Source organism: Equus caballus, chromosome 10 (genome assembly GCF_041296265.1).
Source record: "Equus caballus isolate H_3958 breed thoroughbred chromosome 10, TB-T2T, whole genome shotgun sequence".
Classification (NCBI taxonomy): domain Eukaryota; kingdom Metazoa; phylum Chordata; class Mammalia; order Perissodactyla; family Equidae; genus Equus; species Equus caballus.
In genome coordinates, this window is record NC_091693.1 from 43,682,661 (window position 1) to 43,754,749 (window position 72,089).

General features: G+C 37.8%; 1 pseudogene; it reads right to left on the reverse strand.

The window, feature by feature from the left end:
• Positions 1–7,619: 7,619 nt before the first annotated feature.
• On the reverse strand, positions 7,620–56,546 carry LOC100069941 (proto-oncogene serine/threonine-protein kinase mos-like; annotated as a pseudogene).
• Positions 56,547–72,089: the final 15,543 nt, after the last annotated feature.

A 72,089-nucleotide genomic window follows, 5' to 3' on the forward strand; every position in this document is an offset into this window, starting at 1 on the left:
ATGGGTGAACACCTTTATTCTTTTGTTTTTCCTCCCCAAAGCCCCAGTACATAGTTGTATATTTTAGTTGTAAGTCCTTGTACTTCTTCTATGTGAGCTTCTGCGGCAGCATGGCTACTGATAGATGAGTGGTGTGGTTCTGCTCCCAGGGCCCAAGCCTGGGCCACTGAAGCGGAGTGTGCCAAACTTTAACCACTAGGCCATCAGGGCTGGCTCTGAACACCCTTATTCTTTGCAGCCAGTGACAAATGAGGTGGAGTTGAGGGATTCTAAATATCTTGTACCATTTTCCAAATGTTTTTTATTTCAGTGAGAATTGAAGCCTGCCTAAATTTTTGTTATCTACCTCAACATCCCTTACAATTTGGATAGGTTCTTTCTGGTCTCATGTAGGTAATACATTCAATTTCAGTTTTTAGTGTTGCGAATGTTCATTTATTTCTAACTGCTGTGTTTTAGCAAAAAGATAAAATGGCCTCAACAAGGATTGTTCTCCTGATGGCATTGTGAACTATGGTATGACAGTGGCACGGTAGTTTACCATACTATAGTTTAATGCCAGGAGAAGTGCTACATCATCTTCAATAGGAATATTGGTGGAAATCAACTTTTGCTTGACAAAAAGATTTTTAGGACTGCTTCTTATGCTATTATTCCTAGTTTTTATGAGTGTGAGAAACTAATCAGAAGAATTATATTAATTTATTCATGATCAGTAAGCAATAGAGACCAAACTGAATTACAGAGTTAAAAAGAACACTATATACTAATACAAGAAGAAAATGTGGATAGGAAAATGATTTAATAATTTAAAAGCAAAATATAAAATTTAGGAATAAAATTTATCAATAAAATATGATTGTCTCCTAATTTCCTCTCAAATTACATAATCAGATTAGAATACCTTTCTTTATAATAAAGTAATTTGTAATAGAAACTAGTCTCTTTCATATGTAAAATGAATTTTAAGGTAAGAGAGATAAAATCATTGCTGGAAATATTATTCAAATGTTAACTTGTTCTTTATTCTTTATATGTTCCTGATTTTTATTTTCCAAGTGGCTAATTTACTGTATTTTCCTCAAACATTACAATTTGTCATTTTTGTTCTTTCCAAGTTGGCAGACAGAGATTGCTTTTTTAGTAGATTCAACTTGTTACTTCAAAAGGAAAAAGGGTTTAGGTGCAAACAGCTGCTTCAAAATAGAGGTTTATGGGATTTAAGAGTTCTTTTAACAGCACTAACAGGAAAAAATACTATAAATAATAACTAAAAAATATATAGAAATAACCCACCACTAGTATGTATTTAAAAGTCCATATCCAGTTTTTTCTTTTCTTGGACCTTTTGAGTAAGCCCATTTTTTTCTTTTTTATAGATACCATGGTCTCAAATAATTAAAAAATATTTTCAGAGGTAAAAACCTTTGACTTTATTTGAGCATCTATGTCTTATGGAATTAGGTTTTCAGGCTGTAGGTGGTCAGAAAGAATCATTTACAAAGTTCAGTGACCTCTTTATCAACAAGGCTCCTATAAATATGTACATCATGACACTGTAAAGAATAGATAGGCAAGTAATGTCACGTCTATTCTAAAAGTGGAGCCAATGAATTACAGATTATAATTAGAATGAGAGACTAAATGATATTTAGGGCCATTTGCAGGACTTACTTCCGGAAATACATGCCTGCCAAATGATTATGCTCATATGTTTAGCATCTGTTTGAATCCAAGGATCCAATCATTTTTCATACCCAATCTTCAGGGCCACCTCCCCGTAAGCCACGGTTAGCGAACTATTAACTGTTGATGTTTCCATGATCACTAACAATCTGTTCCTTATTATATAATGTTTTCAAACTTGAAATTATGGGAATATTAGAACTTTAAACTGAAAGGGAACTTCTAAAATTGCTTGTATGTACAGAGTGCTTTTCCATTTCAAAACCAGTTAGGTTTGTAGAGTGATGATAAATGTTTGGTAATCAGATCTCCTGGGGGGAAAAATCCCTGATTTAAGGCATTTGACAATTTCTATGGTGTAAATATTCCCACCATGGCCAATTTCAAGCTTAGAACATGATGACTTCACTGAACGTGGTGTTATTTATATAATAGTTCCACCACACAGGTACAATCCACCTAAGTAAACTCAAGGGCATAGATACCAGTAAAATACATACAAAGTGACGAGTTTTGAATATTTATTGTCTTTGTTTTTTAATATAGTTTATTTAATTGTAAATTTATGTAATTTAATTTTTATTCTTGGCCATGATTGAAAACAAGCTTGCAAAATTTCTAAAAATTTAACAAGTGGATCTCATGAGCTGGTATGAGCCAGCTCCAGTACACCACTGGGCTAGAAAGGTGTTCTTATTGCTGATTTACAGATGAGGAAACTGGGGCTCAAAAGAGGGCAAGAAAATGAACATGTATTGATCACCTATGTGCGGTTATGCATGGTGTTGGACACAATAAATCATAACTCCTATAACCCTCAAAGCAACTCAGTAGGCAAGAAGTATTACTCCAGTTTTACAGACGCAAAAACAGAATTTTCAAAATGTCACAATGCTATTAGGTGACAAAATCAGAATTAGAGCTTGGGTTCTCTGACTCTCAGGATTCTCACTTTTGTTTATACCAATCTTTCTTGCCCCCTGGGTTTCCATGTAAACCATGGAAGAACACCAAAGGCTATCAGATCAGACACTGCGAGATACAGCGAGGAACTGTGTGCCTTTTAAAACACAATTTTTTAGTGGTGAATGTGGCTACAGATTTCAAAAATAACAATATAAAAGGGGTAATTATGACTGTCTGCATTGATCTGATTTCAGAAATAAAGATACTGGTTTCAAATTTTTAGTATCTAAAAACCTCAGGTAAAAATAAGACTAAAGAAGAATAGAAAGAAATGCATCGTACAGTAGTTACAATATTGAGCAGTATAATGTAATGATGGGTAGAGAGTGTAACACTACAGAAATTATAAATAATTACATTTTGAGAACTCAGTACTGTGAGGGCTGATGGCTCAATAGAAATGAGACAGAAGAGACAGATATTCAATAAAACAGTGTCGAGGGGTCAGCCCAGTGGCACAGCAGTTAAGTTTGCACATTCCGCTTCAGCAGCCTGGGGTTCTCCCATTTGGATCCCGGGTGTGGACCCATGCATGGCTTCTCAAGCCATGCTATGGCAGGTTTCCCATATATAAAGTAGAGGAAGATGGGCACGGATGTTAGCCCAGGGCCCATCTTCCTCAGCAAAAAGAGGAGGATTGGCAGCAGATGTTAGCTCAAGGCTAATCTTCCTGAAAAAAAACAAAAACAAAACAATGGCTAAGTTGAATCATTTACTCAGAATCAATAACTTACTAACTTTTTTATTGTATGTTCCTTTTAGTCAGACATCAACAACAACAAAAAGAAATCAGCATAAAACAAACTAACCTCTGTCACCACTGATAGATTCTTTGCAGTTGCTTTGAGGATTAATGTAATGTTATATCATCACAGAATATTACTCAAAAGTCCTAAAGCAAATGCAGTAAGAAAATAAAGGTATTAAATAACAATAAAGGGTTCTAATTATAATCAAGGTACTTTGTGAGAACAATGAAAATGGATTTAGGAGCGAAAGATCCACCTTTTTAGAAAGTCTCATTGAAAGCACACCATTGATTCCAATTAACTTTTTTAAATGTTTTGAAGCAATATAAAGTTTGTGAGAAATTTCTGCATAAATATTATGGTATTCACAAATAAACGTTGGAATGCTTTATATTTTTAAAAAAGATCAGGTACTGTGTATTTCACTTAGCATGAGTAAGATCAAAAAGTCCACAAGCACTAAGCTCCCAGTCTGTTTGGGCAATGCCCACTTCAGGGCTGAAAAGTGCCTTAAACTCTGAATGTTAAAGGTGTTTGGTAATGTAAATTACTGCACTTCTTTTGTGATCTGTCTTCTCTCTAAGTTATTGAACTTCCATCATAATTAATTTTCTCCTTTCAAAATTATATCAGCAAAAGAGACAAATGGAACAAAGAAGAATTTAAACAGAGATTTTCTTGTTTTCTGCCTGTGCCTTTCATGGCAGCCATGGGGAGGGGAGTGGCTTTTGGGGTGATCCACAGAGTCGCTTCTAACCAGGCAGCTCCTTGCTTTCCCCCAGGGCACCAGCAGCACTTTCACACATTGCTACCAGCATGAACAGTTCCAGAAGGAGCTGGAAAGACTAAGCCTTATCACTTGTCTCCCCTCTCTGCCTGCTGGCTTCACGCCTGACAAACAATGATAAGTGAGAGTGACAAATGGCCATTACCTGCTATCCCGAAGATCTCCCATAAGGGCAAAGCCTGAATATGGAGGTGAACATGCCTCCGTTTCACTCCAACTTGGAGAAAACAGAGGCCAATAAAACTGACATTATTGAATTAATTAAATTATTTACAGGTAAATAAACTAGGAAAAGAAGCCACTCATACCCCAAAGATTGTGAAAACATGAGAACATGGAGTTAGATTTTATCTTGATGGGTTTCTAGTATCTGTATACTTGGCATTTTTGTTTCACTAATAATTTGTACAGTCATATCTAATACGTAAACAACTTAGATTCTTGCTCTAACGGTGGTCTAATTGTTCCATACAGTGGAATTCTTTATAAGGCAGACTCACTGTGTATCTTATCCAAGGCCAGTTATTATTGGAAGTATAGGAAAACCCAATTAGAACACTTTAACGTTTAGCATTGTCCTGCACTGTGAATCTCCAACAACGCATGGATGAGATATATGTCGCAGGGTTCATACCGTTGCACCTCAGTGTTACCATGACTTCTCTGTCTTTTTGGTCCAAGATTTAGGAATCTAAGCCAGGAGAGCCAAGGTCTAAGTTATTGTTTGGTAACTGAGCCAAAAGACATCAAAGAAACTTCCTCCCACGATTCCTTCCCTTACTCCATTATCTGTCCTCTGCATTATTCTTTACACTATTTAAATGTAATAGAGACCGGGGGAAATTTATCTCTCTCTTTTTAAGCACTTCTCATATATTTGTCTGAATGCAGAGGCATTACAGTGATAGGTGCTTCCAAAGAACCTAGAGATAAAAGGAGGCATCTAAATCAATGTCCACAACACCAGACTATTATTAATTGATACGAGACTGAGAAGCACATCATAGTTTCGAATATTTTTCTTAGGGTTAAAAAAAAATGGAAGGAAAAACTCTTGTGTTTTAGCAAATGAGAAGACACAGCGGCAAATTGTTTTGGGAAGGAGACTAGCATATGAGAATGTGGTGTGGGGGCCAAGACCAGGACCTCAAACCAGACCGCATGGAGTCAAGCCGCCTCTCGACTTCTGCCTCTCGTGTCTGTGTCACTGTTGGTGAGTTACTTAACCCTCTTTGCCTCAGTTTCCTCAACTTCATAATGGGGATAATAGTACTCAATGGTTGAGCCTTATTAAGATTAAATGAATTGATACAAGTATTTTATTAAGTAAGCAATTAATAGCTATTAGCTATTATTATATAATACACCATGTTTAAAATACCTCTTTTTTGCTAATTATATAGAATAAAAGAATATATAGTTTTTCCTGGATGATTGTAACATCACATAGTTGTGATTATTAGCGACATATTTGTTTATCAGGTGTTACATATAATACTATGGTAGACATCTTGGAACTAGCAGACTTTTATTAATTGTATTTGTTAACTGGTTCTTGGAGATGAACTTGTCAATATTTAGTTTATTCCAGTTCAGTAAAAAAGCACAGTTGTGCATATTGAAACATGTGAAATATACTTTCTTCTTGAAAAACTTCTCTGCGGAAATGTTTTATCTGGAAGAATTTCTAGTGTAAATTGTTTAGGACTTTTTTATGCTCCACTGGACCAAAATTTGAGAGTAATACATTTAGATTCCAGCAAAAACAAAAAAGCCGCTTGTTAAACTGCTTAATAAGATCTAATGATAATAACATTGTTTTCTGATTTTATACAAAAGCAACATCTCTGAGAAAGATAATTACTATCTGAACTACAATTTCACATTTTCTAGCCACAAGGTAGGCATGTGATCCATTTTAAAAAATAAATGAAAACACATACTACAAAGACATTTAATTTTATCCCCGATTCCAGAATACAATATTTATGTACTATAATTTACATTTTAAAATGCCAATTTTAATTTAAAATACAATAAGAGATGAACATACAATTTATGAAAAACAATTTATAAAATAGCATTAGATCCCTTTTTAAAACCCCATGTTAGACTTCAAGCTTCATGAGAGCAGAGACCATCTCTCTTGTTCGCAGAGCTCTGCCAGGTGCCCTGAACAATGCCAGGCACGTGGCATGTGCACAGTAAGTACATTTGTCTTCACACCAAAGTAAAAAGTAAAAGAAAATAAGTCAGGAAGGACTAATGAGAATAATACATTTGAGATATATTTTCGCTCTCTTTTCTCATCCCTTTTTGTGGGAATATGAATTTTTGAGAAAGTACTGAATGCATCTAATTTAGATAGAACTGGCATTCTCTTGATTATCGAATGTTAGAGTTTTCAAAGTTTTTAGCCCACATGAAGGGGTGTAAGTTAGGGAGTAACATTCATAAACATACAAGGCAAATAGAAATTTTTTGGCTCAAAGATATTTTGCTGAGGAAGATTCACCCTGAACTAACGTCCATTGCCAATCTTCCTCTTTTTTTGCTTGAGGAAGATTCACCCTGAGCTAACACCTGTGTCAGCCTTCCTCTGTTTGTTTGTGTGTGGGACACTGCCACAGCATGGCTGGTGAGTGGAGTAGGTCCTCGCCCAGAATCCCAACCCACAAACCCGGGCCAGTGAAGCCGAGCATGCAGAACTTTAACCAGTCGGCCACAGGGCCAGGCCCTCAAAGATTTTTTTAAAAAGATTTTTAAGACTATTTGTATCTCAGATTTAAGATGATTTATTAGTCATTCGAATTATTTTAAGATTTTGGCTTGTTTCTTTTTGCTTTAGGAAAACTCAGCGTAATAACAATAGCTGTAACAATAACAATGTGCCTACCGTTTACTGAGTGATTGCAAGGGGCCAGGCACTGTCTTGAGCACTTTACATACACTGTGAGAGGCGAGCTGTCGGAGCCATCATGCACTGGGCATGAAAGTTATCTCCACTTTATAGATGAGGAAACAGGCAGAGAGAAATTAAGTAACTTGCTCAAGTACACACAGCAGGCAAGTTTCAAAGCCAAGTTGTGAGCCCAGGCAAGTCTAACTTCAACTCTCATTATCTGATGAAATCAAAGCCTTTATAAACTTTATAAATCATATCATATAAATTATATATGAGTTACATACATGGTATAGGATTAGCACTCCGATTCAATTAAAGATTATTCAAGGACCACTTAAAAACAGTTTTTCCTTGAGGAAGCAGAATCACAAATAATAAAGTTGCTAAAAATTGGAAAGAAATTTTTTGAGTTTTTAGTAACTTTATTTTCTAAAAATTCATTTTACAAATATATTTTTTTCTATATCTTCACTTCTTTTAAAATGAGTAGAAACAGACAAAAGCTTGTCTTGATACAGGTTTAGAGTCAGCCGAATTCAGCTTTTAAAGAGAGAAAGTCAACCAGGAGAAGTCCTGCACTTGGCCACTGCAAAGCACTGGCCCTGTGGCAGCCAGTGGATGATGGGTGATCTTCTCGAGTCTTTTCCTAGAGATGGAGTCAGTGAAGACAGCTGCTGAGAGAGACGAGTGAAGATTATAGGCCACTCAGTATAGACCATATACTGATGCTCCCCTGAGTAAGGCATTTCCTTGGTAGCCATTTGCCAGAGATTGATGGCAAAAGTATAGATGTCAGCTTTGGGCATTCTCTTCTCTCCTTTCAGGAGCTCTGGGGCTCAGTGGGTGTAAGTGCCATCGAGCTGGCAAGGAGGAATCTGGAAGCACAGCAGATCTTCCAGCTTCTCAGAGCCACCAAAGTCACCAATTTTGCAGGCATCTTGCTCATTGGTCAAATGTTTGCCAGCTTCAGGCCCAAGTGCACAATGCCTTGTGAGTGAAGGAAAAGCAGGCCATTCACAACATCTAGGAGTACTTCAGACACTTTTCCAAATGTAATTGCTCTCTGCCACAGCAGTGAGGCCCCCTCCTCCTCCTCAGGGCAGCTGGAAGCACTGTATATGACCTGGTATAAAGTGAATTGCCACCAAGCTCCATGATTATGGTGCCTAAACTAGTAAAGCCTGCAGGCATGTGTGTGTTGACAGCCACAACCTGCATGATGTTGTCATGGCAGAACCTTGCTGTCTTACTCTCAGCCCAGAAACTCTACTAGGAAGCTAGCCAGTTTGTTTTTAAACATTTTTTTAAATATATACTTATAGGAAGAAGAGTCCGGGAAGCAGATTGAGAAAGACTGGTTAGAGAGGTGAGAGGAGAAACAAGGGAGAATGTTATTCTAGAAGCAGGAGAGAGCACTTGAAGAGGTGAGATTGGCCAGGAGCAGTAAATACTTCAGGGAGGTCAAGAAAGAGAATGAAAAACTAGCCTTTAAATTTAGCACCTTGGAAGTCATTGAAATGATCTGAGCAAGAGTAATTTTAATAATGTAGTTGAAGTAGCAGCAAATTACAAAAGGTTGGGAGATGCAAAGGAGGACGTGGAGACAGGAAGCATAAACAACTCTTATGGGAAGGGCAATGGAGAAGGGAAGAAGTGAGGATAGGACCAAGGTAGGCTCTTTATTAAGATGGGAGAAAAGTAAACATTTTTAAATGGTGCTGAAGGAAGGATCCAGTTGAGAGGAAGTTGATGATGCAGGAAAAAGAAGAGATAATTGAGAGTGTAAAGACTGAGTAATTGAGAGCAGAAAGGATCTAAAGAACAGATGGAAGGACCAGCCTTAGGTAGAAGTTTCTCCCTCTAGGATATGAGGAAAAGGTGGCGCAGTACGGATAAGTATATCCCTGTTGAGAAAGGAGGGTGAGAAATATCTTTCCTGATAGCACCTTGTTTTCCCCCTGTGAACCATGAGGAAATATCTGCTGAGGGAGAAGAGGTTAGGGGTGGAATATGATGTCTGGCAAGACTGATGGATATCAGAGACAGCTACTGAAGGGAATGGGAGATATGGCTAACCAAAGGGTGGCTCAGTGGTTCAGGGAGCTCAGCTGAGGTGAGAGGCAGTGTATTTTTAGCATGGTATTCTGCATTAGTCTTCAGGATTCTGGGCACAGGAGCATAGAGGGCAAATGTTAGGTTGAGAAAGAACTTTGGTTAGCAGGGCTGGGGCAGAAGGAATTGATTCTAACAAGAAGTTTGTTGAAATGGTGTGCCATAAAATCTAGGCTGGACCGGAAGGAATTTGGACAGGGAGGTGGCAAGGGCTGAGGTGGGGTAGTGGACGATGACCTGGAAAAAAATAGAAATGGTCAGAGCATTAGAAACTTCAATGAGTTGAAAGATAAAATGTATCAGGAGCAATGGAGTGAGATTTTTGCAGGGACGAGGGCTGTGGTCAGCGCGGGCTATTTAAGCTGTTTCAGGTGACGGTGGCTCAGGGTGTGACCCAGGGAATGGGGTGACTGCAGAGGATCACAGGGAAAGGCTGCTGGAAATAAGAAGCTCAGAGTTGGGATGTCTCAGGAATATTTAGAGCTGTAACTTAAGAAACTAAAATTCCTTTTCAAATGAATTTTTCATTTATCCAGAGCCTTGAGGGTTTGTTTCTTCCCACAGCTCAGCTAAAGTGGTGGGGGAATTGCTTTGGTGAATATCTCCTGATAGTTAACGTTGACCTGATGGGGATTATTTAGCCAGCAATGCTGCTATGCAGAAATGTTCATGGTTGTCCTCAGTAGGGCAGACTAACTGGTGAAACAGATAAATCCAAAAATGTATTACAGCCCAACCAAGAGAGAAGACATGACAGACTATGCTTCACTGCAAGAACCAGGCAGATATTTGATTACAGCTTTTTCTTTTTTGCTCTTAAAAACAAGATGGAATTAAATAAAATATGGATAAATTATACTTAGATGCTTTCTCTTGCTTTTTTTTTTTTTTTTTTTAAATTTCAGTTTCTGGCAAGGCGTCTCCAAAAGATGTTCATACTTAGAAATGCAGGATCACTGAATGGTGTGCTAAATCACACACCAAAGGCAGAGATGAGGGCATTTGGCTAAGGTCAGATAAAAGAGGATGGTGGGCTTAAGGAGAGGAGGGAAGAGAACTCTTATTTATTAAATGAAACAAGCATGGCTTCTGGCCTCAAGATCAACAACATCAAAGAGGAACACATTGTCTTCCTCGCAGAACAAACTCTTCCTCTTTCTGACTTCCTTACTTCTGTTAATGGATGCTTGAATCCTGTAATCTGCTGGATTTAAACACTGGAAGTAATTTCCTTTTATGCTTCTCACACTCTCATAAGTCCTGCACATATCTCATAAGTCATCAAGGCCTCTTAATTAATCCTTCATCACATCTCCAGCAGCCTGAAGAATGACCTGTCAGGCTCATGACACTCCGCTGCTGACAGTTAAAGTGGGAAGAGAGAACAGGGCCATTCTGTGTTAGCAGTTCTACCTAATGGGTGGCCACGTGGGTTTCTTTGGAGATTGCTGGCATTGCCCTGGGAATGTAGGTTATGAGACTCTACTCTTGGAGAGATCTGCTCCCTTCCAACCCTGGGACAAGGTTCTGTTAAATGCAATGCAACTACATGCCATTTTAAAAAGAAAAGCAGTGCTACAGGGCTTTGTTTTATAGACTAAAAGCTTGCAGGAACTGTAAGGGTCTTAGCTCCTAAAAAGTATTTGACACACAAACATGCGCATTCATGTACACAAAATCTTGTTGAAAATTCCTATTTAAAAATGAATAGCTTTAATTCTGCTATATAGTCAAAACACAGCACCAAAGAGGTACTCCTTAATAAGCAATTAACCATCTTTTACGCAGAGATGTTCGTGGCTGTCCTCAATGGAGTAGGCTAACTGGTGAAACATATAAACCCCAAAATGTATAGTGGGACCAACAAGAAAGAAGTTTACTTCTTGCTCTTGTAAAGTCCTAAATGGGTTTTCCTTGTTGATAGCGAGCTCTTTTTCAAGCAGTATTTCAGGAACCCAGGTTCTTTCTGTCTGTCGCTCTACCATCTTCAACATGTGGCTTCAAAGGTCTGCTTCAAGCCAGTGAAAGGAAAATGAATGTGAAGGATTGACTGCATATCCAAGACTTTTCCAGGCCTGGAAGTGGCACATAGGACTTTCACTCACATCCCAATGGCCAGAACTTAGTCATATGGGAAATGTACTCTGTGTCCAGGAAGATGAGATATGAGGTTGACGAGCAATTAGCAGATTTTTCCACAATGGTATAGCAACTAGATCCGCGTGGGGACTTTACAGGAAGAACAACTGTTCTCCCTTACCCAGCATGGTGATATAGGTATGCAAGAGACTATTGACAGAGGAAAAGGTCAGACCTTTAAATGAATAGGAAGTCAGTGGTCACATTTAAGGGGAAATATCTCCACTGGATATTCTAATAAAGTCTCCTCATTGTTTAAAAGACATCAAAGGGAAGTTTTCTTAAATAAACACAATTCAGTAATACAAAGTTGGCAAATTGACAGGTTGCGATGTGAGCCGTAGCAGTTTGAAGGAACAAGGCAGGAAGCCCAGTCTAAAGAGGCAAAGCCCAGGCAAAAAGCTAAGAATGCCAGAGCAATGCCAGTGTGAGAAATCAGATAAGTGAGCAGAAATCAAGAAGCCATAGAAATCTTGGAGCAGAGTAAAATTGGAGGCACAAATAACCCAGGTGCGAGACCTGACCCCACCATTTACTAGCTGACACAGGAGAAGACGCTTAACCTCTCTGAGTTTGTTTTTCCATTTGTAAATTTGGGGTAATAATACCTATTTCACAATAATTGATTGGAGAATCAAAAGAAATGATGTGTGTGAAAACTCATGTAGACTGGCAAAAGGAGAAAGAGGGCTAATTTCACATCTATTTTCATAAGCTTAGGGTTTTGAAGAGTGCTGTTTGGGAAAGAGAGGATTTGGAATCCATTTTATGCATAAGTACATCCCTAGGCGTGAATCAGAAGACGGTTGAGAACTAGCTAGTGTAAAGGGCTATCCTTTGGACTTGGGAAACTGCAGATTCAGTATCCTTTACAAAAGTCCTGCCTTCCTGCATGCCTGTCTTCCTCCCTTACTCCCTTTCTGTCTGCTTTTCTTTCCTTCCTCCCTAGATCCCTCCATCCCTCCATTCCCTCCTTCCTTCTCCTTTCCCCCTCTTCCTCCCTTCCTTCCTTCCCTCTTCTATTTTTCTTACTTTTTACCCCCGCTCCATCTAGTTTCTTTGTTAGATGAACCTGGACATTGGAGAGGGTGTAACTAATTTCATGTAACATAAGGGTTCTAAACAGGACTTGGCTAAGTTTGGGTTTGAAGGTTAAAATCAATAACAGAAACAGAAAGGATGTATTACTCACAGATACGTTATTTAGTGCAATTCTTTGGGGAAAACGTCATAGTACATTCCCTTAAGATGATAATTCCCTTTGACCTATATTAATTCTTCAGAGTATCCATATTAAATAATCAGAAATATAAAGGTCTTATGAACAAAGATGTTCATGATAGTTTTACTTATATCAGTAAAATATTTGAAATCGGCTAATTGCTCAACATTAGACAAATGGTAAATTAAACTACGTTATATTCATACAAGAAAACATATAATTGTTAAAAATTGTGTTCATGAAGTGTTTCAGTAATATGAAATATCATGATAAAATATCAAATGAAATAAGTAGACTACAAAGTGATGACAACCACGTCAAAACGGCAGCCAGGAGAAGCCTAGAAGGAAATCCACCATGATGGCAATGGTTGTTGTCCAAGGATGAGTGACTACAAGTGCCATTTTTCTTCTTTCTACTTTTCTGTATTGTCTATATTTTTATAATTCACCTGTATTAGTTTTATATTTGAAAATATAAAGTCAATTTTCGTTTCTAGGAAACTGAATTTGAAGATAAAGTTGTTGATGCTAACCTGCCTCATTTTAGCCTAGTGCTATTGAACAAAAGCTGGTATAATTAACAGTAAAACAAGTTCACTTTGTCTCTCATAATGTAAATAACACCTTTCAGAAGTGAATAGAAATATCTATCTATCTATCTATATATAGGTACCTCATATGAAAATATAATACTGGTTTTAGTGTTAGTAATTTCCTCTTTCATAAGTCATAGTTTTGCTTTACAAGATTTAATTGGTAAGAATAAAATGTAAATTGTTGGTGCAAAATTTTCAGTCTCTGTCATTATGACAGCACAATTTCTATAGCCTGACTTATAGCATTTGCTTGTATCACAAGGACTGGGTTAGAATCAGTCAGAGTGAGAGTGAGCTTTTCTTTGAGATGATTTGATGAATCTTCTTAACTCTTGCCACTGATACCCAGGGAACCTGTGCATTCTTTGGTAATGGCGACTAAGGTAATGGAAATATTTGAATAATCACTTAAAGACATTGACAAACATTGTCAAACATCATGACACCTCAGACATTCCGGAGAGTGGCCGGGCCTGTTGCAACCCACAGTGGGAGATGAAAGAAACTTAATGTAGCCTGATTCAAATATCCACTTAATTAGAAAATATTGATTTAGAGTGATGCTCTCAGAAATCCCGGATTTAAATGCATTGAGTAGTCACTGCTAGCTGTGAAGAGATGAGCAGATTATCAGGCAAACAGATCATCAAAAGTTGGTCTGGAAAGTCTCAAAAAGGACTCTGGAAGAATCATATGGTGTTATAAGATATTGCTAACGGGATAGGAAAAGGTGGCCAAAGAAGATCAAAATATTATTTTATCAACCAAAAATAAAATTTTATAAACCATAAGAAGTGGATATGGAGAGTTCCTATCTTAATATTTACAGCTTTATTTGGATTCATTGAAAGGCGTACCACCTCCTACAACTTGGTAAAATTGCATTCAATATTAAAATTACAGTACAGTAAACCATAAAGTTTACCCATGAGACTGAAAGTGACAGATTAGAATGGGTAAGGAAAATGTACCACGGCTGACAGGGAAAAAAATATGACCTGAATCTGAATTTCCTGCCCATGCAAATGAAAGTACACTCTGAGTCTAGGAAGCCTCATGGTCTATTTATGATAATAGGAATTCGTAGGTGTCTGGCTTCAGGTGAACCTTGCTGATATCTGGCATCAATATTAGTACAGGCACAAAGCTGTATTTTATTCCCTTGCAGAGCTTTCATGATGAAATTGAAAATATTGATTTGTGATCACCACACTATAGATCAATCTAAACACATGGATTTTGTGCTTTGTTTTATTTAAAGGGCCTGGACAGGAGATTTCTCTTTTGCTTTATGTTCAAAACTTCAAGTCAGTGCTTCTCAAACTTCAATGTACACAAGAATCTCTTGGGGTTTTTATTAAAATGCAGATTCAGGAATAAGCAAAATTAATCTTTCCCGAAGGAAGTCAGAATAGTGGTTATCTTTGCAGGGTTAATGACTGGGAGGGGCATGTGGAAACTTTCTGGGATATGTAAATGCAAGACTTGTGTGAAATGTACTGAACACTACACTCAGGCATTGTATGCTTTACTAAATGTGTGTTATTCTGCTGTTATCATTCTAAAAAATGAAAATTTAAAATGAAGGTTCTTGGGTCATGATGCAGATAAAAGTGCCTTAAGAACTGGACCCATTGTAATAAGTCTGGGCCCATTGTTGGCTGAAATGAACTTGTCGACCAAATATCGGACATGAGTAACGGAAAAAGACAGACACGATTTAACTTTGCCTCTCACCATTTTGAGCACCCCACCCCACACCTATTTTTATAGCAAGCAAAATCTCAGCTAGCACTTTCTACAGTAATTCAGAAATTATAATTTCCTAAAGGCATCCAAATTAGTCAAATCTTGAAGGTTTTGTCTTTGTACAGCTACCAGAACAATGATTGAGTTATAATTCTTAGAATTGCATAGTTACTGTACTTGGGAACTGGCTTTTTAAGATGACCTTTTCTCTCTTGTCCACCTACCTTTTCAAGGCCAGCTGCAAAACAGAGACAGCTCTTACTCACATTCTGACTGAAAGAATCTACTGGTTCAGACTTAACCTCGGCAGAAGGGAAGTATTTTCCCACCAACTATTATTTCACTCAACCCTCTCATGTGGTTCATGGAACCCTTCAGGAGGCCCGATCACTCCAGGATTCAATTTCCTGCAGACAAGAGCTTATGTTCCGTCCCCAGAGGATATAGTTTGGCTAATTCTTGCTGGCAACACTCTCCTCAAGTCTGTCACACATCTGATTACCCATCTGCAGAACAAACTTCCGGAGGAAAGCCCCTGAAAGTATTGCAAGTGACAAATGGATCATTCTCCTAAGCTAAATGGAAAAATGATCAATCCTCCCCCTCAGCTGCCGAGTTATACACAATGGCAATCATGTAATGTGTCCGGTCTACTTTGATGAATTCCACTTGTTAACTCACCAGAGCACCCCAGCAATGAACAGGGAAGGTAAAGGAGAGAGAGTGACCCCAGGACTAACTTTTTATTTCCCTCAATTACGAACTCTTTTGCTTTCAGATGTTGGACAGTTGCTGATTTCTTCCAGTCTTTAACGTGGTTTGGCTCCCAGTCATAAAACAAAAAAGAAAAGATGTCAGTTGAGATAAGATCCCTCTGCACACAATGAGCAAACACATTTTTGAGCAAACTACAACCAGACTTCGGACGCCCGAAAAATAGCACAGGCTGAACTGAGTCACGAAGGCTTCAGTTTTCAGTTGTTTAGCCAAGCTCATGTTTGTCTAGTAGCTTGCTTATTCCCTGCCAAAGCAGAAACATCAAAGTAACAAAAAGACACCAGAAACTAGCACTGCTTTAAATGAGACACTGTCTTTAATTTGCTCCTTTACTCAACAAACGTTTGTGGGATGCTGACAATTTGCCAGATTGTTCTAAGCACTGGGGATACAACAATGAGCAAGAGACGCTCCCCCCCCAAATGTTTTATGATTTATAGTAATGATGAGATGGGTGAGATAATTCATAAAACAAAAGACAGGTCTGAGGAAAAAAGTCATAGAAAACATACTAACAAATTTCAGAGAATCAACAAAGAATAAATAGGGCAAATGATTTCCAAATTTTCTGAGACTTACTCTTCAGTATTCTGAAAAAGTTGTAAAGAATTACCAGTTTGGTAAGTAGTCCTCAACACATTTGCAAGGGATTGAAATTGTTTATTGATAATGTGTACTTGTTATTGATTCGTATTCTGAGTGTTAGGATGCTGGCTTTTTTTTTTTTTTTTTTGCTGAGGAAGATTCACCCTGAGCCAACATCTATACCAATCTTCCTCCACTTTATATGTGGATTGCCACCACAGCATGGCTGGCAAGGAACGTAGGTCTGCACCCAGGATCCAAACCCACAAACTCAGGCCACCAAAGCGGAGTGCACCAAACTTAACCACTGTGCCACAGGGCTGGCCCCCTGTGTTGACTTTTTAACAGATGATTTGACATATAATATTTTTTTCCTTTTATAAACTTTTCAATTTATGTTAGTAACATACATATGGCTAAAAACATCAAATAGCCTCAAAATCCTTTTAATGACGAAATAGTAATCTTAGGTCCCATGCCCTTCTTCTTTCCTGGTTCAGGTGCCTAGGGACGACTATTGTACTTGTAACTCTTATTTGCTTCTTCTGGTAGTTATTCCCAAATCTCTAAGTAATATGCTATTTGGCTGCTCCTTGATCTATCAATTTTAGATTCATCTACTAACTTCCTTATTATGTCAGATGACGATATGGTTCTCTTACACACACATGCACATCTCTCCCACTACAATCCTCCCCAAACAATCATATCAAAGCTTTTAAATTAAATTGATAATGTATGTATACTTACTGGAAGGCTAAGAAGTATACTTTGATTACATTCCCTTTTTTTCTTGAATACATTATGTTATTTTTTAATTTTATTGAAGTCACATTGGTTTATAATAGTAAATAAATGTCAGGTGTACTTCATTATATTTCAACTTCTGTATAGAGTGCATCATGTTCACCACCAAAATTCTGCACCCCTATGTTCACTGCAGTGTTATGCACAATAGCCAAAACTTGGAAACACCTAAGTGGCCATCAATGGATGAAGGGATAAAGAAGATGTGGTGTGTATATATATATGTATATATATGCGTGTGTATATGTATGTAATAAAATACTACCAAGCCATAAAAAAAGATGAAATCATGCCATTTGCAGCAACATGGATGGAACTTGAGGGTGTTATGCTAAGCTAAATAAGTCAGATGAAGAAAGACAATTACTGTGCGGTTTCACTCATACATTTACTTTCTCATACAGCTTTCTCTCTTGAGTCTCTATTGTTTTCCTCTCTCCTGCAGATTTGCCTATTTTCGTGTGTTCAGATTTTCAAGTGAGCCATTATATCATGTGTGTCATCCCTATATTTTGTTGCCAGAGCCCCCCTTCCTCCTGCTCTAAATTGGACTAGTTATGTGTTGGCCTACTGCACAGCTGTATTCATGGAACTTCACTTTTTGGATTTGCTTTTTCTTCTATTCTTTTTCTTTTTCTTAGTTTGTGTCCTGTTTTCTTGCACGTCCTCCAATAACTTCCTAAGAAAGAGTATGTGGGAGTTAAGTTTTGAGTCCTTGCATGACTGTGTTAAAAAAAATTCTACGTAAGTGGCTGAGTAGAGGATTTTAAGATAAAAAATAAGTTTCTCTCAAAAACTGGAGCATCTGGTAATGCTGTTGGGAAGTTCACTGCCATTTGGACTTTCACTGCTTTGAAAGTGATCTGTTCTTTCTCTCTAGAGATGTTTGGGTTATCTCTTCATTCTAGAATTTATGAAATTTACGGTTATGTTTGCTTATTGAAAGAGCTGAAAAATCAGTGGGCCCTTTAAATCTGGACACTCATGTTGTCTTTGTCTCTGGGGAATTTTTGTCTATTTACAATGATTATTTCTTCTTCTCTGAGCCTCCTAGATTGATCTTTTAGCTTTTCTTTCTTATTCTGTCTCTTTTTCGTTTTGTTCTACATTATGGGAGATTTTCTTGACATTATCTCTCAAGTTCTCTGTTGAATTTAATAGTTTGCCAATCTCATTCTTAATTCCAAAGAATTCTTTCTTGTTTGCAGCTATTCCTTTTTTATGTGTCCTGATTTTGTTTTAGGGATGCAATATATTCTCTCATATCTCAAAGGATGCTAATTGGAGTGTTTTTTCTTTCTTTCTTTTTTAAAACGTCTTTTTTATTCTATGAACTGTCTCTATTTTCTCCTAGGTCTTTTTATTTCTATCTTTTTCCCCTTTGTTTGCTTATTTTTCCCAATGTTCACACTGGAAGCTTTTCTCAAATGTCTAAGTTTTGGTTGATTCTTCATTCCACTGAAACCTGATCTGGCTTGTTGATAACCAGGCATTGCTTTAGGTGGATCAAACAGAGATCCTTTAAATGATCCATTAAAGATGCTAGAATGTTTTGTCTCTGGAGCCATTCAGGTCCCCCAAATAAAAGACATTCAGTCTTCTGCTTGGGAGTTCAATTCCCCATTGCAGCTGATCTCCATTTCAGAACGATTTGTCCAATTGTTCCAAACACATACTTCCAATTGACTGCATTATTTCCAGTCCTAGGCATCAATTCTACTGTACCATTCTTACTCCCACTCCACTCGTGAGCTGCTCCCAAGTTCTAGGAGGCAAATCTGCTCCTTCCTAGTCATTTTCTTCTACATCCCATCAGGTTTCAGCTTGCTCTGCCCTGTTTCATCAGCAAACATTACTCCTTCTCCTTTTGTTCTCCAGAAACCCATTGAAATCCCTGGTTCATGAGTGATGGTGACTCCATCATTCTCTTTATTAGTATAGCTTTCTAGAGACTTTTTCTTTACTGACATTTTAATATACTCTCTGGAGAGAGAGGACACAACTGTGGTGGTCTTCTCACCATCTTTAATGGTAAATTAGTGTAATCTTTTCAATGACAACTATCATACTATTTTAAGGAGTCCATTTTTAAATTTTTTCCCATATTTTAGCTAAAGGGTTTCTTTTATATGGCTAGACAATGGAAATATCATGGACTTTAAAGTCAAACAGACCAGTCAAACAGAATCTTGGTTTTGCTACATATTAGTCATATAACATTGAAAAGTCACTGAATCACTTTAAGTTTCAGCCTTATAATAAGAATAATAGTATTTATCTTGAAGACCTCTTGCAAGAATTAAATGAAATAAGGTGTATAAAGCACATAGATCATCAGTGCCTGGCATATAGTAGAAACTCACTGTCCTTGTTATGCTTATGTGTGAGTTGTCTGTTACTGTGAGCACATTACTTGAACTCAAATCTCCAATAATCAGATTCCTCAGCTTAGATGCCACTTTTTCAGGGAAGCCTCTCTGACTCAAGATTGGGATAGAGGTGCCTTCTTTGCATTCTTGCATCACTCTGTTCATTACCTATTAGAACTCCTGTCACACAGTAGTGGAATTGCTTATTTAATTGTCTGTCTTCCCTATTAGGCTGGAAACTCCATGAGAATGGGGACCTGGTGTGTACTGTTCACCTGTATCTCCAACATCTAGCACTATGGTTGGCACAGAGTTGGTGCTCAAGAAATACTTGTTCAATGAATGAATAATACCATTCCACTTTTAGAAAGCTGACTATATTAGAAGATTTTTTAAAGATGTAAAATGCATTCTGTGCCTGAAATTTTTTTGGTAAGGATGCAAGATTACTTTTATTTTGGTACTATTTAGAAAGGTAGTAGAACATTCATTAAACAACCAATATGCAGAAAGTTAGAGCAACACAAATATTGGATAACAAACCAGGACCATGTACAAAAATCAAATCCCGTTAAAACAATCAACCGCTTCTCCCTGCGCCCCTCTCTCCACCGTGGTGGAGCACTGAAGCCTTGTAGCTACAGGAAATGCAACAACTCACTCAGAAATTGGTATTGGTTTTAATCTTGTTACTGCTTCAAAGTCAACCTTCTATTTAATTGCTCTGAAATCTAAATAATTCCTCAGTAAAAAACAAAACAAAATGAAAAAAAAAACAGTCTTTGGATGGTTTCAATTTGGTGGGGATGCCAGAGCCTATAAACAGATCCAACAAATGTGTTTCCATTTCTCTTCTTGGAATGCTTTCTTCCTTAACCTCACCACTTGGATAAAGCTGCCATCACCAACTAAAGAGCTCTATCCTTAGCAAAAGTGATCTATTAGGAATATAACCTGCCTGTTTAATTTATCTGTTGGATTGTCCTGGACACTCCCTTCTCTTCCAGGAGTACTTAGGAGAAATGGTGTCTCTTTGCTGTTCCTGTCTCTGAAGAAGAATGAAGATTCTGCTGGCCCTGAGTTAACTCCTAAACTACCCAGAAGATGTAAAATCTTGGATGATCAAGCTATTTCAACCTATTAATAATCACGGAGCTGATGAATGTGGTTATAACAAGACTAGAGACCAGACTTTATGCATTCTACCACTGTGTTTAGTAGAATAACTAAGATGGGGACTCAGTTGATGCTATTGTTACTACCTTTGTTATTTTAAACTGAAAATAATCTTAGTGATCATCATTCTAAACATTTCCTTTTACAGATGAAGAAACTGTGGCCCAAAGAATTTAAGACTTATCCAAAGTCAATTTCAAATCCATACAATAATGAGAACCAACAAAAATCTCACCAGATAGAAATCCTGACTTCTTATAAACAGATAAAACTTAATTGTATTTGGGAATATTATCTTTGAATATACGTGATTCAAGTACTCAAAACTTAATGCATTAGTTTAGACCACAGTGAAAATATCTGTTATCAACTGGTTTATATATTCTTATGGGAATTCTCTGCACAGAAATTCTTACCTAGGTTTGTAGTTTAAGATGTATTTTTCAGATAGAGAGACTATCAAGAGTAAAGAGTTATAGCCAAACAGCTTTTTTTCGGAGGCTGTCTCTACTCCTGTTGTCTCTGTGCTTCAAGACACAGAGGCAACAGTAGTACACAGAGCAAGTCCACTTCTAGACTGATAAGAGGGAAGAGGGTGAGATGTTATGAATTATGTTTTTCTTATAGCTTGAGCATTCATAGCCTGGAGAGATATTTTGGATAGAAAATGACCTAGTGACTCCCACTAATCAATCATATGACTTGTCAGGTCATTGAAGCACAATTTGTAATAATTTACCCATAGAGCCATTATTTGCAGTTCTATTAGGAGCTAAGAGATGGTTTGGGGTTAAATTTAGATTTCTTTGGCTCATTAGAATCATTTCTATGTTACCAGTATAGTGAGACTGAATATCATCTGCTTATGTGATTTGTACCTTTGTTGGATTTTTAATCAAAGGCCTATCCATGATCAAAATTTTTATGCAGTCATAGCTTTTGGAAAGTAGTAATTCTTACTTAACCTAATGAGTGACTCTCTTCATAAGAAAGCTAAACATTGTGTGCAAGGCCGTTAGTTTGTGATGAGCTATTGCAGAATATTATCCCAAAGGTGGCAGAAAATCCATCACTTCATAAGTCCACCAATTTGTGCAGTGATGAGGCTCTTGAGATGGACCTGCGTGGTCATTTTTCAGTGGGATTGATGTGCTAATGCTGAGCAGTAACATCTCCTACTGTGTAGAATCTTATTATCTTAGAGATGATCTTTTTGCTTTTAAAGAAAGCTGAACCTAGTTAAAATCCTCATGAAATTTCCACTTCTGAAGGTCCATAAATAATTCCTATGTCCCTGTTATTTGTTTTTTTCTAAGTGAATGTACAAAAACATTTCGTCTTGCCCTAGATGATTTACAATTTATAAATGATGTTCAGCTCCAACATTCTTCATTCCTAACTACATATTCTGAATGGATAGTTTCAGTGAGGATACTATTGGTTGCAAATAACAGAAGCTGATAACAGAAGTTTAAAAAATTTGAGCAATTTACTCATGTAGGAACAGAAAAGTCCAGAGGTAGTGTAGGCTTCAGGCACAGTCCAGCCAGGACTCTGGGCCTATTTTTTGCAGTTTGCTAAGATCTTCCCTGCTCCATGTTGGTGTCAAAATTAGGCTGGCTTCCCCCATGTTTTTAACATGGCTGCTAATACCAGTGTCTTTCATGCTTCCTCATTCATATTAACCATGGGTTGTAGGGTGAAAGGGCAGGGAAACTGAAGAAGTAAGAATCTTCTATCCATCATTTATAAATCACACTGGCCAAGGGCATCATTCTCTGATTGGATAAAGCTCTCAGAGTCCATCTTTGCAGGGGTGGGTGGGAAGATCAATTACATCTAAACTTATCTTAGCCACAAAATGGGTGAAAGATAAAATGGACATTGTTGAGACAACCTCAATTTTCTCTACATTGACCAAGTAGGAAATGAATTAATTGTATATAATTTGCATTTTAAAACCTGAGAGCTGTAAGGATGAAATTATCAGATAATATGATGGTTACCAACATTTATTCTGCTATACTACATTGAGAACAGACATTGTCATTCATCATCCCACATGCCTGGGTAGGTTTATATGAAATTATCTTTCTTTTTGCTCCAACTCTATCTCTTTTTTCACTACAGAGAGAATGTTGAAATAATGAGAGAAAAACTAGACTGTGTTCCATTTTACTATCATTATAATTTTATTGGCTCCAATTCAACTTATTAGAGTATAACAGTGAGCCATGAAATGTGGTTGAGAACCTCTAGATTTTAGATAGAGTAGCACCTACCAGCTTATGTGGTATGAATAACTGCTCTATTAGACGTGGTCTATACCAAAAGAGAAATATAAAGTTCTTCAAAAAAAAATAAAAAGCTTTGTTAGTGTGTTAGTCAGGTTTCTCTAGAGAGACAGAACCAAGAGGACATATATAACTAGAAAGAGATTTATTATAGGGTGTTGGTTCACATGATCATGGAAGCTGAGAAATCCTACAATCTGTCATCTGCAAGCTGGAGACCCAGGAAAGACAATGCTGTAGATGCTAGTCTGAGGCTGGAGGCCTGATATCCAGCAATGGTGGAGGCAGGAGAAGATCAGTGTCCCAGCTCAGTCAGGCAGAGTGATTTCAATCTTCTTCTGCCTTTTTGCTCTATTCTGGCCCTCAGTGGATTGGAGGATGCCCACCTATACTGGGGAGGGCCATCTGCTTTACTCAGTCCACCAGTTCAAATCCTAATCTCTTCCAGAGACATTCTCATAGACACACCCAGAAATCAGGTTTAACCAGATATCTGGACATCCCTTGGCCCAGTCAAGTTGACAAAAAACCACCGCAGCTAGGCATAACATAGTGTAGTGAAAAGAACACAGGATTTGAGCCAGCATTCTCCATCAAAGACACTGGCAAGGACTCAGCAAGTCACTTCACTTCTCTGAGATCTAGAGGCATGAAAATACCTAACCTACCTACTGTGTAAGAAGTTGTTGAAAGCTTAAAAGAGATAATTTATATGAATACATTTTGTAAATTGTGAAGTGCGGTATAGATTTTAGTATTAATTGGAAGTTAAATGCTGTTATTAGAGAGTGAAAGCTCCTCTACATAGATTGTAAGCTCCTGAGGGTAGGTAGTGTTTCTTTATCTATGTTTCTTCACTGTGTTTGTCTACCAGTAACTGTTGAATAAATAAAAGATGACATGAAAAGAAGGACAATAAGGTTGGTTATGGTAATTAGGAAAAATATCTTTGGTATTGGAGAAAATAAGTTAAGCTGAAGAAAGAAATTATGATACTGGGTAAAAGTTAGGAAAATTTGAGTTCCTGAGTTGAAGCTAATAATCTATCATCAAAATATCCACACATCCATCATGCCAGTGGGCTGTCTACTGTTTCACTAAGAGTTTGTAGCTAGGATTGTTAGAAGATTTTGCCCCTTTGGGAAATCATCTCTAAGTTTTAAAGGACATCCCAGGGAAATGGGATTAGCTTTAAAGCTGACTTTGCTGGAAGGCATCTATACCATTTAGCAAAAATATACCTGTACTTCTACATTCTGTATGCGGCTAGGGAATCTACACAATTGATGAAGTTCTTATAAATCTCAAAAAAAGGAAATAAAAATCTTTGCTACTTCAAGCATGCATTGTAGTCCTATAAAAATCAATGATACTCTTCACAGGAAACATCGAGCTTTAGGCACATGTGTCTTCACTCTAAAACTTCTTTCTATAACTGAATGCAATTAGTTTGTCACATGTCCCCAATTTATTGCCATTTACTAACACTAAAAATTTTGCTAGGATGTGCAGAGAATGCACAATTAGATATAATTCCTGCCAAGTCGGGTGCAGGGCAAATTTTCCCCACAAAACTCCCAGTAAAGTATCTTCTATGAACTGCAATAGACAACCCACAAATTCCAGCTACAAATCCTGCAAACTGTACCACTGGGAAGCAGCACTTTAACTGATGGTCTGGTATTTCCAAAAGATAATGTCACCATGACATTTTCAGTCTTTTAATATCCTTTTATTGAGTCCCTTTTGTATCATCCTAGAGCTGGAGCCACTTGAGCTAGAAGAGCTGAGATGCATCTTTGTTGATTGCCATGTTCTGTTTTGCATAGCCAGCTGGGCTGTCAAAATATAACCTCCCAAGTTCTTAGCAGGAGGCATCTGACTTTAGCTTTCCCCACTACTAGAATAAAGATGCCACTTGTGAAGTAAGAAAATGTTCCTTCTGCTAAGGCTCTGTTTTCAGTAAAGGAATCTCTACCTACTGGGAATCTTCCTGGGTTGAGCCGCCATGCTCATTCTACGTCACTCTCGAACCAACATAGGTCAGCAATGCCCCTCAAGTCTACAGACTCAGATGGGTGTTCTTGGCCAAGATGCTGTGCATGTGTGTGCATGTGTATTGGCAAGTTTGTGTAAAATATACATATACAATATATGAGCTAATCTAACCAGTTTATCATATAAAAACTTTCTTCAAAACTGAAAATCATCTATGTCCAGCAAAGAACATCACTAACAAAAGATAAAATTTTAATTGATCATTTTCCTCCATACATCATTACAGCAGCTATTCCCATGGCTGGTGACCCATAATCTCAAGATCACGATCATCTCTTTGTCATAGCTCTCTCAATTGTTCGTTTTCTTCTCTTTCAATAGAGAGAGAGAGAGACAGAGACAGAGAGAGAGAGAGACAGAGAGAGAGAGAGATTGCATTAGTCAGGGTTCTCCAGAGAAACAGAACCAAAGATATATACTATATATATATATATATAGGCAGTGACTAATTTTTTTGATTTCTTCTTTGCCAAAAAGTATTCTTCCCAATATCTAAAGTAATCACTATCATGAAAAATTTGAAAAAGATAGAAAAGTATAAGGTCAAATTTCAAAGATACACAAAAGTGAAAAGGAGAGTATAATGAACCTCCATGTCCCGTCACCCAGGTTCCTTAGCAGCACCCCTTGGCCAATCATAGGAAAGAGATTTATTTTAAAGAACTGGCTCACGTGATTATGGAGGCTGGCAAGTCAAATCTGCAGTCTAGACCAGCAGGGTCAAGACCCAGGACAGCTGATGGTGCAGATGAAGTCTGAAGGCAGTCTGCTGGAGAGTTCCCTCTTGCTCCGGGAGGGCAATCTTTTTGTTCTGTTCAGACCTTCAACTGATTGGATGAGGCCCACCTATATTATGGAGGGCAATCTGTTTACTCCAAGTTCATCAATTTGAATATTAATTTCATCCAAAAGCACCCTCTTAAGTTGACACCTAAAATTAACCATCACAGATTTATTCAGGCCTGTATCTATTTCTTTTTTTGGGGAGGGAGGGGAGGAAGACTGGCTCTGAGCTACACTTGTGCCAATCCTCCTCTATTTTTTGTATGTGGGAAACTGTCACAGCATGGCTTGATGAGCAGTGTGTAGATCCACACTTGGGATCTGAATCCTTGAACCCTGGGCAACCAAAGTGGAGCATGGGAACTTAACCACTATGCCACCTGGCTGGCCCCCTGAATCTTCTTCTATATTTATCTATGTTTCTATGTATAGATATACAGATATATATTTTGCTTTCCATTTTTCTCTCTTGCTCTGATCAAACAGACCTGAATCCACATCACAGCCCCAACAATTATGTGTGACTTGTGGCACGTTATTGAACCTCCATAAGGTTCGATCTCTCATTTATACAATGGAGATATCACACTTATTCCTTAGGTTCATTTTAAGGGTAAATAAGGTCCTATGTATAAAGCACCTGGTACCATGTCTGCCATACAGTAATTGCTCAACAAGTGGACACTGTTATCCATTCATTCAAACAAACATTTATGGATCCTGATTCTTTCCACTTCTTCACCTCTAATGCTACCACCCCAGTCAGCTCACTCTGCTGTATCTGGTCTGGATTAGTTCAGTAGCTTCCTAAATTATCTCCTCACTTAACCCTGGGGGTGGTCAGGGAAACCCTGACTGATAGATTGGTATTTGAGTGAAGCATGGATATATGTGGAAAAAGTATTGGTGGGAGGTGAAAGGGGCAGAGAGCACAAGAGAAACCTCAAACAAGAAGAGTGTTCAGGACGGAAATCCAGTTCCCTGAGTTTTGAGAAATGCTATCCCTTTTATTCTGCTCAACAATGTGAAAGCATTCTTGTTAAGAATTTTTGACACAATGAAAGTGAAATATGGTATTTCCTCTTCCTTGATGCCTGCCTAAAGCGGAACGTGAATTGACCTACGGAAGGAAAGTGCAACAGCCGCAGGCAGAGCACCGACCAGCCCGCACGCTGAGCTCTACGCTGCTCTTACCATCAAAATCAAATGTTGACTTTTTAGATAGTAAAGATTAATTTTGCGAGTGAATCAATATTAAAGCAGGTGGGACACCAGGATGAGGTCTCTTTCGTCAAGCACTCACATTTTGTGGCTTAGTCTAACTAGTATTTGATCCTTCCTGTGCAGACCTTTGGACTCGTTAATGAACGAAACAGGCGCACCAAGGCTTAGTAACTCCAAATCTAACATTTCAACATCTTGATGTAGAAAGACAACAGGGGCAAGTCAAATGGAGACCTTTAACTCTAATCCACAAAACCAAGAAAGCTAGCACAATGCCTGCCTCTGAGTTGTAAACGAAAATGTATCCATAACTTGCATATTTGCCTGCACAAAACCAACCAGTTTAGGTACATTTTTCAGTAATGTGTCTATTTTTTCCTAAATAATCTGTTAGTTTGGATCTTCCATTGACTTCAACTCTGACAAAACACAAAAATCAGATTTTTGTTCCTTTGGCAGGATATAAACAAGCTGCTTTGTATGGCAATTAGCTGTTCTGTTTTTCCTCCCTTTCTTGACCTCCCTTGAAGGATTTGAAGTTTAAGCTATCTTTGCCCTTATGAGAAAGGGAACTGGCTTTGATTGATTAAAGCTCTGAGCTTGATGGTAAGAAGGATTTTTTTCTAGAGGACTTAAAAGAAAATGGATTTGTATCTATAGACAAAATATTTATTAAAAGCAGACAGGGAAGAGAAGGGTTTCTCTCAGGCAAGAAAATATTCCCTTGGGTGGGTAGGAGAAGGGTGTAGGAGTGGAGAGCTGCAACACCCTGGAGTATAAGAAACTTCTAGGTAGAAGGCCTCATGGGTAACATTGCTGGGGCTTCTTCACCCCAATTATGGCATGAAGTAACAAAGGACACGATGAGGGGCAGTGTTCAAATGCTCACAAGTGGGGAGGGAGGGAGTCAACATCCTTAGCACCGATTCATTCTTGCAAGCATGGCCTGGCAAGCACGGGCAATCATTTTGGGGAGCATGGACAATCTGTGCCCAGGGACCTTGTTTGCTCTTCCTTTCGTTGGTATGTCTTCACCCAGCACCTTTACAGAGGCCATCTGCCAGAACTGAGGCTTGTCTGTGCCCCTAGACTCTATGAGACCTTGCTCCGAGGGGGCAGCTTCCCTCTTAACATCTCATGGCACCCACACAACAACAAGAGAGTTTGGATGGAGCAACTCCAGACCCTATGAGCTAGGACAGAGATTAATGATGCCTCCTGTATACGACCTATTTAGGAACTTACTTTGGTCCCATGTAAATAAGCATAAATTGTTTAATAAACCTTACTGGGCAGCACTCTTCAAAAACTAGAAACTTCTTTACTACACTCCCCACACAGGAAACATTTTAATAATTATTCTTACTGAATCCCTAAATATAATGTTGCAATATTTAATACCCAGAGTCTTGAAAAGAATGAATCACTTACTTCGCCTTTAGAAATCTTTTTTTATAGGACACATAGCTTCTGCCTTCAACCCCGCTAAGTTCTCTCTGTTCAATTAGCAAGAAACCCCAGTTGTGGGAAGTGGATTTCCTGCACTGGTAAAGATTATAAATCAGTGTCACAATTTTGATGATTTCCAAGAGAGATGACTAAGGGAAACTGCATCAAGATACAGGAGAGGAGAGAGCTGCTGGCTGCCTGAGTTTATGTCAGCCATATTCCCTCACAGCCCTGACAGTTTCCTCTTCGACCAGTTCCTAATGGAAAGGCAATGCTGGGTCCTCCTCTTCACTAACACGTTACCCAGAGACAGTTACACCCACCCAACCCTCTAACTCAGGGAGAGATAATTTGGCAGATTCTGTCCCATGTTTTCATCTCCTCTGGGAATACAGTACATTTCCTGCTCTTTTGGAAATGCCGTATAATTAGTATTCTCAAAAGAGTTAGCGAGTATTTATACTTAGGCTCTCCATGTTTCCATTGCCCACCTATTCCATCCCCTGTATACATACACACATATAACCATCACTCTTTCATAAAAACCATGCAAAAGTTAGGATCTTTTCATTTCCTGATAAGTTCAGAGTAAATAGTCCCATAAAGCTTTTCTTCATTCAAATTATTTGAGTCTTGCAAATATGTAAAAAACAAATAAACAAAAAACCTGCACTGTGTCTGCAGTAGGCTTGCTGTGCTTTAGAGTTTAATACAAATAATGCAGATATTATAAATTTCCTTCAAATCTTGAGGTATGTTTTTCCAAATATTCTAAGGCCTGCCGCCGCCACTTTTCCATTTTCTGTAAAGAGCATGATGCAGTTTTCCTCCCCTGCCACTATGGCTGGCTGGCACATAAAACCTACAAATAGCTGTAAGCAGTTGACTATAAAGACACTTTCCTCCCCCAATTTATTGATCCCACGGCAATCTGGCTGCATCTACTCTTACTTCTCCTCGGAAATTACTCTTGCTAAGCTTACTCATGACCTTGCAGTCAACCCAATGAACATATTTTGATCCATACTTTCCTTAGCATCTGCCTTAAACTCTTCTTCTTCTTCTCATTTGACACATTCTCCCTAACAGGCTTATTGTTTCTTAATTCATATTTCTAGTTCCAACAGCCTCCTAAATATCTCTACTTGGTGGTCTCACAGGTGTCTCCAACACAAAATGGCCTAACCATGTTTGGATATTTTTCTTTCCTTATAAACCTGCTCTTCTTGAATTTCCTGCCTTGGTAACTCGTACTGTTCACAAGTCCCTTGGTGGGATGAGAATGGCTGCAAGAGGGGAGAAGGGTCCCACAGGGCCATGCATGAGCCTGGAAGACAAGTTTATCAAAGCCAAGGTGGACACCTAAATCAGGGCTGTGTGCACAGCTAATAGCCAAATGGGAATGTGGACCAGAGAGAGGTTGACTGGATGCCAGAACCAAGGGGACCCAAAGCCAGGAGTCTAAGTACCAGAGAGAATGAAAGCAAGACAGGAAACCTGAGAAAACTGCTTGAAAAAGACACAGTGGACTGAGACAGGCCAATATGTACCAGACATTGTGGTACACATTGTGCAGTAGCTACATAGTGGTACACAGTGTGCAGGTAGGGAAAGGACAGTCAGTGCTTTACAAAATGCTTTCGCACTTTTATTTCTTTTGAGCAACGACTCTGTTACAGAAGTGAGGAATTGAGTAATGTGCCCCATGTCACAGAGTTGGAAAGTGGGTGAGCCTAGTCTTATACCTAGGCCACTGACTTCAAGTCCTAAGTCATGTCTGCACCTGCACTCCATCCAAGTTAGGGCAGTCCAGATGAAGGTGGCAATAACGGTAACCCTAAAATGACGTTGAAGTTTCAACTGCAGTTGTACCTCCTGTTGTAATGTTCTTATTTTCCACTCTCTCCTGCCTCTACCTGTGACCCTGAGGCCAAGAGAAGACAAAGATTTTTCTTCGGTAGGCTCTTGCTATTTCCCAATAACACTTACTTGCATGAAAGCAACCAAAAAGGGATAGAAAGGAGAGCGGACATACTACTTGTCGAGCTGAGACTGATTCATTTTGCCCCGAACTCACCACTTTTGTGACTCAGGTTTTTTTAAAATCCCTAATTGGAAACAACAAGTGTTAAGCACCAAAGTCAATCATCACAGAAAAAGAGACAGAATTTTCTTTTGCCTTTCAACATGAGCCTTAAAAATGGTCAACTTTATTAGGAGGTGCATTTCTTGGCAATTCATTTTAGAACATGATGGGCTGTGACTCTAGTATAGAGTATTTGCAAAGTGGGAGTTTAACACAATGAAGCAAAAAATAAACGTTGAATGAAGTACTAGTTTCAAAAATCAGATTACAAATTGTGTACAAACTCATTACCAATATTTTCCCTGATGGACGCTTAGGAAGGCAAACATTCACTGTTCTACTGCGTTTCATAAATTACAATGATTTATGGTTTGCCATGTGCTTATAAAGTGATCTTTAGAAGAACTGGCCATTATGCTGCCTAGATCGTTTAAAATTGCAGGAGTGTGGAATGAGTCTATGTAATGAAGAATTCTGACCGGATTTGTTTTTCCTATTTTTGGAAGAAAATTGGGCTGCCAAACAAACATTTAAAGTTAAATTATATTTCTCCCATATGCAAAATACACTTTAAAATTATTTTTGCTTTTCTTTTTCAAAAGCGTAAACATTACAGAACCAGCGGAAAGTAGAAACAAATGTTTAGCACCAAAATGAATCACATACAATAATGCCACATCGTAATGTAACACTTGTTATCATTTTGTGTGTATTCCCTTCCAGTGTTTTTTCATATGCATATATTTTACATGGTGATAATATACAATTCTGCTGAGTAGATATGTCATAGCTTGCTAAACTATTCTCTTGTTTCGCTTGCTTCTGATTTTCCATTATAAACATTAGGTTTTAAAAATGCTTGATGGATATAGAATATGATTGTCGTTGTTTTCCCAAGGGAGGAAAGGTGTCACTCTTATAAATCCTAAACAAATATAAGCCAAAATTCACTTATGGACTATTTTTTGATGCACACATTGATCTTCTCTGGCCTCCAATGCAGTTAAATATACATTTCCACCCCTGAGTGTCATTAAGCCTGAAATGGCTCTGCTCCAAAAGACCTGGATCCTTTGTGTTAAGTGTTGCGCACAAAAAATGACTAACACCTGCAACTGCAATATAATACATCCACCTCTGTCCCTCTAATCGCTTGATAAAAGGACAGATCATATTTCTAAACCCAAATATTTATCTCAGCATAGCTTAGTGGTGATGAGCCTGGGTTTTGAAGTCCAGCTGACCTAGGTTCAAGCTCTGATTCTGCTCCTCACTGCTGTGGACAGGGCAGCTGTCTCATTCAATTCCAGGAGCACATTCACATTAGAGTCTTGATGAATGGTGCCCCTGTAGCGGGGCAGTGCAGTGCCACTTACCAAGACCTCAGTGGGAATGCACGCATGGAGCTGGACAAGGTAGCTACCCAGGCTTTGGGTAAGTTGCTCCATCTCTGAGGCTCAGCTTCCAAATCTGTAAAACAGGGGAGTGATAACAGTACCTAACTTATTGAACTGTTGTGCAAATTACAGGGGAGAATATTGTAGTAAAGTATTTAGCACAGTGCCAGAATATAGTAAGACCTCAATACACCTATTATACTTTTTCCAAAAATGTACACTTTTCAAAAGAAGGACTTAGAAAGAGTAAGTTCTTTTGCATGCTTCCCATCATATGGTTGGTTTCTGTTCTCGGTTACTATATCAGTCTACTCAGAATGGAAGAACAGCATGAAAAGAATAGAATAGAATAACCATCTGCTCATACTCTCCATCCCTCAGCCTGAAGGCTGATCTAATTTTAACTTAAACCAGAATCACAAATTATCCCGGAACTAAACTGCTTGTAATCCACAGGCTCTTGAGAATCAGCTGTGGGAATCTCTTTTAGCTTAGATGGAATTCAGTGAGGCCACAAGCTACAGCAGGAACTCCTTAGCTACAGAAACTGGAGGAGAAGTGAGCCAGGGATTGGGTAGAGGTGGAAGACAAGCAAGGATGATCAAGTTCAGAATGCTGAGAGAGGAGTGTGAAAGGTAGCCATATTCAGGAAAGGTCAGAGAAATAGAGGGTGAGCACAGTCATGAGTCTGTAGAAAAATCACTCATAAATCTAATAAACACTACTGAGTGCCATTCTGTGCTGATTCTTAGGAATTAAAGAAGGGAATGAACATAAGCGATACCATCACTTATTCTCATGAGGCTTATCTACTTTTGTTTGTATCTTGGGCATGGGAGGGAGGTAGATTGAGTCAGAGCAAAGAGCATCACTAGAACAGACATAGAACTAAGGTTCCAGTCCAATCAAAGATCTTGGAGCCAACTCAGATGCTCCCTAAAGTAGTTATAGATCTTCGAGTTATCTAGCTTAATTCCTCTGGAGGCTTGTAGATCAGGAGGGAAGGAGAAGCACTGTGAGGTCAACCAACATGTCTTCTCTTGCTGCCTCTTATTCCAACCCCGCAGGGACTGGGACCAGATCCAATTATTTGTGGACTGAAGTAGGGAATTGGGGTGGAAGAGGGGGCATGTAAAAGAGCTGCCCAATTGGATACAGCCTAACCCATCCTGGACTCCCTCAAAGAACCAGTCTATAATGAATCAAATTGGACTTTCAGACTTGCAAATTGAGAGAAGAATGTTCAAGAAGAGAAAAAGGATTCTCAAAGTGGACAATATGCTGCAAATTAAGAGATATTTTGGACGTGAACTCTTTTCCACAGGATGACAGTTTAATCATGCTGATTTCTCAGCATAAAATGTAGTTTTGTCAGATAGATTTTTAACCATAATTTACTTTAACCACCCTACTGCAGTTCTGAAACAGAAGACAGCCAACTCTGTCAGAGAAAACTCAATTTGTCCTTTACATCATCAAAATGCTCTTGTCTCAGGTGAGAAGCCCCAATAACCATGCACAGATTTCCTTATAAATTACTTATCTTTTAGGTGCTGTATGCTTACTACTTCACTATGTTTCCTTTTAAGTTTAAGTTTGTAGGACATGACTCATGTCATATTTCTAGAAGGCCAATGCTAAGTGAGTATGCTTCAATATAGTAAGATCCAAGGTTGCCATTAATCTTGCAAGCTTCATTTAAGGAAGGTGTAAAGTAGGATAATAATTCACCCTAAAGTCATCGATTTAGGTCCTCGAAGTCATTTTTTAACAATAAAGAGGACTGTTCTCTGGGAAGAAATAAAAGTATACACATGATACTTATAATACTAATACAAGACGTTCAATTCTCCTATGGAGACCTTTATCCATCTGCAAAGATCTTGCCTCTGAATCAGGTAGAATGCTCTCCCAAGTGAGTCAACATTCCCACACAATGGTGGAGAGGGATGTGGTGTGGAAAATACAGCTTAATACATTCCAGAAGAGGAGGAAGAGAACTAGAGGATGGCTGAAGATTTCAGGATTTTGGGGTCTATTCAGAGCCAGCTCTAGACATAGATGGTTAAGGAGGTTAAGGATTGTTTAGTCAAAGGTTGTCTGGTTACAAGAAACAGACAGTCATGCCAGTGAGCTTGAGAAAAAAGGGTGTGTGAGTGTGTGTGTGTGTGTGTGTGTGTGTGTTTAAAGACTGAAGGGCAAGAAGTGCAGTCTGGTCTCACAAAAGAATGGAACCACCTCTGGAAAAGGTCTTTGTCTCTCCAGCACCACATGGTCTCTCATCTTTTTCCTCTCAAGTGTTCTACTTCATTTTATTCTCTACAGGCTGGCTTTCCATGTTTTGCGTTACACACGCCAAAAATGGCTACAGACCTCCGCTTTGCATCACTTCCCATTCTAAGGCTGCCACTGCCTCACTAGAGCCTTCAAGTCCCAAATACACATTCTTATAAGAGAGACTCTAATTGGCTCAGCTTGGGGCAGGTGTCCTTCGGGCTAGCTGCCCACTCAGCAGAAGTGAGGGGGGCAGACTCTCTGAGAAGGAGTATGAGGATAGGAGAAATGATTGGCAGAGGAAATATTTTAAGAAACACAATGGCAATTCTTTGGCAAAATTTCTTCTTCTCTGTGTGCTATTTAATTATAATCACTCTTTAAGTTCTTTGAAACAGACCAGAAAGTACTGTTAAAATATACATGTATCATCTCACAGGGGTAAATGAATTTAGTCCTCTAGCACCATTTTTAAGATCTTGTCACAAAAAAATCAGCTTAATCAGTTAATAACCTATCCAGCCAATAACTAACAGCCCACAAAGTCCCTGAAGGGAAAGTGTCACGGACATATAAAATGTAATTGCAATAACAGAGAAAGAGAAGATGGTTAGAGTTCAGTAGTTACCTAGAGGATGTGACAGATGGAGGTTACTGGGTGCCCACAAGTCTGACCTGTTTCAGCTCATTATGGATCCAAACTCCTGCTCACCCCTAGGCCTTTGCTCACTGACACGTTCATCCTCTTCTTTACCTTGCTAACTCCTACTCTCTCTTCAGTACTGTTGTGGGTTGAATTAGATATGTTGAAGTACTAACCCCAGGTATCTGTGAATATGTTATTTGGAAATAGAGTGTTGCAGATGTAATCAAGTTAAGATGAAGTCACGTTAGATTATGGTGGGCCCTAAACCCAATGAATGGTGTATTTACAAGGAGAGGGAGGTTTACACACAAGGAAGAAGGCCATGTGACCATGGAGGCAGAGAGTGGAGTGATGCAACTACAAGCTAAGGAATGTAAAGCATTGCCAGTAGCCATCAGAAGTGAGAAGAGCCAAGGAAGCATTTCTTTCTAGAAACTTCAATGTTAGACTGACCCTGCCAACACCTTGATTTTGGATTTCTAACTTCCAGAATTGTAAAGAATAAATTTCTGTTATTTTAAGCCACTCAGCTTGTGGTACTTTGTTGTGGAAGTCACAAGAAACTAATACAAGTGTTATGCTCAGGTGGTGCCACCCCTGGATTTGTGGCTCAGGCAACATTTGCAATACATTGAATGTCAGTACCCCTTCACCCCCAAATTCATATATTGAAATCCTAACCCCCAATGTGATGGCATTAGGAGGTAGGGCCTTTGGGATTTGTGCCTGTACAAAAGTGACCCCAGAGAGATCTCTTGCCCCTTCTACCATGTGAGGACACAGTGAGAAGACAGCTGTCTTTGAACCAGGCACGAGCTTCACCAGACACTGAATTTGCCAGCACCTTGATCTTGGACTTCCAGCCTCTAGAACTGTGGGAAACAGATATCTGCTGTTCATAAGCCACCCAGTCTATGGTATTTTGTTACAGCAGCCTGAATGGACTAAGGCAACAGTCGGATTGTGTTGGTGCCCTTCCTCTCTATGACCATCCTATGCTTCTCATGGCCATAGCTACCATCTTGCTACCACAGTAGAGATGACACTATTCCATAATTGTGTACTTTCCTGTCTCTGGATTGTAAAGATTTTGAGGTACCAGAAACTGTCCTTGGATTTTTATATCTCTGGTGCCTAGCAGAGAGTAGGGAATTCAATAAGTGCTTATTAAAATGAGATGACAATTATTTCCATATATATTAAATCTACAATGCTCCTATGTGAAAATATTTACATCTCAAGAATTTAAGACACGCAAGTATGGGACAAATTAGATTCACATTGTTGAATTTCACCCCATACATTAAGCTATGCTACAGGAAGAAATGAGGGAGCCATATGATTGAATAACTGAGTGTACTAACTTCTACTTGGTTGCCCCCAGACCACGTAAAATAAGAAAAATATTTTTTAATTTAAAAAGTATACTTCTTTGGGGAAAAAAAGAGGCCTTGGGTGGGTTTTATGAATTTAAATCTCCATAGAGTCCCTTTCCATTCAAATAAAGTAGTTGTAATTCATGAATTCAGAAATGTGGTACAAATGCAGATGAAGATAAATAGCACATGAGCCATTGGAGACAGGCAGATTCACGGGGGAAATTAGAAGCTGTCGTCAGGAGAGTTAATGGAAAGTCCACTAATCCTAATTTTCAGACAGGATAAATGGGATTGTGTGCTTCCTATCCAATTTGTTCTTACATTAGGCCTGCCTCTCTGGAGAGGATGGGGGTGGTGTTTCCATTCACCCCCCCCAAGTACATATTAGCTGCCACAATGCCGTTTTGAGATGTCTGCCATAAATTTTGGAAATGTTTCTATTTTTTCTAAGTAAAGAAATAGCTAAGAGATTCTCTGTGTTATCTAAGGATATTAGTTCTCTCTAGTGTGAATAATCACTACTTAATGTTAGACTGTTCTTCAGAAAAGTATTACAAATTGTCTGCTGGATGACATGTAGCTCAGGGGGTGCTGGGCAGACAGTCTCATCAACACATCAAATGGCATAATTACACATTCCATAATGCATGTCACTATGGTAAGGGTGTGGGCAGAATCTATTTTTATGTATTTATTTATTTTTTTGGTGAGGAAGATTGGCCCTGAGCCAAAATCTGTGCCAATCCTCCTCCACTTTGCATGTGGGACACTGCCATAGCATGGCTTGATGAGTGGTGTGTAGGTCTGCACCGAGGATCCAGGCCCACAAACCCTGGGCTGCCAAAGCAGAGTGCACAAACAACAACTACGCCACCCAGCTGGCCCTATCTTTTTTTATTTTTACACTCAAAAGAAGTTTCAACGTCTAGAAGATTGCAAGTGTAGTCTCTGAGAATCACTCTTCTATTGTATTTGTTATACTCAATCCAGTTTCTGAAATATTTCTCACATTCAGTTCCTTGTGTGGTAAACACTGGGGTTCCTTTGTCAATTGTCATTCCATTTTTGATGAGTATCCTAATCCAAGCCAGGGACTGGTTTAAGGATGGGTGTGTAACACAATTCTGGCTCATGAGCTGTGGGAGAAGTTTGCTGGTGTGGGGTAAGAGGTGCATATTCTAGAAAATATGTCCTTGCTCCTAACAGAGAGCCACAGGAAAAGATAGTTTCTCTTTAGCCTCTGGACATTGTCTGGTCTGGATGTAGGGCCTGAAACTACTGCAGCCATCTTGCTATTTGAGGAAAACAGCCTCACCGAGATGGCAGAGCAGAGGAATGAAAGAACTTGGGCCCTTAACGACACCTTTAAGAAGCGAATCCAAGAATTTTGAGGTCCCCTCTACTTGGAGACTTGCCAGTAATATTAAGTAATAAATTTCCTCATTATTTAAGCCAGGTTTTACATTAGTTGTACCTGAAGGTATTCAAACTGCTATACTCTACTTAGATTCCACTGTGGAAACGGCAGGCCCATGACTACACTGCAAATCAATAGCTGAGTCAGTACCTGCAGTGGACGTATCTTTTTCTGCCTAAACCCTCTGTGATAGTCTTTCCTTTCCAATTCTTATTCCATGTAGTTTCAGGGGCTGTCCCAAACTTCTGCCTCCACAGGGGTCTGTGACCCAGGATCTGGCCACTGAGATTACCCCAGCAACCTGGCTGCAGTGACCTGTTCCAGGAGGGCCTTATGACCCAAGCTAGGCCAATGGGCAGCAACATTAGCAATCTTACTCTAACTCTTGGGAGAGGGGAATCTTTTTCTGCCAGAGTTGCTAACCTGTTAGGTTATAATCTTAGAGGTGCCAATGGCCATTTTTGCCATTACATGGAAAGAGCCTGAATACGAATGGAGTCAACACAGAGGAAAGTAACAGAGAAGGATAAAGAAAGAGAGGGAGTGCATGTACCTTTATGACACTTGTCTCAGTCCGTGTGGGCTTCTATAAAAAATTGTCATAGACTGTGTGGCTTAAGCAACAGAAATTTAATCCTCACAGTTCTGGAGGCTGGGAAGTTGAAGATTAAGACACTAGCAGTTCAGTGTCCGATGAGGGCCCACTTTTTGGTTCGTAAGTTGGCTGTCTTCTCACTGTGTCTCATATGGCAGAAGAGGCAAGGAAGCTCTCTGGGGTCTATTTTATATGGGCACTAATCCCATGTATGAAGGCTCTGCCCTCATGACCTGTTCACCTCCCAATGGCCCTACCTCCTAATAATACCATCACATTGGGGTTAGGATTTCAACATATGAATTTTGGGAGACACAAACACTTAGACCATAGCAACACTGACCCAACTCTGCCAGAAGCTCAGCTCTATATTTGGCCTTTTCAATGACGTAAACTCAGAAGGTCCCTTTCAGCTTAAATCCGTTTGAGCTGGTTTCTTTACTTACAATCAAAAGGATTTACATAAATTACATCGATAGCTACCATTTTCTGAACACCAGTAATGTTCCAGGCATATTATCTCATCATCTCTAAGTTCACAGTGACTCTGGAATGTAATATGTATCAGTGTACAGATGAAAAAGCTGAATGTCAGAGGGTTTGCCCTCTGTTCAGAGACATGCCCTCTTCACATACTATCAACAAGCAGAGTTGAGATACAAACCCAGGCCTGTCAGGCTCAAAAGACAGTGTGCTTTCCCTCATACCACCCCTCGTCACTGGCACTAGGAACATCCACATTGCATTGCAGAGAGCCCATACTTTTTTTTTGAAATCTGGTAATTTTTCAAATGATAATTTATCTTTTTAGTAAAATATAGCAATGGATTCCAATTTCTGTTACTACTTCTCCCTCATTTCCCGGTATTTTTTGTACACACATGGAGCTACTTGATGGAACACTTGCAATTTCTCACTTCTTTTGCTCTTGCTGTTTCTTTCTGGAATTTCCTTTTGTTTCTCCATCATCAAATCCTGTGCATCCTTGATGATACAGCTCAAATGTTGCTTTTTAAAAAGCATGACTTACTGTTACTTTTCTAACATCTGCTCTTCTGTGTTTATACAATTTGAACTCATTGATATAGCTGTCCATTTTTAATGGACTCTTATAGATTAGCCCACTTGTACATTTTCATTCTAACTCTCCGTTACACATTCATGTTAAACACATGCCCTCACCAGCTAGATTCCAAAGGGGAGGGAGCTTCATTTGTCCAAATAAAGTCTCTGGGAGACAATTTTCATACCAAATGTGTCACGTGATAAAGCAAATTTAAAATACCATGCAATGCTGTATTTAAAAATTTTAGTATCAAAATCACATTATGATTAGTGTCTTGAGACTTTAAAAAATTAATGGTAAAGGCTCATATAAGCCACACGTTGCTTATTACCTCGTGTGTATTACCTCACGTGTAACGTTGCATGTTACCTCATGTGTATTATAGCTACATTTTTAGGTAACACTAATTGACTCAGTTTTTCTAAAATTTGTATATATTGGAGCTAGTTTATGGGAGGGTTACCTTACAAAATTGTGTAAAAATGGACAGAATAATTGGCATAGAAAGATATACTAATCAGGAAAAAAAATACACGAAACCAATGTTCTAACTAGTTGAATGTAGTTTATGTACACGAGAATAAGCTTTTCCTTGACACACAGATTAACACAAGTGATGCAGTATCTCAAGGTTTTCTACCTTCATATCCTCAAAAGCAAAATCATGAAAGCAAACATGCAATTACCAGTAATGATATGAGTACAATAACTTGCTTTGCTTCCAGCCATTTGTTCCTTTCTAGTTTGGAGCAGAAAGGAATTCTTAAGCAGGTATTGTTAATCAAATTCCTCCTCTTTACTTATGTATGACCCTATTCCTAAAACGTATTTTTGATAAAAGTTTTTCAAGCGTCTCTCAAAATGATGGGCTACTTAATTTGGATATACTTCTCTTTCTTTCCTTCTCTCTCTCTCCTTTCTCTCCCATTTCTCCCCCACCCCCTCCCTTTCTTTCTCTGAGGGGTCCTTGACTTTACCAGTGTGGTGTTGACAGGAGTAAAGCTAAAGCATACACATATGTTTTGTTCTTTTCCTCTCCCTCTCTTTTACTGCCTGAACTCTAGGACTAATGTCCTTTTTAATATCTCATATCATCACAGTTTAAACTTTGGGTAAGTCAGGCTATGTAAGACTTTGCAGGATGATGATGTTCAAATATTAGGTGACTGAGAAAATCTGAACCATCCTAGAGTGTTTAAGCAATTTATTTTTCATATGCAACTTTAACAGAGAAGCTCTTCTTAAAGTAAATCCTTGCATTGGCTTCTCAGTTTAGCCCAATTTTAGATCCCTTAAGAGGAAAAAAACTCTGGTTCCTGGAAAGGAGAAATAATATCTTAATTCATGACAGTGAGAAGTCAGAACCCAAAGCTCTGATTTCTCTTTCCCACACTTAACTCGTTATACAGACCCAGGTTCGTTGCTCCGTGTCTCCAGGTCTCACCCACTTCCTGAAATTGACAACTCCGTGATTCCAGAGTCCAGCTCAAGACTCCCACATGTCGTTGGTGCAGTAGACTTTGAAGCTTCCTGTAAGTGTCAGCAGTGACAGATGGTTACGTTTTTGCTTCAAGGAGCTTATGTTCTTGTTGGGCACTGTCATTTCCTAAAGAGAAGTAAAATTACCCCATCTTTTAGTGTTATTTGCTGTAAAATGTTCAGTTCTTATTGTCTCTGAACAGTTGAGCATCTCTGAACATCTCTGGAAGCAGAGTGATTTTCACCTATTTCATTTTCTTTATCAACATTATTTCAGAGAATTTACCAAGAATTTAAAATTCAATATAAAAAGTTAATGTCACATTTCACTCTACGATTATTTGCACATCCAAAAATTGTGCAACCATTAGACTGTTTTATAAGTTGAATATTATGTCACTAAATATCATGATCTAATAGCCCTGAGATAAACGGTTCACAACTTGTTCTTTCCTTTATAGGTATAGTTGATGCTTCCAGTATCTGTCAATTTAGCTACAGGGCTAAAGCGTCTAGTAAATAAGAGTCTCCAGTCATTGACTGCGACCCACCTGTCTGGCCCATCACATGGATCCAGATAGACAGAGACACATGTCTGCACTAATGCAGCCACATGCACCAAATGGGTGCAACAAGAGTCTCCAGGTACTGACTGCAACTCACCTGTCTGACCCACCACATGGATCCAGATAGACAGAGACACATGTCTACACCAGCACAGCCATATGCACCAAATATGTGCAAATACTGTTTAAAAATGCTTTGCATGACAGAACAATCTCACTACCTGCAACAAACTGGGGCATCATTACCTATTAGGGAAAAGGAGAAATGCACACCCACGTTCTAAAGCAGCCACACTTAAAAAATCGTACTTGAAATGCTCAAGGACAAAATGTCTCTCAGCATTTGTAGAAGATATACCAAGGTAAAGCATTCTGATAACACTTGATCTCAGGTGATCTGCCTTTCAAAAATGTCCAGTCCTCAGACTACTAAAGAAGCATTCCTCCCTCTGCAAGTGTCCCTTCCTCTTTTATTTTGTATATGATAACCATGAATATCATTGCCTCATATTGGAAAGAATTTAAAAAATCATCATGGTCACTTATATTTTATTCCTCATATATAAGTAATATTCTAAAGCTTATTTTAGATTTATCTATGAAGTGTGTGGTCCTTCTTGTTTGGAAAAGACACATATGCAATTATGATATGATATTAACGTGATGTTTCAGTAGACTTTGCAAATTTCCAAGATAATTATCTCATTATGTTTATATATAACCAAGACAAAAAGATTTACTAAGATTATTCAAAGACCTTAATCTTTAAAATTAAGTGCTTACCGTTATTTTTATTTTCTGACGTGTTACCAAAGCACTCTCATGCTTACCCTTATTATGACACTCATCAAGCAGTATTATAATTGCGTGGGGTTTTTTTATATCTTCTCACTAGACTAGAAACATTTCATAGTCAAGGAATTTATAGTACTTATTCAGTATTCTCACTCTGTGCATTATCTAAGAAAGATAAATGATAGAGAGATGATACATAGATGATAAATTTGATAGATGGATATAAATAGAAAGATAGATTGATAGATACATAGTAGGTAGGTAGGTAGGTAGATGGATAGACGAGAATAGATAGATATGGATTCTGCCCTGTGGCTTTAATCCCCCAAAGTCCAACAAATGATAATTAAGTTTGATACTTTTGATAACCACAGTTAAATAAAGTCTTAAATAGAAAAAGCAGAAACCAGAAGGTACCTAGGGATAAGGGTAACAAAATTCCTAAAATGCTAAACTAAGTTCCTCAAGGGATTGATTTAAATTTACATAATGTGTTTACAGAAAGTGTTTGTAGAGCAGCTAAATTGATGAGGTGCACAAGCAAAAGGCAGAAAGGAGGGGAAAACTCTTCTCCAAGGACTGTTGAAACTCGTTATTATATATTGAAGACCATTGAGAACAAATGTGAAGATACTATCACTATTCTGAGATGGGTTCAAAAACATTGAAAGTCAGACAATGTAACCAGAAGTTACCATAAACACTATAAAATCTGAAAATGTGAATGGCAAACTTGGAACACTAGAACTGAAGGACAATTTCAAAACACTAATAATCTGCAAGATTTAGAGATATTGTCACTTTCTGTGTCAATTGTGACAATATTGTCACCGTCTTCATAGTGAAGCGATGACATTTCAGTACTTGAGGACATGGAAAGAAATGCACTCCAATCAAAGAGTTTTAGATGCCATTTCTTTTTTCCCAGCAGATCACTGCCCTTGCAATAACCAGACATTTCTAGCCCTGCTTTCAAGTCCTCTGCCTAAATGTGGGACTCTTCCTGGGGTTTGGGAGTGGACCATAAAGGGATGCCAGCACCTTACACCTGAAGCTCTGCAGACTTGACTCTTCCTACCAACAAGAGTGGTTACACTAACACTTTTTATTCTTCTTCGCAGGTAGAAATCGTGGGTCCAAAATGAGATGCAATTGCAAATGCCTTTTTCAATACATTCAGACCATTCATTCACAGTCAAAGAAATTGTTAGTATTTATAGCTAATTTTCTTCTTCTTGAGAGTCATTCTTGTGCGTTTGCTGGGTTGTGGAATGAAGGAATTCCTTGTTATCATGAGGCTCTTGCTTGTTTTTTTGTGCTTCGTCCCTTTGTTCTGCATATCCACCTGGCTGGCACATGCCTGCCTCAGTATCTGGGCTCATCCCATCTTCCTAGCCCACAACTTCCAGCCCGTCCTCTCCAGCTATCAAACTCCTACCAATCATCCAGGCCCAGGTAACTCATCTCTGTGAAGCTTTCTGTTCTACCCTGGCCCACCGGCATCACTCCTGCCTCTCAACTCTGAGAGCGATTATGTCAGCAAACCTGGCATTTTCAAACACTGCTTTCATTGTGAGGTAACTTTTTATGTATATCTTATTTTCCTCAGTTGGATAGTAGATTCCTTGAAGTTAAGAGCTATATTTGATTTTTTTTTTTATTCCACAGTGTATATATATATATGTGTGTCTGCATGTGTGTGTGTGTATACACTTTCCTTACTAAATATGATCAACAAAGAATTGTCTATTAACAATAGATATTGTGGATATTATATAGGAGAAAGAATATGAACTTGGTACAATCTCATTGTATCACATAAATTAATATTAAAACAAGATACTATATCCATCTCCACTCTCTCAACGACTATTGGGCCTTCCCCAATAGTAATTAACAGTGCTTGCCAGCCTGTAGTAAAAGGAATACTGTCATCCATTGCTGTGGCAGTATGAATTGGTATAATTCCTTTGAAAAACAATGTTAGAATGAATCAAGAGCCTTAAAAATGCTCATATCCCATGGATCCAGTAATTTTCCTTATTATATATATCATTAAAAATTATCCTAGAGCCAGCCATGATGGCCTAGTGGTTAAAGTCAGGCATGCTCCTTTTTGGCTGCTCAGGTTTGGTTCCTGTGCATCTGTCAGTAGCCATGCTGTGGTGGTGGCTCACATAGAAGAACTAGAAGGACCTACAACTAGAATATACAACTATGTGCTGGGGCTTTGGGGAGGAAAAAAAAGGAGAGGAAGTTTGGCAATAGATGTTAGCTCAGGGCAAATCTTTCCCAGCAAATAAAATAAAATAAAATAAAATCCCAAGTATGAAAATGGTTGCTGTACAAAGTTATATGTTATGGCATTATTTATAGTAGTAAAACACAAGAAATACCTAAATGCAGGCAAATGGTTATAAACTATGCTACATTCATTGGATGAAATATTTTTTCACCGTTAATACCTTTTCTTGAAAATATTATCAGTTATAAGATGGTGGGGGAAAAAGGCATAATACAAAATTAAACATGTATACATATGTATACATTACATATATATACACACAATTCTGTGGTTATAGTTATATATAACTATATATAACTGGTGGTTGTTTACAAAATGGCTACATAAAGAATAAGAAGAAGATGCATAGAGAAAAATACAGAAATTGTTACAAGTGGTTTTGCTTGGGGCTATAATGGGACTATAGGAATTGTTTTTCTATTTTATGTTTACTTTCTGAATTTTACAGATTTAAAAAGATATACGAATTTTATATTTAAAAAATTTACTAGCTTTTTCAGCATCTACTGTTTTGTATAACTTTTGCAGTTATGTAGACAAGTGGAATATATTTAACTGATTTTTCAGAAAACCTTCTTTTTTTTTGCTAAACAACATATGAATGCAGAAAAGCTCTTTGTTTTGGGATTTATACCAAAAATTATGATAAATAAGCCCATCTAAGAAATTGAAGAATGTATTATTATTGGTTAAAAAAGAAAAAAAGACATTTATAATTCCCATTCTAAAACTACTACATGAAAAAAAGACATTTATAATTCCCATTCTAAAACTACTACATGTAAAAAGAAATTTTTACAACCTCTGAAGTTCAAATATGTACATTTTTTATTTTCCTGTTTTGTCATCACATATGAAAATGTGCCTTTCCAGGAAATAAATTGTTAAGTCAGGAGATTTTTGTTGTTGTTTATTTTTAATTAAATGTGCAATGAGAATGAAAAAGTGTTTTTTTGAGTAAGATTAGCCCTGAGCTAACATCTGCCACCAATCCTCCTCTTTTTTGCTGAGGAAGACTGGCCCTGGGCTAAGATCCGTGCCCATCTTCCTCTACTTTATATGTGGGACACCTGCCACAGCATAGCTTGATGAGTTGTGTACAGGTCCACACCTGGGATCTGAACTGGCAAATCCCAGGCCACCAAAGTGGAACATGCAAACTTAACTGCTGCACCACCGGGCTGGCCCCAAGAATAAAAAATTTTTAACTAAAAATCTGCAAATTAATACATCAGTCCTTCATATTTGCCTTCAATTAAGTTCAGATTTCTTTTTTAAAAGTTGTGAAACACAGCTCTTTATTTTATAAGTAAACGTTAGAAGCATCAAGGGAAGGGAGAAGGGCTTGACTCTGGTATCTACTGCCCCAGCATCTGTGACCATGAAAGTTTTTCAAAATGTGGAAAAGATCACTTATGAGAATTGTAGAAATGAACGTGAGAGAATGTGAATTTCCAAAGACGGCTGGCGGAGACCTAGGGCCAATGTGGCAGTGCCTGGAACCAGCAAAAAATCCAGCAGCTCATGCAGGTATTCACCTAGCCTGACAGTCCCACCCAGAGCCTCCCTTTGAGGAAATAAGGCGGAAACTGAAACCAGATTATTGTCCAAACTACAGGTATTCTGTGAAGACACAAAATGTGAGGTAACACGGGAATTTGTAGTTGCAGCAGAATCTCTATTGTCTGATGTGGAGCATTTGGCCTTTAGTGCATAATAAGGGTGAACATGTAACACGAAGATGATGGCAAAGTGTTTCTTCCCAGCTTCCTGGGAAAAATGTTTGTTTTTAATCATGCCTCCTTGACTGTAAGTATTTAAAAAAGAAAACACTTTAGATAACAAGCACTGTTCCCCAAAAGGTAACCTCTATCCTGACTTCAATCACAATAGATGATTTTTGCCTGTTTTTAACTTTGAATACACATACACACATACAAACACACAAATATGGAATCATGTATTTCTTTGTGTGATTGGCGTCTCTTGTTCAACAGTTTGCCAGATCTATCCATCTGCTGAATGTAAAAATAGCCTATTCTTTTCATTGTTGTATAATGTTTTATTACATGAATATTCCACAACATGAGTTGTTTTGTCTTGCAGTTTCTACCTATTACAAATAATTTTGTTATAAATGTTCTTGTGCATGTCTTTTGGTGAAATATGTACTCATTTCTGTTGGGTAGATGACTTGGAATGGAATAGCTGTGACACAGGGATGTTTATGTTCAGTTTTAGTAGTTATTGCCAACCAGTTTTCCAAATTGTGATAATTTGCACTCTCAAGCACCCGTTGCTCCACATTCTTGTTAACACTTGATATTGTCAGCCTCGTTAATTTTAGCCATTCTGGAGTGGAATGGTATCTCATTAAGGTATTAATTTGAATTTCTCTGATGAATGATGAAATTGGGTACATTTTAATGTCTATTGTCCATTTATATACCCTCTTTTGTAAAAGAGGGTATATAAATTTTCTGTTCCAGTTGTTCTTTTTCTGTTCCAGTTGTTCGCCTACTTTTCTAGTCAATCTGTCTTTTTCTTACTGATTTGTAAAAGTTCTTTATATGTTCTAAAGATGAGTCCTTTGTCAGATACATGTAGTGCAAATGTCCTGGTATATTTATGTATCACAAATTTCTTCTCCCACTATGCTACTTGCTTTCTTACCTTATTTATAGTGTCTTTTAATGAACAAAGGTTCTAAATCTTAATATAGTTCAATTCATAAATCTGTTTCTATGTATAGTTTTTCTGTGTCCTCTTTAGGAAAGGTTCAACTACTCCAAGGTCATGAAATCATTCTCCTTTATTATTATTTTTTGTGTGTGCTGAGGAAGATTTGCCCTGAGCTGACATCTGTGCCAGTCTTCCTCTATTTTGTATGTGGCTTGTTGCCACAGCATGGCTGATGTGTGGTGTAGGTCTGTGGGCAGGATCTGAACCCATGCACCCCGGGCTGCCAAAATGGAGTGTGCCGAACTTAACCACGCCACAGACCCGGATCCATTCTCTTTTATTTTTATTTAGAGGTTTTAGTGTTTTGCTTTTGACATTTATATCTTTTATCCATCTTAAATTAATTTTTGCATATGGTTTGAGATAGGGGCTTACATTTATAAATTAATTATATCAAAATGGCCATGGTTTCATCACTGTACCTCAATGTCACTATTTTCATAAATCTAGTAATTGCATATGTGTAGTTCTCATTCTATCGGTCATTTGTTTATTTACACACCAATATCATATCACATACTTAATACAGTTTTGTAGAAAGTTTTGATATCTTGAGTGTAAGTCCTCCCGCCTTGCTCTTCATTAAGACTATCTTAGCTTTTCTTGGCTCTTTATATTTCCACATAAATTTCAGAAGTGGCATGTTAATTTCCAAAAAGAAGTATATATATATATATATTTTGAGGAAGATTAGCCCTGAGCTAACCACTGCCAATCCTCCTCTTTTTGCTGAGGAAGCCTGGCCCTGAGCTAACATCCGTGCCCATCTTCCTCTACTTTATATGTGGGATGCCTGCCACAGCATGGCTTTTGCCAAGAGGTGCCATGTCCACACCCAGGATCCCATCTGGTGAACCCCGGGCTGAACGTGCGCGCTTAACTGCTGCACCACCGGACCAGCCCCACAAAAGAAATATTCTGCTGGGATTTTAACAGGGGTTGTATTGAATCTATTGATCAGATTATGGATAATTGGCATTTTCACAAGAACACTGCTTCCTATCCGTGAACTTGTTATATCCCTCCATTTATTCAAGGCTTCTTATTTTAAGAAAGGTTTAGCAGTAGTCTACATAGAGGTGTTACGTATATTCATTTATATTTGTTTCTAGGTGTTTGATGTTTATTGATGCTATTATATATGGTATGGCTTAAAAAATTTTAATTTAGATAACATTTTTTGTGTATTGACCTTGTAATTTACCAGGTAGTCAGTGACTTTGCTGAGTTGACACATATAATTCTACTAGTTTTTCTATAGATCTTTTTGGATGCTTTTATGTACACAATTGTGTTGTCTTCAAATAATTAGTTTTACTTCTTCGTTTTCAATCCTTATAACCTTTACTTCTTTTCCTTGCCATATTGCACTGATGAGGATCTTCAGAATAACATTAAATAGAAGTGATAGTCCCAAAATTAGGGAGAAAGCTTTAAATATTTTATCATTGAGTATAATATTTGCTATACACATTTTGTGGGTGCTCTTCATAAAAGTAGGGGAGTTTCCTCTCTTTCTAGGCTGCTATAAGAAGTTCTAATTTTCTTTTTTTTTAAAAAAACTGTGGGTTTTGAATTTCATCAAATGCTTTTTCTACATCTATTAAGAAAATCCTTTTACTTTTAATTCTATAAATATGGTGAATTACATTAATTGAATTTTGGATGTTAAATGATTTTGCATTCTTGGAACAAACCTAATATTGGTGTGTTTTTCCTTTGTTGTGATATCCTTGTCAGGTTTTATTATCAAGTTGATGCTGACCTAATAGGAAAAGTTAGGAAGTGTTCATTCCTGTTCAGTTTGCTGGAAGAGTTTAGTAAGACATGTTATTTCTTCCTTAAATATTTAGGGAAACTCCCTGATGAAGCCATTTGAGCCTGGATATTTCTTTGAAAAAAGTCTTTAAATTACAGATTCAATTTTATTATTTGACATAATATTATTCAGATTTTCTACTTCTTCCTGTGTGTTTTATAGTAAGTTGTTTTACAGAAACTTTTCAAAAGTTACTTGGATTAGTTTCTACCTACCTCTTGCCTTCGATGTGGTTATGTTATTTATTTGAAATAGAGCAAGATCCTTTGTTTCTGTTTCTATTCTATTTGGGGTCACTCTCATCCCTGTTTTGTTTTGTTGAGTATGTGAAATATTAATATGGTTCTAAATGTTAGATTTATGTAAAAAGGTCTTTTCAAACAATTGTTCTTCCCTCCATTGCTTATAGGCTATTCCCATCCCTTTATCCTCCTGTATCTTTCTTACACAAAATGTAGCATATTTTTATTATACAAAAAGTAACATATTATACTCTTTTGTACTTTGATTCTTTTCCTTAACAGTATATTCTAGAAATCACTGCATATCCGTTCAGAGATCTCCAATTTTCTTTTTTTATATAGCTGTATGGCTGCATAGTACTCTATGTTGTGGGTGTATCAGGTTTATTTAACCATTCTCCTATGTATAAGCATTTTGGTTGTTTCACATATTTTGCAATTACAAACAATGTTGCAAAGAGTTTTTGTATTGTAAGAAGTTTATCCTAAGGGTAAATTCCTAGAAATGGGATAGCTGGGTTAAAAGGTAAATTTATGTGTATTTTTGCCATATATTTCCACATTTCCCTCCAAAAGGATTGTACCCACTTGTATTCCCACCAGAAAAGTATGAGCATACCTGTTTTCTCACAGTCATGCCAACAGAATGTGCTGCCATGCTTTTTAGTTTTTGTCAATCTGGTAGGCCATAGATGATATCCCTGTGTGATTTTTAATTTGCTTCTTTTTCTGAGTTAAGATTGAATATATTTTCATATGTTTAAGGGCCATGTGTATCTATACTTTGTGTTATGCTATAAATATTGTCTCCCATTTTATCAGATCTTTTGAACTTATTTGTAGGGGTTCTTTTTCTTGCTATGTAATTTTAAAAACTTTTTTGAAATAAAATTTATTAATCTTTCCTTTTGTTACAAGTGGATTTTAAGTCATAGTTAGAAAACTTTTCCTTTCTCTCTATTATAAAAGAATTCACTCATTTTATTTGTAGTGTTTGTGTGGTTTTGTATTTTCTACATTTAGATCATTCCTCCATGTGGAGTTTGTTCTCGTGTATGGTGTAATACAAAGACATACTTTTTTTTTTTTTTAAGACTTTTTATTTTTTTCCTCTTTCTCCCCAAAGCCCTCCTGTACACAGCTGTATATTCTTAGCTATGGGTCCTTCTAGTTGTGGCATGTGGGACACCGCCTCAGCGTGGTCTGATGAGCAGTGCCATGTCCACGCCCAGGATTTGAACTGACGAAACACTGGGCTGCCTGCAGCAGAGCACACAGACTTAACCACTCGGCCATGGGGCCAGCCCCCAAGACATAGTCTTATCTTTCTTCCAAAAGGCTAACCAGTTGTCCCAGCACCATTTATTAAGTTCATCTTTGCTGCAGCGATTTGCAATGCTACCTTTACCATAGACTAAATTTCCAGATGTACTTGGGTCTATGTCTTGACTTTGTATGCTCACATGGTCTGTTTGTCTATTCATGTGCCTGAATCAGAATGTCTTAATTACAGAGGTTAACAGTATGTTTTAATCAACTGCATTTTAATATTAAAATTGATCATTGGATTCATTTGTTATCACTTTCCCTAAATTATCCAAGAACTCTGTTGTGTAGGGGGGTGGGGTCAAGTTTGTTGTTAATCAAATCTAAACATTCTGTTCATGCTTTCAAATACGAGGTGAAGAGAAAGCTGGGGAATTTGATTGTGTCCCAGATTTTTGCTGCTGTCTTTTGGATAAAGATCAGATGACGCTGTTGCTGAAAATTGGCCTCCTCAGTTCCAGTGTCTGTGCCCTGCAGCAGGGATGATGCTGCTGGTCCAGAGCTGTGTCAGCTGCAGTTTCCTTAAAAAAGTGTGGTTTTGTATTGTTGGAGGTGTCTCTTCAGGCAGAATTCACAGAAGCAAGATTTCTAACTCAAAATATAAATAAGTATGTAGTTTTGTTAGATATTGCCAAATTCTCTTCTATAAGGTTATACTGGTTTGCATTCCCACTAGCAATGGGTGAGAGCATTGTTTTCCCACAGCCTTGCCAATGAATGTACTGTCATACACTACTTAGTATTTGCCACTGCTATGGTCTGAATGTTTGTGGCCTCCTAATGCCCAATGTAATGGCATTTGGAGGTGAGGGCTTTAGGAGCTGGTTAGGTCATGAGGACAAAGCTGTCATGAATGAGAAGGATACCTTCATCAAAGAGGCCTGAGGAAACTCCCTTGCCCCGTCCATCATGCCGGTTGCAGTGAGGAGATGGCCATCAATGGAGAAGCTGTGTCTCCCCAGACACCAAATCTGCTGGCACCATGATCTTGGACTTCTCAGCCTCCAGAACTGTGAGAAATAAATTTCTATTGTTTCTAAGCCACCCAGTCTATGGCATTTTGTTATAGCAGCCCTGAGTGGACTCAGAGAGATGGTAACACTTCCCTGCAGTATTATTCCTTCTTCAGGTGGGGAACTGGATGGCCAGTTTCCACCCCAGAACAAAGTGCAGGAACATTATGCCAGACTCCCCTCACTGCCTGCAGCATCCCCCTAAGACGCCCTTTGTGTCCTCTCTTGCTAGTGATCTTCAGGCAGGAAGACCCCCGTCCAACAGAGAGGATCTTATCATGATGAACCTCAAAGGTAAGTGGACATAATCTCCCTCTCATTTCTCCCAAGGAGTTGATATCTTGGCAAAATTGCTTAACCCCTACTCACCTACCAGCTTATAAACCAAGAAGTACCAAAAGGGGGAAATTTTATAAGCCACACAAGCTCCTGATAATACCCTTGTGCTAGGGAAATGACTTGTCTTTCATTGACAGGAAGAAGAGAGGCAATCTTCCGACTTTCTTTGGAACAAAGACATCTCTGTCCACCAGAACAGAGAAACAGCAACCCATATTAAATTGATAGCTTCTTAAAGTTTCAATTTACTGATGATCCCACTGGCCCAAAAGACATCATCTCTAGGAATGCTTTCCTAAGTGCCATGGAATGTCCCAGCCTCGAGGTACCTCTAGGTTAAGCAGTACCCTCCAAGAAGCTTGATGGACAACTCCCAAGCAGTCTTGGGTATGGAGGATCTAATTATGAAATCACTGATGTCAGAGGAAATGATGCAACTTCTGAGGAATTTGGTACCATAGTCACTGCTAATATCTGCCCTCAGCGTGCTGGACTCCTCTAACGTAGAGATTTGCCAGTTGGCACAAACACTGAGCTTTTACCCCACCCTAAGTCAAGGCTCTAGGACTTCAGGTGTTACTCTCTTCAATGAAGGAGCAGGACAGGTTTTTGTTCCCCGCCAGGAGTGGCACCATCCTTTGGCTGTCCCCTATCCTACTCAGCCGGCTATAGATCCCTGGCAGCCCTGTGGGAGCTGACCTATTTTAACCCCTCAGGCTCTGATATAGCATTCCTAACTCTCAAAGATGCTGAGGGATTGGAACAGCACACAGTTACTTCTATAAACAGACAATCCTAGAATGGACTCCCCTACCTAGCAAGTGAGTATCTTCCCAGGAGACATTTGTGTGTGTGTGAGATTTCCTTCAGCACATTTAATCAACATTGCCTGAAGGGTGGATTTATATGCTCTTACAATATCAAGCAGGGGAAACATTCCCCAGTGAGACACAAGATTTATCCTTATAATATAATCTATAATACAATCAGGTAAAAGAGATGCAATCATTTCACATAAAGCCCATTTAAATATACCAATTATTTTCAAAGTTTTATTTTAAAAATTCTTTTTTAAATTTCATTGAGGTCATAATAGTTTATAACATTGTGAAATTTCAGTTGTACGTTATTATTTGTCAGTCTCCACATAAATGTGCCCCTTCACCTCTTGTGCCCACCCCGCAACCTCCTTCCCCTCTGGTAACCACTACTCTATTCTCTTTGTCCCTGTGTTTGTTTATCTTCCAAATATGAGTGAAATCATACAGTGTTTGCCTTTCTCTGTCTGGTTTATTTCGCTTAACATAATACTTACAAGGTCGATCCATGATGTTGCAAATGGGATGATTTTGTCTTTTTCATGGCTGAGTAGTATTCCATTGTATATATATATATATATATATATATATATATACACCACATCTTCTTTATCCAACCATCAGTCAATGGGCACTTGGGTTGCTTCCATGTCTTGGCTATAGTGAATAGGGCTGCAACGAACATAGGAGTGCAGAAGTCTCTGAATTGTTGATTTCAAGTTCTTTGGATAAATATCCAATAGTGGCATAGCTGGGTCATATGGTATTTCTATTTTTAACTTTTTGAGAAATCTCCATATTGTTTTCCATAGTGGCTGAACTAGTTTGCATTCTCACCAGCAGTGTATGGAGGGTTCCCTTTTCTCCACATCATCTCCAGCATTTGCTATTTCTTGTCTTGGTAATTATAGCCATTCTAACAGGTGTAAGGTGATATCTTAGTGTAGTTTTGACTCGCATTTCCCTGATGATTAGTGATATTGAACATCTTTTCGTGTGCCTATTGCCCATCTGTATATCTTCTTTGGAAAAATGTCTATTCATATCCTCTGTCCGTTTTTTGATTGGGTTGTTTGGTTTTTTGTTGTTAAGTTGTGTGAGTCGTTTACATATTTTGGAAGTTAACCCCTTGTCAGATATATGATTTGCAAATATTTTCTCCCAGTTGGTGGACTACCTTTTAGTTTTGTTTCTGGTTTCCTTTGCCTTGTAGAAGATCTTTAGTCTGATGAAGTCTCATTTGTTTATTTTTTCTTCTGTTTCCCTTGCCCAAGTAGACATGGTATTCAAAAAGATCCTTCTAAGACCAACGTCAAAAAGTGTACTGCCTATATCTTCTTCTAAGAATTTTATTGCTTCAGGTCTTACCTTCAAGTCTTTTATCCATTTTGAGTTAATTTTTTGTATAGTGAACGATAATGGTCTATGTTCATTCTTTTGCATGTGGCTGTCCAGTTTCCCCAATACCATTTATTGAAGAGACTTTCCTTTCTCCATTGTATGTTCTTAGCTCCAGGAGATTTTCTTGATACATAAAATAGTGGAGGAAAGAGGCAGGAAGGAAGAAAAGGAGGGAAGTTTACAAAATGTTTTGTGATATAGTGCCTTCTAAATCCACTGGTGGCCAGGCATAGTGGCCACCTGCCTAACCTATTTCAATTCTGATTAGTTATTTATTACATAGTAAGCATCCAGTTGATAGAAGAGCTGAAATCTTTAAATCGTCCAATAGTCTTGCCATCTGTAAAGTATGACACTAATCAGCTACTCTTTTTGTAAACAGTTTGAATCCCACAGATTAATAGATCTTCTCAAATAATGAAAAATCAACATACATAAACTAAGTATCTTGCACATAGTAACCGCTCAAATAGTCTTTGAGGGAGGTAGAATTTTATGAAAAATTTTACGTGTAATTTCATACAAACCTATTCTGGGGAGAGAGTCCATCATCATTTTCAATGGATTACTATCCCCAAAAAGGTTAGCAACAGCCAGACTAGGGTATGGGATTTCATTTAATCCATATTAAATATTGCACATATATGAAAGCAATGGCCCTTCCATTATGCAATCTCATACTCTTCTTAAATAAACAACATGGTCTTTGCCACAATTTTAATGACTATTTAAAGCAATGAAAACAAAGATATATGCAAATGTTAATTTAGCATATGAACAATGTCCTTGAGCATTATCTATTTTACTTGAAAAAAATCTTGTCCATATTTCTTAACAATAAACAGTTTTCTTTTCTCTTCCTAATGGTGCTTCCTTCAAAGGAAAAATATAAATTTTCACAAATATGAACTGAAAGAGATTTTTAATTTTTTAAAAGATTTCTATCCATCATCATACTGTTTGGGGAGTACTAACCTATTTGCCAGAAAATTCAGATCTTCTTATATATCCAGTGTTTATTTATTTAAAAAGTAGGCCATTAAAGTAACAGATGAGTATGAAGGTGAATTATGAGATACCTAAAGAATTTTTTTAAGCAACTATGGTGCTTGACAAGACAAACAGAAGAAGCATGATAAAAATCTGAAGAATGAGTGAATGTTTGACATTTAAACAGCTCAAGGCCATATAAATTTCTTCCACCCAGAATTACTAATTTAAATTCTGGGCCCTCAAGCAAAATGTCATAAAGTAAGAGAAGGCATGGAGCACCTCTGGGGATTTAATTCTGACCAACAAAGGAGGACTTTGTGGGAGTGACAGAAGGAACGAAAAAAGACCACATCATCTTGGAGTTCACAAAAGAACAGGAATGAAGTGCTGGACATTTCTGGACATACGTTCCAGATTGACTTAAAAAGTTAACTTCAGGGCTGGCCCCGTGGTCGAGTGGTTAAGTTCGCGCGCTCCGCTGCAGGCGGCCCAGTGTTTCGTTGGTTCGAATCCTGGGCGCGGACATGGCACTGCTCATCAAACCACGCTGAGGCAGCGTCCCACGTGCCACAACTAGAAGGACCCACAACGAAGAATATACAACTATGTACCTGGGGGCTTTGGGGAGAAAAAGGAAAAAAAAATAAAATCTTTAAAAAAAAAAAAAGGGCAGAGGACCTGAATAGACATTTAAAAAAAAAAAAAAAAGTTAACTTCAAAAAGTTCCGGGAAGAATAAAGATATGCCAACAGCCAGAGACACACACACACAAGTGACACATGAAGATCAAAGATCGTGAGCAGTGAAATTCTGCCTATACATTCAAACAATTCAAATAGATGGGGGTGTGGGGTGGACACCAGGGAACCCAGCATGGCAGCATAGGGAGTCTCTGACAAGTTCAGGCTTTTAAAGGACATGAGTCAAATATGAAGGAAAGAAAGGAAAAACACAGGCAAGTATAAACAATAGCATGAACTGTTAGGGATAACTCAGGGAAGTCAAAGATCGAAGTTGAGCAAAGAGTTGAGGACAAAAACTACGGAGAACAATACAATGTTGTCTAAAGCACTTGATTCATACCAAGTAGTACAAAGCATGGAGTATATGTTGCTATCTCCTCCATTTTGTAGAGGAGAAAACTGAGGTGCCAAGTGGTAAAGTAGCTTCTGCCGTATCATGTACCTTTCAAACAGTGGAGCAGAGATTTCAAACCAGTGAAGGACACATTGCTTACTTGCGTATCCTTCCATGTCCAGGAACGTCCTTTAACCCTGGCCCTTCTCCTTCTCTCTCACCCTTCCGCTGTGTGGTCGAGGAACAAATACCTGATTTGTGAGCTTGGACGGAAAAACTGTACCTACCAGTCTCTTCCTCCTGCTCTCTCGGGAGAGAGCTGCTTCTGCAAACCATGATCTCAGATGCTCACAGCCTTGAGGTAACTTAGAGATGAAGTCTTTGCCCCCTGGAAGAACGTCTGCAGTGGTCCAGAAGTGGCTGTGACTAACCGGGAACGTCTGCCACATCCTAGGATGCAACTCCAGCTCACCAGCTGCCAGATGAGTCAAATTTTCCAATATCAGCTCTCCCAATCATGCGATGGTATGTTTATTTCCCATAGGCCTCATTTTTTGAGGGGTCTATTTCTCGGTTAGTTCAGAATACGGGTTTCTCAAAGAGCTCAGCAAAGCCCTGTTTCATATGACCTCAAGCCCGAGTTCCCAACCACCTGGTAATATCATTTAGTTTACGTTTCGTCTCAGATGGAATAAGGCTTACAGATGACGGAGAAAACTGCTGGGTTATTTTGTGACTACCTTTTCCAGAAAATGGAATATGTTTCTAAATTAGAAATGGTAAAACATGATTAAGAGAAAATTGGAAATCAAGACAAGAGAGGGGATAGTAAAAGACTCCATAAATTTTTTGAATAAATTCATCTTCAGACCCAGAAAAATGATCTTGCAGCCTGATTAAACAGTTTAAGGTACCACCTCAGAGTGACTGTCAGTCATAGTCGAGAAGTCACGGAGTATGGAAAAATGTCTCCAGAAGACTAGAGATGGGCAAATGTCCCCAGTTTTCAAAAGGCTGAAAAGTGGTAAAAGCTCAGAAAGTACAACCAGTAGGTTTGACATTAAACCCCAGAAACATTTAGAACAGGTTCATGAGGAAATGATGTAATGAAAAACTAGAGTCAAGGTGTGTCCACTAAAAGAGAAAGTTGCTCCAAATTCATTCCATTAACATTTTAGATAAGTTTACTGATGTGTTCATGAAGAAATGCTGAAAAATATAGCATGTCTTTATTTGAGCAAAACAGTGGACAGAGACTTTCATAACATACTTGATCTGATGGTGGAAAAGGAGATGCGCCGTTACACTCTTAAACCACTTGGCATCTGGCAGATCAACCACAGTGAATATGAATGACATTTGTGGGGTAAATGGGGTCTTGGCCTTCTCATCATCATGTTGTACATCCTCAGTATATACAATTTTTGTTTGCCAATTATGCCTCAATAAATCCAGAAAAAATAAAAAGTAGATACAATCTTTAAGTAGCATTTAAAGAAGAAAAAGTCCCTAATCATGGAAGAAACAGTCCCCATGCACCCTTCAATAGTCAAACCGTATTTTGAGTTTTGTGTGAGATTCTGAATACCACACGTTAAGAGAGAGATTTACAAACAGGCACATGTCCAGAAAGCACTGAAGAAAGGGTGAAGATCCTGGATGTCATGTCAAGTAGAAAAAATATTGAGGGAGCTTAGAAATTTAGTCTGGAGAGGAAAGGACAATGGTAAACATCTGGAGGGGGTTTCCAGTCATTTAGCTGTTTGGGGCCTCAGATTTTTCTTATATCCAATGAAAGGGCTTCAAAACAGTCTATGACTCCAAACTCTCAAATTATATTCTTCTTCTTTCCAAACATTTGTAAGGTCATAGTAAAGGGCTAAAAACTCTGATCCATCTTACAGAAAAAGACAAAATCAGAGTCAATGGGTGACTGTTACAAAGAGGTAAATTTTTAACATGAAAGACCTTTCTAACAATTAGATGTATCCTAAAAGAATGGGGTGGTGATAGCTGGCAAGCAGACTAACGATGAAGATATTATGCAAGCAGTGAGTGGATGATGATGAGGCGGAGGATATTAACGGTGAGGTGATTATATTTATATTTAATTGTTATTATTATCATTACAATATATTAAACGTCAACTACATGCCCGCTTCTGATAGGGACATTTTACATATGTTATCACCTGTACGCGTGAGCTGTGTCAGAATTGCTATGGGAGAGAATTCTTCAGTGGCTGGAAAGGTGGTCTAGCTTAGTGCTTCTCAAACTCCAGTATGGAGGACTTGGTAAAACACAATTGCAAGGGACTCCTTCCAGAGTTCCTGAGGCGGGAGGTCTGGAGACAGCACCAGAATCTGCATTTGTAACAAGTTCTCAGGTAGCACTGATGCCGCTGGCTTGGGAACTCCGCTTTGAGAAGCACTGCTCTGACTTATTTCCAACTTTCATTTCAATGCTAAGACTCCAAGTTTCAACAATTACCTGAACATTTCTTCATGAGAAACAGATCACCACTCCCTCAGAGCAAGACCCTAAAACGGCAAAATAATTTTTAAAAATCAGATCACGAGAAATATCAATTAGTTTAACCACTTAGGCCGTTGTGCTCCACCTTTCCCCCACTTCTTTCTTAAAATGCTGGTTTTCACCTTCTTTTTTTTTTAAGTAGAGTTAAAATGCAGTTTCTAAATGGGCAGAGGAAAAAGCAAACTTTTCTTTCTTTCTTTGCCTCGGTTCTTCATTATTATACAATTTCAGGCACTCTTATTGTCGTTAGCTCCCAGGGTCGGAGGATTAATGAAATCAAATTAAAAAAAAGTACCTAATGGTATAAAAGAAATCATTACCAGTATTACATAATAAGAATATTTCTAAAGTGTTTCGAAATTCTGGAAAGATAACTTTTTGGCTGAGGGTAAGCATGGCAGTATTTGAAGATGAGAGGTGTACCTATGTGTGTGTGTACATAGGTTCCATAGAAAAGTAAAATTTCCTCCCTAGTTGCTTCAGGTGACTTTTCCTTGCTATTTTTAATGCTTTCATTATTTGGATTTGCAGCTCCCCAGGGGTCTTTAGCTATTTAAAGAAGTGTCATGAAATTCTGAAAAGTTTCTCAAAATAACATTTTAAGTCACTTCAATTGAAAAACTGCATATTTTCTGTACAGAAATTTTCCAGAGTGAAAGAGACAAAGAGAGATGTTTAGAATTGAAATAAACAAACAAAAAAACCCCGTGAAAGTTGCTCATATTGTATTTAAACTTCCATTCTGTGCTGGTTCCCAAAAGAATCACAAAGGGTTGCCTTCTGTGCCCACAGAGACTTGGCATCTAAATCAAAAGTAGAATGCCCCATATATTTTGAAATTTCAAAAACCCCCACATTTTCAGGCAATTCTCAATTCTCTCAACAGATTGCTTACAATGGCTGAAAACCCTAATGATCACTTCTCTTTGAGACTATTATTGTACTTAGAGGTGAAGAGCTCTTTTCCCGATGTCCTAAGAATTTCAATAAATTCATGTTAAATATGCCACTGAGAGGAGCTGGAAGGTGGCTCACATCCTTCTGCAAAAGAAAGTTTTCTTCTCACATCATGCAAAGTCTCTTTTCTCTTAAAGCTGTTTCTAGAACTGAGGAGAGGAGACAGAGAGTGCTTTGGATGGGAAAGGGCCTCTGGAGCTCTAGGTTAAAAGAGAGACCTGAGACATTAACATTATAATGACACCGACCAGGGCTCACAAAAAATTAATTGATTTTTAAAACTAATAAGCCTCTGCTAATTGTCTGCATATGCGAATGAAATGAGGGCCCACATTCTTTTTAAACACCAGCCACACTTGTTTTGTTTCCTATTAAAGAGCAGCAGTGGGCACAAGAAGATCTCCGCTATCTGAGGACTGGCTGTATGCTCGGATTAGAGCATTAGGAAAGGCCTGAACTCACGGTTTAACCTTGTTCCTGCTTTCTCTGTTCCTCAGGTCCACTTCCTGTAACTTCCACTCGCACAGGACTCCCCACACATCCCCAGCTCTCCCTACTCCAGTATTTCTCAACCCTTTAAGCTGATGCCGACTTTTCATAAATATAAACATCTCATTCACACCTCCCCCAGAAATTCTAACATGTCTCTCAGGATTAGAGGAGTGGAAACATCAGTTAGAAATCTGTATTTTCTTTGTAACCTAGCAGCAAAAAGGGTGTGGTTGTGTTTTGTTTTCTGAAGTTGGCATTATAAAAATAACAGTTTTGTTACATATATATACATATATATATATTTGTGTGTGTGTGTGTGTGTGTGTGTGTATGAGGAAGATTGTCGCTGAGCTAACATCTGTGTCAATGTTCCCCTCTTTTACATGGCATGCCGCCACAGCATGGCTTGACGAGTAGTGCTAGGTCCATGCCCGGGATCTGAACCTGCAAACCCTGGGCTGCTGAAGTGGAGTGTGTGAACTTAAACTCTACACCACCGGGCTGGCCCCTAGTTTTGTTATATTTTTATAAAATAAAAATAAATTATAATATTGATTATGTCTTCTCAAACTTTTCAGTTGCATCCTCCCACCCCAATTCCCCACCTCCCCACCTCCCAGAGATTCTGGTGTTTCTCTTAGAGCCCATTCCTCCAGTTGAGAATTGTTCTTCTAATTTCTGTGTCATGACTGGGACTGGATACATAACTTCTGGGGTCCAGTGCAAAATAAATATGTGGGGTGCCTTGTTCAAAGATTATTAAGAACTTGAAGACAGCAACTGCAGAGCATTACACCAAGGGTGGGGCTTTCTAAGCCCGGGATCTCCTGTGACTACGCAGGTCGCCCTTCCTGTAGTTGGTCACGATCACGACTTGTCAGCTTCTGCTACTCCTGTGACTGACTTTTTCTCTCTGTGTTTCCTAAATTTGATTCCTAAGAGTAGCAGTCTGATTGTCTGAGATAAACATTTCATTCCAGGATGTGTCACAGGCTGCGGGCAAGTCTACTCATTTAAGTACGTCAGGACTAATCAGTTGTGCGTGACGAGGGTGAGGAGTTTGGGATGGGGTAGAGAATGGATCGCCCAGCATAGCACATGGCCATCAAGGCAACAGGGACAGTGGATGGGGCAGTTTTCCTTAGGAGGGGATGTGGGTAGGCAGGCCATCATTGACATTGTTACTGCAAAATATAACAACATGCATTTTGAATTGAGCCTGATGTCTGTGGATGTAAACTGTCGTCATAATAATTCAGAGAATAGTTTAGGGGGAACAAATGAGACAGTGGCCTAAACAAATAGCATGTAAGGCCATAACAAATAATTGTTATTGCCATCGCAACTAAGGGAGCTCATAACCTGATTTAACATCTCAAACAGCCCAACACTCAAAAATGTATGTGTGTAACATGCAGGCTGTCGGGATGTTGTTTTTGTGGTGTGTGCTCAGGATGACTATTGCTGTGAGCTAAACAACACCAATTTCATGTGCTGAGGGCAGACACACACCAGGGATTGCATCTTTGTTCAGATATACAGAGGAAATTGGTACTAGAACTGAATGGGAGCCAAGGGACAATCTATTTAATAGACTGTGGCTTGTGATATTTCTAATCTATTGATGAAAGAACATGTTTCCTTTAGAAAAAAAAGAATTTTCTAACATTCTCCTGAGAAACGTTTCAGCTGCCCTTGATTCTGTCAGTAACTAGGAGTGATTGTCCCGCTCGGGGTTATTATCACTGTGATCAAACAAGTTTCTCTTCTAGGCTTAAAAACTCGCTCATATTTTTTTCCTGAGGATTTTTTTTCTAATTGATGATCTCCTTCCAATTTAACTACTGGATCTAGTTATGAGTTTTAACCCCGGGCCCTACCTTTTGTCATCTTCTACCCTCTACTTTCCTTTGTCCCATTTAAGTTAAATTTTATAATCTGTACAAGAATTTAAGTTGGTCACATTAAGGATTTTGAAACATTAAAGATTTTGAATCCCAACAATGATATCAGTAGCTTGTAATGTTTAGGAATTTTCCCTCTGTGTGTATGTGACACTGAGTGTGTGTGTGTGTGTGTATTTAAATACTTGGATTTACAACAGTATAAGACAGTTTAAATTGCAAATGTCAGGAACACCAAATAGAACTTTCCACACTGTCCTATGTGATAAATGATACTCACCAAATTAGCTATTACAAAGACTTTCACTTTATTCAGTTCTTAAAAAGAATCAGGGAAGTGAAAGTCTAAAAGACAGCACTTTGGAATGAAAAAGCAGCCCACGGCAGAGCCTCTGAGCAGTGAGGGTCATCGGTAGGGCGGGGCTGCCCGCTTCCCCTGCTCTCGCAGCCCTGGCAGAGCCCACACACAGCTCCGAATGCTATCGCACGCAGGGTGCTGCTCTTAGCCTTCCTGGTGACTTACATTTGCCAGAAACACCACACTATGGACACATATTAGCAGTTACAACAGGTTTCCAAAGATTAGTGGCAGCCCCAGGTGAAAAAGATTCTACTAACTCCCTCCAAACACTCATTTGAAGAACACGTGTTTGTGTGTGTGCTACTCACTCTGTGTTTGCGTACTTTCTCAGACAGTATGCCATAGAAAACTGGTTTCTTGACGCTCGTTTCTAAGCAGAAGTAATTTCAAAACCCCTCAGTCTTTTGAATGTCAGCTACTGCACAGACACAAAAATCACACACTTAGAGGAAATGGAATTATAAACAGCCTAAGGATATTACTCTTTCCCTTCTTCCCTTCAAAATCAATTTGGGTCTGTAACTTAGCATCTTGGTACAACACTCCAGGACAAGGAAAGCATGCTAAGAGGAGTGTATCAAAATGCCTCAAACAATTCTCAGTGAGGGTTCAGGAGGACTTCCAGCTCGCAGGTGTCAGAGCTGAGGGGTTCAAAGGGAGAGGACATCCTCATAGATTTTAAAAACCATTAATCTCACGAAGGACAAAGTCTGCATATATATTTACCATTAAAAGAATTGATATCTTACTTTCTCATCATGTCAGTGAAAGCTCACAAAGCCCCCTTTTAACTGTTAGTTTGTCAAGGAAGAGTGAGAAACAATTTCTTGTGTATCCAGATTGGAACCAATGGAATTTTTGAGCACTTTCAAGATCTTCCCATTTGAATTTTGCACAGAATTGGTAGAACCCTGATTCTTTGATGACTAGAAATTCATTTTGGACTATGCTTATCTGATCAAATATTTCATTTTCTTGGGACAGTCATGGTTTGTGCCTGTATCTCAGCATCTCATTTGATTTAGCATTACACCAGAATGCATTTAAAAATATTTTAATGAGGCATTATTATTATTAATAGTTACATTAAAATAAGCCAGGATGAGTTTGATAGACTTCCATTTTGTACTTCTGGTTTCTGATACGGTTTTATCTAGTAGCATGTAAAATACATATATAGTGATCATAGTTCACAATTAACATGTGATTAAATCTAAAGGACGACCAGTGATAATTCATCTCTCCTTGGCTGACCCAGAATGAATGTACTTAACACCTTCCGTATCAGCTATCTATTGACACATACTAAACCACTCCAAATTTAGTGACTTAAAATAACAATGATTTATTATTTTTCACAATTCTGTGGATTAATTGGGTGGCCTTTCTGCCAATCTAATCTGTGCTTACTCATGTGGCTGCACTTAGTTGGTGACCAGACCAGGCTGGGAAGTCCAAGATGGTTCACTTATATGTCCGGAGCCTTTGTGTGGGTAGTCAGCTGGCATGCTCTGGTACTTCTCCATGGGGCCTCTGATCTGGATTTCTTCACAGGATGATGGTCTCAGGGTTCCAAGGTGGAAGCTGCAAGACTTCCTTTTAAGTCTTAGGATCCAGAACTCACTCAAACATGATTTCTACCACATTCTGTTGGTCAAAGCAAAACATAAGTTCAATCCATATAAAGAAAGTGGAAAAATAGATTTCATTTCTCGATGGAAGAGCGACAACACTCCATTGCAGAAGAGCATTTACACAGAAAGGCAGGCTTCCCTGGAGGCTAATGATCTATCACACCCTACTTTAAAGGACAGCATGCACAGCTCTTGCTGATAAATTGCAGTATGCTTAGATACAAGTAGGTGGGGACACCCATCTCATTCTATTCTCTAGTGGTGGAGGGAGAAGTATTTGATACTGTTAACCCTACTGGCCACTTGATGTACCAGCCTGTTGTACCTTGTACTATATTGAAGCCTCGGGGATGCACAAAGCTCCTAAACCTCTATCCAGCAGGGTTGCTGAGAAACATGGGCAAAAATAGATTAGGCAAACATAAAATATGTATAAAAGATAGAGGCTGAGAAGTTCTACAAATATTTATTTAATTTTTTGGTGATGGTTTTCTCTTTTGCAATATATCATTTAAGAAGCAAGAAGATTTTAAAAAGTTCATGACTATGATGAATGTGTAACTTACACAAAATACTTGTTAACATTTAACACCACTGGGGCCACAGTGCCATCACTATTTAAAAACTAAAAGATACAAATATGATGAGGAAGTTTCAATATCTACCTAAAAATTAGTAGTATTCTAGAAATACTGTGCCCAAAGATGATGATTTAACACATGAAGCTGTAGATAGTAAGTTTACATAAGACCTCATAAAGCATGACTTTTCCTTTAGATCAAATAATTGCTTCACTCATATGTCCAAGTTTTTGTGCACATGTGGAAAATGAAGCATTACTTGTTAATATTTAGCTCCAGTACTATAAAAAGAAGTGCAAATAGTTAAAGGACACCAGCATGACATCACTATTATCAGATGCTTCAATAGAAAATCAATTAATTGAACGAATAATTTTATGGCTTTTAATCTAATTCATAGAATCATAGTATTTTGGAGTTTCATTCTGTCAAAAATAAAATATATCTCATTACTGTGAATGAGAAATCCATTAAAAGTTTCATCATTGAAGATAAAATTTATTGCTTTTGCAGTGGAAATATGATCACAAATTTTGGTGAATAAAGCATCATGGAAAAAAAATATTTTTAGTAAATTAAGAAATCTGTAGATCAGAAATATACTTGGGATTTGGGGGGTGTTCAAAGATGATATTGAAAAACATTTAGCATGGTAACATGAAATTTCTCTTTTGGTTGTCCATCATAAATTGGATTTTTTTTTAGATGTTCAAACCTTTAAAGAACTGATTTTTAAGTCAACCTAATGTTCTACCATGATATTGTACCGTTTTGAGAGTGTCTTCTATATTAATTAGGGTTGTATTATTTTCCAAATCAGTTGGATATCTTCATTTAAATAGTCAACAAAAGGAGAGAAGAAAGCTTCAGCTTTTGAAGCTTTTAGCAAATTTCGCTTAGGACAAACAAAATTTGTCAATAGGAAACATTTAAATATATCATGCAAAAGCAAAAAAAAAGATGAACCAATTAAACTAAGAGAGTTCTAACAGTGTACAAGATATGATTTTGAAATTATATAATTGTACTTTGGAATACCTTGACTTTTAAAAAGAAACTTTTGATGTAGTTTATGTTTTAATTATACAAAATTTTTTTGCACTGGAATAAAGTAAAACTAATAAGAGAAGATATTATAGTATCTAAATTTGGCAAAACATTCAAATGAACAATAGTTGAAGCATCTTATGAATTTTGTCTTATAAAAATATTTGTTGACTCTGAATGGAGGCCAAAAGACAGCACTTGTGGAAATATTTTGATGCTTAATATAAAGAATATATAATTGGCATTATGCTTCACTTGAGAGAATTTTGTTTGAATTTACCAGTTACATCAGCACCTGAAGAAAGCATGTTCTCTATTGAAAAGATCATGGTCTATAAAAAAGAATCAGTGGAAGACACAATTAACTATAATTTGAAACTGAAGAAGATTTCAGTTATATTTACAAAAAAAAAAGTAAGACTATTTTGAAAAAAATATTTTTTCAGAAAGTACTATTAATAAAGAGAATTGGTCATTCAAAGAAGATTTAGTACCTATCCTTCTCAAACTATTCCAAAAAATTGAAGAAGACAGAACACTTCCTAACACATTTTACAAGGCTAGCATCATGCTGATCCCAAAGCCAGACAAGGACAACACAAAGAAGGAAAATTGTAGGCCAATGTTGCTGATGAACATAGAAGCAAAAATCCTTAACAAACTATTGGCAATTCGGATATAGCAATACATCAAAAGGATCATACACCATGATCAAGTGGGATTTATACCAGTGATGCAGGGATGGTTCAGTATCCACAAATCAATCAATGTCATACACCACAATAACAAAATGAGGAATAAAAACCACATGATCATCTCGATAGATGCCGAGAAAGCATTTGACAAGATCCAACATCCATTTGTGATAAAAACTCTTAATAACATGGGTATAGAAGGTATAGAAGGAACATACCTCACCATAATAAGGGCCATATATGACAAACCCACAACCAACATCATACTCAACAGTGAAAAACTGAAAGCCACCGTTACGAGAACAGGAACAAGACAAGGGTGCCCACTCATGCCACTCTTATTCAACACAGTATGGAAGGTTTTGGCCAGAGCAATTAGGCAAGAAAAAGAAATAAAAGGTATCCAAATTGGCAAGGAAGAAGTGAAATTCTCACTGTTTGCAGACAGCATGATTTTTTATATAGAAAACCCTAAAGAATCCAGTGGAAAACTGTTAGAAATAGTCAACAACTACAGCAAAGTTGCAGGGTACAGAATCAACTTACAAAAATCAGTTGCATTTCTATACTCTAATAATGAACTTACAGAAAGAGAACTCAAGACTACAATCCCATTTACAATCACAACAAAAAGAATAAAATATCTAGGAATAAATTTAACTAGGTGAAAGGAGGTGAAAGACCTATACAATGAAATCTATCAGACATTACTGAAAGAAATTGATGATGACATAAAGAAATAGAGAGAGATTCTATGCACATAGATTGAAAGAATAAACATAGTTAAAACGTCCATACTACCTAAAGCAATCTACAGATTCAATGCAATCCCAGTCAGAATCCCAATGACATTCTTCATGGAAATAGACCAAAGAACTGTAAAATGCATGTGGAACAACAAAAAACTCTGGATAGCTAAAAAGAACAAAGACTGAGGCATCATAATCCCTGACTTCAAAATATACTACAAAGCTACAGTAATCAAAACAGCATGGTACTGGTACAAAAACAGACACACAGATCAATGGAACAGAATTGAAAGCCCAGAAATAAAACCACACATCTACAGACAGACAGCTAATCTTCAACAAAGGAGCTAATAACATACAATGAAGAAAAGAAAATCTTTTCATTAAATGGTGTTGGGAAAACTGGACAGCCACGTGCAAAAAAATGAAAATAGACCATTATCTTTCCCCATACACAAAAATGAACACAAAATGGATTAAAGACTTGAAGTAAGACGTGAAACCATAAAATTCCTAAAAGAAAATATAGGCAGTACACTCTTTGACATTGGTCTTAGAAGGATCTTTTTGAATACCATATCTACTCAGGCAAGGGAAAGAAAAGATAAAATAAACAAATGGGACTTCTTCATCAGACTAAAGAGCTTCTGCAAGGCAAAGGAAACCATGAACAAAACGAAAAGATAGACCACCAACTGGGAGAAAATATTTGCAAATCATATATCTGACAAGGAGTTAATTGCCAAAATATATAAAGAAATCACACAACTCAACAACACAAAAGCAAACAACTCAACCAAAAAACAGACAGAGGATATGAACAGACATTTTTCCAAAGAAGATATATAGATGGCCAAGAGGCACATGAAAAGATGTGCAAAACACTAATCAGGGAAATGCAAACTGAAACTACAACGAGATATCATCTTATATCTGTTAGAATGGTTAAAATTACCGGAAAGTACCATTAATAAAGAGAATTGGAGAAATTATATAAATACGTGATAAGTACCATTATCTGCTTTTGTATTTTTAATGTTCAGGTAATTGATATAAAGAAGTTTTTTAAAATTTTTATTTAATATATATTGATGTAATATATGCTGATATTTTATTTGATTTATAAATAGATTTTTAAATTTATAATGAACAATAAAAAATTAATAATAGGTATAACATCTATTATAAGAAATAATTTAATAATAAAATATTAATTTAGTGTTAAATATATTAAAATTTTATTATAAGTACAAAATATATATTTCACTTTTGTTTGTATATATGTGAAATAAATATATATTTATTTCAAAAATGTTTTAAATATAACTATTTTATAGATACACTATATAATGAAATGAATTTTTTGACCAATAAATAAATATTATAAAAATAATATATTTTCAATTATTTTAATTGACCACTTTTATGTAAAACACATTATAGGTTTAGATAATGAATTACTCACTTTATCTGTTTCTTGTCATTTTTGGTCCATGGTTATCTTCAAGTTCATCTCTCTCCCTTCATACTTCAAAAATCAATCCCTACTTCAGGAAACTACTAATAGATTGTTTCCTTTAGAACTCCACCAGTCTTCATATTTATAATTTGACAAACCCAAACTTCTCTTGCTTCAAATGTTAGTGTTAGTAGCTTCAAGAGTTAGTAGGCATGAAATTGTCTCCAAGGTCAAAACGGTGTGAAGAGTTAGAGTTCCATGGTAAGGCATTAACAATTATGCTTAGCAATAACAATTATGCAAAGCAATGCTATTATTTGTAAGTCTATCTATTGTTTTTTAAAACATTCTTGGAAAAAATAAATTATATTTCTGTAATATATGCATCAATGTAACACTGCTAAAAATCTGGCAGACGGAAATATGGATCGTTAATATTTACAATATATTTGATTCATATAGCAGTTTCCAAAGAGCTGAAAGTGATTTCACATACGTTAGGTTATTTATCCTCATCATTCCTAGTAAAGCAGATTTTAAAACACATTGTGCCTACTCTATTGAAATTGTCTCATGTTTCTTGTACTTCTCCAGACAGGCATGTCTACTTATTAAAATGCTTTTACATATTGTGATCAATTATCTTGAAAACCATTAATTTCTATGCCAAAATTATCCAGATAGTTCAGGCTATAAAATGGCAGATATACATATACCTTTTCTCAAGTGTCTCTAATAGCCTAGCGCACTAATAATGCCTAAAAAACACATTTATTTTTAACATCTGAGACAATCTACCCTCTAAGTACCTTACTTAGTTTTGTTCAATGTATTCATAAAGTACTTGAAGAAATGCTTATTCAGGACTTCCATTATAAAAGCATTGGTCTTCGTACTGCAAAGATACAACATGAATCTGAAACTGAATTTAATCCAGAGGAGTTTACAATCTCAGGGGAGAGACAAGACATCTACTGATAGCTATAGTATTGGTTAGAAATGAAAAAGAGACAGATGAGAAGTATAGCTGAAATGCTGTGAAAATTTAGATGATGAAGCACTTACTCCAGCTTGAGATGTAAATCAGAAGTAAAACTCATGATTTCCTCCCTCCCTAGTCATCCCTACACTTACCTCTGTGTCACTTAGGAGAATTCTGGGGATACAAGTAACAGAAGAAAAAGTTCAAAATGTTCTAAACAGTAAGAGGATTTGTCACCTCATATAACAAGAAGTCTTGAGGTAGGGACGCTCCAGAAGCAATTAATTCAGTGGCCCAATAGTATCATCAGCATCCCTTTATCTCACCACTCTGTCTTTCTCAGCACATCACTAGGCATACCCTTCTGATCCCAAGATAACTGCAGCAGCTTCAGACATCTTTTTTTCATACCAATGTATGAAGGCAAGAACAGAGACGCTCTCTCCCCCTTATGTTGTATAAGAACTAATAAATCTTTCCCAGACTGGTCCCTCCCATTAGACTTCCCCTCACAGCTTATTGGCTAGAACTAGGTCACATGAACTTTCCCAAGCCAATCACTGGCAGTGATTAAAGACTTACCATGATCAGCTTAGAAATAATCTAGATTCCTTTTCCCTGAGAATATAGTTACGTAGCAAAAGAGGAACAACTAAACAAAGTTGGATCTCTCTTAACAAGAAGTAGGGGTGAGGGAAAGCTTGAGGTAGGCAACCAAAAATGTTTCTACATGACCTCTAAACTTGCTCCTTTTACTCACTTTCCTATTTTGTTTCTTGGTGCCATCAATCTCCCTCTCATCTTAATGGACGCAAAATTTTTGACTCTATTCTGTTGCCCCCATATCTTACTACCAAATGTCATAAAGACTAACTCCCATGTCTTAAAACTGCTTCCCAAGTTCCAGTTCTCACTTTCACATGCCTAGAATGTTGTAATAGTCTCCTAACTAGGGGGACCATATTAATATATCATCCAAACCTGGATATTTTTGAAATTGAAATAATGTGCTATTAATGATAATATAAGAAAAGCAGTATAAACTGGTTGTAGTTATAACTACAGTTATAGAATTGTATAAACAAATTGGTTGTATAAACTACAACCAATCCAGTGCATGTTTATCCCACCCCAACTCATCTTTTTTGAGTCCAGTTTTTACATTCTCCTATTCAAATTTACACTGTCACTAAACTCTCTCTGGAGCCCAGCCCTCATCACGCCACATGCTTCTGCAAAAGCTTGCCATAGCTTGCCTATAAATGTAGAATTAAACACAAACTACTTACCCCAGGATTTAGGGACTTCCCACAGTACGGTCTCAAATGAAACTTTCCTGGCTTGTCTCTCACTATTTCCCAAAATATTAATAAAATCTATCTTAAACCAAAACAAGTTACCTGTAATTCTTTAAGCATGTGCATGCTCTCCCAACCTCTGCATGTTTGCTAAAGTAAACATCTGACCTAGTTTCTTCTATCTGTAATGCCTTTCACTTCAATGTCAACATCATACCCATCATTTAAGGCTACAGCAAATGTCTCTTCTCTTTAACAACTCAGATGTAATTTTGTGTTCTTTTATTCTTACAACTCTTACGGTTATGGTGACCCATGTTTTCAGAACAAAGATCAGAATTTGTGATCTGTCATGGGTTCTGACAGTGGGATGGACCCAAAAATGATCATATTGGGGCTTTTATTAACAGTTGGACTTGCTAGTTTTCCTTACTAGAAGATAGACTGCAGTGGGAGAAAATGGGTCTTATCTATCTTGGATTGGCATATTGCTTTATGTATACCAGCTTCTCCATAAATATGTTTATATAAATTTCCTAAGAAATAAATTACTGAGACCATATAGCTATCACACATCTCTTCAATTACTTAACAATCTAATGGTAGTATTTATTTGTTGGAGAGGTGAGAACTGAGTAGGTAAAAGACAGGGGGAGGGGCCGGCCCGGTGGCGAAGCGGTTAAGTGAGCACGTTCTGCTTTGGCAGCCTGGGGTTTGCCAGTTTGGATCCTGGGTGCAGACATGGCACTGCTTGGCAAGCCATGCTGTGGCAGGCGTCCCACATATTAAGTAGAGGAAGATGGGCACGATGTTAGCTCAGGGCCAGTCTTCCTCAGCAAAAAGAGGAGGATTGGCAGCAGATGTTAGCTCAGGGCTAATCTTCCTCAAAAAAAGAAAAAAAAGGGAGGGCAAATGATTTCTATATACTCTTTTTGATGTTTAAATTATTTACATGTATTTCTTATTAAAAATTAATTTAAAAGCTTAAAAGTCTAACTGGAAAATGTGCCTTTCAATAAAGAGTTTACATTTAATTTTTCTTTTGAAACACATAGCAGGTATGTAGGCCAGTGCCACATTTTTGTGGGAATTGTGCACATAGAGTTTATCAGAGTTGGCAGTATTACCAACAGATATAGTGGGAGAGAGAAACCAATTACTCTAATAAATATCTGTTATAGATTA